Source organism: Brassica rapa, chromosome A08, assembly GCF_000309985.2.
Source record: "Brassica rapa cultivar Chiifu-401-42 chromosome A08, CAAS_Brap_v3.01, whole genome shotgun sequence".
Classification (NCBI taxonomy): domain Eukaryota; kingdom Viridiplantae; phylum Streptophyta; class Magnoliopsida; order Brassicales; family Brassicaceae; genus Brassica; species Brassica rapa.
In genome coordinates this window covers 2,881,562-2,952,535 of record NC_024802.2, presented here as the reverse complement: position 1 = coordinate 2,952,535, position 70,974 = coordinate 2,881,562, and the positions used below count along the sequence as shown (strand labels likewise).

The following is a 70,974-nucleotide window of genomic DNA, read 5'->3' as shown; positions in this document are numbered from 1 at the left end:
TCAGGTAGATGATCCGTTAACATCAGTTCGGAACCTATTTAAGTCGCCATCCCCGAAAAAAGCAAGACTGAACAGAGGATCTTCCAGCTGAGATATTGACGAGTTGTTCCTAAAAAATCATTGAGGCCTCTTTGAAATTTAAAACTTGAAAACTGTATTATTCATATGTTCTGAGTTTTCTGTTGATTTCGTCAAAAAAGTAGTATCTGTTGTTTAACCCATTTGAAATTTCTATAGCTTGAAATCATATACACATGAGTTTGTATTGGAATATTTTCTCAAACTAGACGTTAGAGCTTCAATAACCATAGCAGAAAGTTCAAGCCAGCAAATAGACATAATAACTAAACTTCATCGTGTCACTGTCCTGTTGGTGGTATCAGCTCCTAGCTCAGGTACATAAACACAGATCGGATCGCCTTTCGATATATATAACTAAGAGCATTTTTATATTAATCTCTCAAGTCTCAAATGTTAAATGCTAATATGAAATTTATCAAATAAACCTTCCGTACTCCCCCTTTCTCTTTTAAAATTTTTACTTTTGTGGTAAAAAATTATGATGCAACCAATAAGAAATGTTCCCATCACTCGGGGTTCTCAAAGGTAAGTGAGACACTCCTTGTGACTAGAAACTTTACTAGAAATTTTGATGTATTAGCTAAAAATGCTAGATTAAGAACTCAACAATATGTAATCTCTTGGATGTAATAATAAAAATAGAATGTTGACAAAAAAAGTGATATACTCCTTTCGAATATATTATATGGAAATGACTAAATCCCTTTCTGCTATTGTTTATATATTATATATTTTTATAAATAATATTATGTATTATATTATATTATATATTATCAAGGGTATGGATATTTTGTTTTCCAAAAAGATAACATGTAGTTTCTTTTTTTTTCAACTAGTTTACAGGATATGAAACTCAAGTGTGCGGACTTTTCCAGAATTGTGATGGAAAATGACAAGCACAAAGACATCCCTGAGATACAACCAATTTTTGATTGTGTCATGTCCCACTATTTTATTTCTTTAAAATACTTTATAAGAAAATATATAATACATGAATACTTTATTATATAAAGTAATTATGTAGACTGTCCTCGGATTCATGGCTCAATATTAGCAGCAGATTTGTGGTTTTTAATGTTTTTAGCAAATTCGTTTACAGCTTATCAACATTGGTCCGAAAATAACCGAAATAAATTTTGAAATCGAAATAAATTTTGAAAATAAATTTATTCTATTAGACACACGCTAATGGAGAGCGTGTAACTCATACTATAATTACGCTAAAACGAGAAAACTGCAAGAAGGGCGCGTGAGATTTGTATTTATTATGAGTTGTGTCAAATACATGTGGAAGTCATATGCCTTTGTCAGCTGCTGACGCGGAGTATGTGGACCCTTCATAGTTGCCTTTTTAAGTTTGTAGAGTCTAAAGCTTGACACGTGGGGTTGGGTTCTTAACGCGTTGTCATATTGTACTTCAAATCTTTGCAAGTAGGTTTAACTTTTGACCGTTTGGTATTTGTTAAGAAAATCAGAACTCTGCCTCTGCGTTTCTAAACTTCTAAATTTTTAAACTAGATTTTACTTTATCTTTTATATAAACATATATTTGGTGTAAATAGACAATGTTATATATTTTCTATTAAATATTATTTTGTTTTTCTTATAAGTATAATATAATATTTCATATATTATTTTTTTCAAAAATATGTTGCTATTTATTTTTTATGTCACTATTATATAACATCTTATCATATAATTAATGTATTTTATACGTACCATTATATAAGTACTCATATAATTAATTGTATTTTATACGTACCATCATATGAATAATATATATATTATATTTTTTAAAACTTAATATGAAATATAAAAATCATAATTTATGTTGGTATTCAAAAAAAAAGAAAACAAAAAAAATGTTGGTATTCAAAATTAGACTTTGTATTGTATTTTTCTTATATATATATATATTTTTTTTAAAAAAAAAAAAAAAATTATAATAGTTATTGGAAATTATTTTAGTAAAAGTCATTTTTTGAATATATGCATATTTTTGAATCAATTTTGATATAAATCAATTTTAAATTAATTTTTTGTTTTGAAATATGTACATAAAGTTTAAATTTTTTTTTTATGATTATTTTGAAAACAAATATTTTTAGATAATTAGCTTGGATCATTTTCGTATATTTTAAATCCGACTCATATATATAGTTTCTCATAATATAAAGATTTCCAAATTTTTCTTAATAACATAAGCATGTTACTCTTTTTGTTTAATATACTATTATCTATATTTCTAAACAATAATATAACTTTTTACTGTTATTTATGTTTTTAAAAGTGTTTCTACTTTAATAAGATAAACGTCATTTGTCTATATTGATAAAAAAATGTCATTTGTATACCAAGTCCTTAGCACCACGAACACGTCCAAAAACTCTATGTTAGCAATTAATGTATCGATCTATAGATGATGGTTTCGATAACTAATAACATAAAAACTTGCAATTGTGAAAATAAAAGAATATGAGAAATGTAGTGGTAATTTTTTTTCTACTTACGTGTGAAATGACCGAACATGATTCCTTGACTTTTTTTTTTTTGAAACTTTGATTGATTCCTGTCTTTAAAAGTTAAAACAATATTTGATTGGCAACCAATGAGAGAATCAAGTTATTTCCCGAAATAGTGTAAAACTGCATAGTATTCACTCTATCCTGATAACAAAAACACGGTCCATGATTTCATAAAATGCATAACAAAAACACATTCGACCCACTTTGATTTATTTCCACAAACATAAATTCCAATTTTCAACATTCAAACTATTATTATTATATACATATTGAGACGCTGATGAGAGAGAGAGAGAGAGAGAGAGAGAGGAGAGAAAGTGAGTCACAAGAACTACGACATAAAAACGAACCCAATTCAATTCTCCTTTTATCAGACCAAACACAAGGGGAGAGAGAGAGAATATTAATGGGAGACGTACGGAGGATCGTGGTGGTTGTAGAAGATAAAGAAGCGGCGAGGACGGCGTTGCAATGGGCACTCCATAACCTCTTCCGTCAAGGTGACATCATAGTCCTCCTCCACGTAATCTCTCCTCCGCCGCGCAAGAAGAAATCGACAGCGGCGCGTCTCCTCCGACGCCACGGATACCATCTCGCCCTCTCTTTCCGAGAAATCTGTGACGCTTTCTTCAACGTGAGTGAAATGAAATAAGTCTGATCCTAAACTTTCTCCGTTCTTGATTTTTTTTCGTGATCGTGGTTAACTTCAGACGAATACGGAGATAATAGTGAGAGAAGGCGACGAAGATGGAAGAACCATCGCTGAAGTGGTGAAAGAGCTTGGTGCTTCGATGATTCTCGTTGGTCTCCATCAAAACAGCTTTCTTTACAGGTATTTTTATGATCGATTCTAAAGTTACGGGGTCATAATAACTAAAGATTCTGAATTAGTAATTACTCTATCGATGTGTAGATGGGCAATGAGTGGGATTGATGTAACTAGAAACTTGGGCTGCAAAGTGATGGCTATAAAGCAGCCTTCGTCGGAAGAGTCGCCGCCGGGAAAAGTGAAGGGACGACGCATGACCTCACATACGACGGCGACATCAGATAGTTTAACTAACTTTGACTTTTCCCAAATCGAAATTTCTGGATTACAGTAAGAATTCGTACCCTCCTTGTCTTCAGTTCAATTATTCTTTTTAAATATTGGTTAAGTTTATTTTGGTAAACAATAATAGATATCTCTAATCTTTTTTTTTAAAAATTATTAGAGAATACTGAAGCTGATGATAACATGGCACTTTGTATGTAACAGGGTTCCTGAGATTCGGACACCCAAAGTGCCATACAGATTATGTCCGAGTCCTCGTGCGATACTTTGGAGGACAAGACCACGGAGATCTAAAGCTCGATACGCTGTAGTTTCATAGAATGATTTTATTCCAAACAATAGGAAAGAAACAAACCTCTACCCTCAATTTTTGTGTCAAAGAAACAAACAAATTTTACTCCATACCAAAAAATTATTGTTTTTAACTATGCAGACTCACTGGCTAGATATTTTTCTCCCCAATTAAATCACAATCAAACATTTTTGACAGAATAATAATTGACTAATTATTAAGTAAGTTTCTGACTGAATAAATGACTGATTAGTGATTAGTAAGCTAAAATTTAAACATTTGGTCTACCAATACCAACCAGTCAAGGCTTAAACTGATTGAACATACCCATCTAAATGATCGCTATACCAAAATTTTAATATATGAAGTTAATTTGACAAGAATAATGATAAAAACAAAAAAAAATCACATTAATTGAGAAATAAGAAGATTCTCAAATATTAGTCTGAACTGATAAAAAGAAAATGCAAACAAAAAATTAACACTCAAGATTAGAGGTATTAATAATGTTTATTTATGTTTAAGCAGTGTGTGTTTAAGACTCGCTTTCCTCCCCTTGTATTTGTATCTGTTTGCTATATAGACTTCCAAACAACGTTACCTCTTACAGCAACAAGTCTTCTCTCCTGTATTCACGAACAATCACAGGTATGCTCGTCGGAGGAATCTATATATTTACCAACACAGAAGAAACATATCACAACATGAAACTTGACATGATATAAACTTGGACTACAACAATGTGTGTGAAACGTACCATTCCATAATCCGTTACGATCATTGATATATACTCTGCAGGAGTTGAATCGTACCTGAAATTTAACAAAGAAAGCATAAGAGAGACATTAAGATAAAAGCTTTGTGATGATTTTTCATAGAAAGGCTTTACATCAAATTCAGAAACTGGAGGTTTTTGTTGTTATCCATCGTCTTTGAATGCTTTTTGTTGTTTCTTAAAGGTACATTGGCTATGGCGTCAGGATCCCCTGCGAAAAATTTCCACACAGGCAACACTTTTGTTAGCTAAATCCAAGACAAGAAGAATAAGTGGAAACTTACCAAGTTCGTTAGAGCAGATTGAATCAAGTAGGACTCTTTCATGGAACTTGTAAGCTTCACAACACACAATGACTGGAACACTAAACGCATTTGCAACCATTGCAACACACGCCGTACCAACTTTTGAGTACAGAGTCCCATTTGAGAAGATGGACGAAGCCCCAAGAAAGACACGCGTAACCTCACCCATGATGTAGGATACGGCGTTTATATGAGTGTAGGTACAGTCGAGACCACGGGTCACAAGCCTACGTAGCAGCTTTTGACCTTCGAGGTTAGGTCGTGAGTCCACAATCACTACACGGAACTTTCTTCCAATCTCATGGGCGTATAACAGAATCATCTCAACCACACAAGAGAATCCGTATGTGAGAAGAACCTCTCCGTCTCTGATTTTCGTCACGGCGTATTGTACAATCACCTTGTCTGCAAGAAGGATCTTCTCGTCTATGAACCGGCCAATTTCAGAGCAGAGAGAAGCTTTTGCCTCTGGCTCTGACAGGTCTACAGGTAGTTTTCTGATTTGGTTCTTCAAGAACCTGATTGCGTTTCCCATGCTCATGGAGAGTGGGCGACACTCTATCAAGAATGAAACGTAACCATTTATTTTGGCTGTCAAGTCCATGGTCAGGTCTTTCATAGGTGGTGTGGTGTAATCGTTTATAGCTTCTTGAAATGCATGGAGCATGGCAATACATCGTGCATTGTCCCCAGCTATATCTCCAGCCAAATGTTGCAAACCCACCTAAGATTAGTAAAATAACACAATAATGTCATTGAAGAGAATCATAGTTTCGTTTCAAAAGCTCAACATTAAGATATAAACAAGTAGGCGTTGTACCTTATAGACAGCATGGTGTATGGTATCGAGTGAGAATATATTGGAGCTTAGATTGGGAAGCTGATTGCCGCGCTCGTATTGAGGAAGATGGAGAAACAACTCAACTTTGTTCTTGCTCTCGGTCTGTTCAACCACTGAACGCCTCTTAGCTTTATCGACTCGGCTTTTATCGTCGTACTGCATTTGTGTCTGAGGGACATCCATCCTCCTCTCTTTTTCTACTGACACAGCTCTTTTTTCAGAAACTGAGGATGTGACCTGAGGTGCCTCTTTCTTCGGCTGAGGCTGTTTGGCAGGCTTGCTAGGTTTGGGCCTACTAGATTCACCTGCACGTTTGCTTCCTTCCCCTACAAATTAGTGACAGCAAATCATTAAGATGGTTTTTGATATGAACCTTTTGTTCACTAACGGATGTAGGCTAAGCTTTCCTCTTAATACAACTTAGTAATAACCCTAATGCATAAACTAAAACACCAAAACTCGTTAACGAAAAAACCCTAACCATCATCTTGTATAAGTTTGTCAGTCTACTGAAAACAGACAAAACATATATAGAAGAAACAAGAACCTTTTGCAGCAGCTTTTGCTGCCCGTTGTGCCTCTTGGATCGCACGCCTTTCTGCTTTACTGGTCTTCTCTTTCAGCGATTTTGTTTCCTTTTCCTTCCGAGGTTTTGCGGCCAAAGATTCACCCTCTCCTGCATGATAGTGTCTTTCTGTAAGTAAAGGAATGCAAAACTAGAAGAAAACATATGTGCATGGCAATAAACAGAACAACTCAAACCCATAGCAATTACAGAGAGTTGATTCTCAAGATAAAGCCGCAGCTATCAACTATACTAAAGAGCAATACGCAATTGATTCAATAGACCATTGATTGATCGAGACGTTACATACCAGAAGCTTCGACGTTCTTCTTCCTCCCATCAGAAGTCGACGCGATCGCAACTTTAGCTTCGGATTCCTGAGGAGCTCTGACTCTCAAAGTCATATCAAACCCTCCATTAGGAAAACTCGCCGACAACTTCGCCGAATCGCTCCGCTGAAACCCAAACAGAGACCCCGAATCCTCAGACACCTCTCCGTTACTCGACGGCGGCGACGTCCCAAGCAGCGAATCCACAGGATTATAACTCCCGACGTGGAGAGCCCTGTCATTCGCCAGCTGTCGACGGAACGCGGAAGGTCCGGGGACGGGGACGGGAGCAGCGCGAGAGGCCAAGTTATCGGAATGGTGGCGCGACGGCGGTATCTGGACCGGAGAAATGAATTGACCGGAGGGCGAATCGGAGAGAGGAGACGAGGAGGTTATCGCCTCCGCCGGACCGGATAGGCTTCGATTCGGACGCGGCGTCTCCGGTGAGGGTTCGATTGAGGTGAAGAAACCGACGCGGCGGACTTTAGGGACGGCGAGAGGTCCGCGACGAGGGTCCATGGCTGAGGATTGGAAGAAGAAGAGAATCTAGGGTTTTGTTGGAAGAAGATACGCAAACGCATTTGAGGATGGCTATAAACCTTCGTTTCAAGTTGGGCATTAAATATGTTTTTCTTTGTAACGTGCCAAGAACATAATTTAACCATTATTAAAAATTAAGACTGGCTTAACCGGGTCTCGGATAACGGGATTGCTAGGCACTGACATTTGGGTTGGGTCATATGTAATGTCCAAAATCATTTGAAAATCTGAAATTTTTTTATTAAAAATTAACTAAAACTAGATTTCCTTATATATTTTTACATTTATATATATAGGTATTTGTTTTACATAATTATTATATATTTTTAATGTTACTCACTTATTTAAATGTTTGTATAATTATGCTAAATATAATAATTTTATAGTTTTCATGCTGTAAATTAAAATCATCATATATATATGTTGCTTATTATATATTTGTCTTATTGAATTTGCGTTTGATTACTAAACTAAATTTTTTAATGCATGAAACAACATATATGAAAACAATTTTGTATTTAATTTATTATAATCATGATCCGTAATTCAAATCGCTAGATTTTTTTAGAAATTTTTTAATGTTTATTAATTTTATATAATAAATTATTGTATATTAAAAAGTTTAAGATAAGTTAAATTTTTATACATTTATTATATAGTTTACTAATATTAACCCGTTCTACCAACATATTATATTTTTAGCATAAATATTTTATATTTATGAAAGTAAATTATGTTAACTTATCAATTTAAAATAATTTTATCATATTTTCTTCCATATAACATTTTTATTTTTTAAAATGATAGATATTATTATAAAATTGATAAAATAGAATATAATTTTATTCTCTTAGTAACACTTCATTACTAATTACAAAATTAGTTGAAAATATTTATATTCAATTTATGACAATTAAGATCTTATTATAATCTTTTTCAAGAGATTTGTTAGAATTTTTTTTTTTTTTAAATTAAAAGATATTATGATTAAACTAGTTAAAATATTATGTATATTAGCATTAGTGATATACATTTAATATAAAATTTAAATGATGGTCCAAATAAAAATATCACTCATCAAAACATCATGATTTTTATTTTATTAGAAAACAAATTTGAAAAAATTAAAATTAAAATAAATATTTATTTCTAACAAAATATTTAAAAATTATTAGTAAATGTATTTGTGAAATTAATTAATTTCATTTTATTTAAATTTTCGTTTATAAACCAAAACTATATTCAATTTTAATTTCTATTATATTTTATGATAATTTAAATTAAAACTAACTAATTTTTGAAAATAAATTTAAAAAGATTTTAAGAAGATTTTAAAAAGATTTTGTTAGAACATTTTAAATTTATTCATTTGTATTTCAAATAAAATGATAAAGATATTAAAAGATATAATAATGAACTTATGTAAAATATGATATTTTCTAGGAATGGTCCAAACTAAAAAAAATTACACATGAAAAGAAGTCATGACTTCTGTTTTAATATATAAGATTATTTAAATTATATAAATAACCAAAAGAATAATAAAAAAATAGTCAAACTATATAAAACTATTCAAAATAACCAAAAATCTTCTGACATAATTGCTATCAAAATCTCTAAAATATTTTAAATAAATAGATTTTGGAGTAAAGATGTTTCAACACTACTCTTTTTTATATTTTATAATAGAGTAATAAATGAATTTTTTTTTAATTAATTTATTTTTTTCATTATTTTTTCTTCTAAAATAGAGTACTATTTGAATATAACTCACTTCTATGTTGTTAAAAAACTCAATTCTATTACGTATATCAAATTATTTTTCTTCTAAAATAGAATATTGTTTGAATAGAACTCACTTCTATGTTGTTAAAAAAAACTTAATTCTATTAAAAAATCAAGTAGAATGACATAGATAGTCTTATTTTGCTTTGGTTGTATAATATTTGATATATCTTGTAACGTTCCACGAAAATAAATAACCATAATTAAAACTATGAATGACTAAACCGGGTCTCGGATGAATGACTTGGTCAGATCTCAGAAGTCGTACCCTAACCCAATTCGTCCAGTGACTCCACTGAAATTCGAATACAATGATTCTGACTTGGACGACCCAACCAAAAGTTAAGATTCTAATCCGTTGACCGTAACTTCTTACAAAACTCAGCTTTATGTCCATACATGAATACTTATCCACAATTTTGTGTGATTAAGCTATCTGCTTGTAACTTTTTGCTATTCAGGTTTAGTTTATTCACTTTTTGATTAAGTTATCACGCATCCTAACATATATATATAGCAGTAGAATTGTAGCACTTGCCTGATATAGAGGATAGTGGTGTTTAATTGTATTAGAAAAAACCAGTATACGTGTTCAAAAAAAAAGAAAAAACCAGTACCAATTTGAATTAATGATTGATTTATGATGAAAATGCAGAGTCTATGATGTTCATTTGCTAGGTAATTCGCATGCTGATATTATACTGGATCCTTAACATAAGTTTCAGTGGATGAGGACCAGGATCAGGAAGATACACATAGAGAGGCTTTTAGGTGTGATAAGCATAAGTTCTCTAGGACCAGAGAGAGCATATCCGGGCAACATAAACTTGATTTACATAAACCATAAGATTTTAAAATCTGGACTAACCACATGATATATCTATAAGGAAGATTAAAAGAATACCTCAATTGTTCGTAGCGGTAAAAGACTTTTGAACTGTTTTGATTACTGAAGACAAGTTCTTGATCTTGAGAATTTTTTTTAGGTTTATCTCCCTTTATCTAAGAACTTTTTTATACGTTGATTTTATAATTTTCTGAAGTGTTGTCTTCTGATGGACCATAGATAATTATTTAAATGTTGTTACTTTATCAGCAACTTGAATTACTTTCTCACCAAGTTTTAATTACTTTCCCATCAAGCTTTTCATTATTTATTTAACTTTTCTTTTATGTAACCATCCATCAACACTGAAAAATAAGAATAACAATTTAATAGAAATATTACATTGTAAGACCAAATAATAAAGAACTAGATTTTGATTCGCGATTTGAAAGCGCAAAATTATCTCATTTTAAACATTTTAGTTTATAACATATATTTTTGCATGAAAATAAGTATATGATGTCTTGTGTATTTGTGTAATAGTTGTTTCACATTCTTTTGAGGCAGCAATTGTTTTTATATGTAAAATGATCATTAATAAGATATCCAGTAAGAATAGGGTTGTTTACCGGTAAAACTGAACCAATAAAATCGAACCAAATCAAAATAGAAAAAGTTATTTAGATTTTGTAGTATCAAATATACATAAATTGTGGTATATGGATATAACTTTATATATAAAGCAATCATACCGAATAAACCGATTCATTAAAATATAGTAGTATAGTTATATGTACATTGTATAATATAATTAATAAAAGATAAATATATAAATTATTTCTGGCAACCAAATAAACCAAAAATTGATGGTATATAAACCGAGCCAAACCAAAATAAATATAGTTTAATATGATATCTACTTTTAGTAAACCAAAATACCAAAAAATTAAAAAAATAAGCCGAAACCGAACTGAAATCTAGATTGAAAACCCATAGGTAAAAGTAATACTTGGTTTATTTAGAATGTTAGGACTAAGAAGAAAGCAATGTAATACATTTTCTTATTTAATTCAATTAGAAATTAAAGTTGAAATTAACTTTTTATAGTTTTTAGTTGGAGAAAATATAGGGATTTGAAATTTTCGCTGGTTATCCTTATTTGGGTAACTATATATGTGCATAAGATTCGGTTTTGAGATTGTTTAGGAAGGTAAAATATTCTGTTTTGTTCCATGTATTTAGCTAAATACATGTTTCAGGAATTTTTATTGTTAGGCGTGTGAATTTGAATTTAATGGTAGGGTGTGTTCTGAATTTTTATTGTTCCATGTATTTAGCTATGTATGGCAGCAATGTATTTGGGGTTTGTTTAAAATTGAGACTATTAAAAATCTCGAACCTTCAATGTAAAACATACTAATCAACATGTAAAATAAACAATATAATATATAAATTTATCATCATGTGTGAAAACATATTGATGTAATTTTCTGGCTATATGTTCTATATGCTGAAAGGACCAGACTTTATACATATAAAATGTATAATACATATACGCAACGACTTATTATATGTTTGTAAACTATTAAAGCTCATATAGTTAGTTAGTATAAATCAGACAAATAGTATGGCTTATAGAATATATATATATGTTCTATCATAGTTGGCTAATATAGTAAGTTGGTTAAATAAATTGACATTATAATATTAAAGGTGAAATGATGGTTAATTCTAATTTGTACTTCTATTTTAATAGATTAGATGATTTAATCATTACTAGATTTTGACCCGCTCAACCACGCAGGTGTTTATTTTCATTTTTCTATACTTAATCATATACTTAAATGTTTATATAACTATTTCAAATACAATAATTTTATAATTTACATATTATAATTAATCAATTGTTTAAAACCCAATGTATTTTCACTTCTTATTATATATTTATCTTATTGTATTTGCATTTAGTTATTAAGCAAATTAATATATTCATGAGAAAACATATTTAAAAATTATTTTGTATTTAATTTATGCTAAATTCTGACCCGTGTTTCAAAGTTGTTTTTCGTTTTACTGATATTTTTTATGCTTATGTATTTTAAATAATATATTATTGTATATACAAAAGTCTAAGATATGTTAATTTTTAGACATGTATTATATGGTTTACTAATTTTAAGCTATTCTATCATCATATTATATTTTTAAAATAAATAATTTATATTTATGAAAATAAAATTTATAAATTTATCGATTGAATATACTTTTATCATATTTTTGAAGTATAATAATTGTATTTTAACATGATCATGACTATAAAGTAGATAAAATATGATATAATTTATTTATTTTTCATTTTATAAACGATAACTTAAAATATATTAAATTATTGTTAAAATATTTTTACACAGATTTATTAAAAAAATTAAAATATAATATATAAATATATATTATATTTAAAATGAAAATAGATTATGATTAAAGTAGTTACAAATATTTTATATTATAAGCTTTAAAGAAATGAATGTTAATTTGTATACATGTATTATATAATTTGCTAATGTTAACCCATCTTACCAACATATTAAATTTTATTTTTGAACATAAATATTTTATATTTACGAAAATAAAATATATAAAATTTATAAATTTAATACAATTTTATTATATGTAGCTCAATATAATAATTTTCTTTTAATATGATTGATTATGATTATATAATATATAAAATATTACAGAATTTTTTATTTTTCATTTTATAAAGGATTACTGAATTTATTAATGTATAATAATATTTCAAACTAATTTCGAAATTAGTGAAAATATTTAAATATAATTTCGAAAATGAAGATCTTGTAAAAATCTTTTAAAGCAGATTTGTTAGAATTTTAAAATAAATATATTTATATTTAAAATAAAAAGATATCAAAAGATATTATGATTAAAGTATTTTAAAGATTCTATGTATTATTAGTCTTATTAAAATACATTTAATAAGATTTCTAAGTGATGGTTCAAATTAAAAAAAAAATCACACATGAAAGAAGTCATGACTTCTATTTTAATATATAAGATTATATAATAATATTTACAAGCAACGAATGTGAAGAGAAATATATACTTTGTTTGCTTGGAGAACATTAATTAACATATTCCAGGGACTAGAATTGCATACCAGAGTTTTTAACGCAACTGAAGAGCAAAACATAGTTGATAAAGTGTGTGAACTAAGTAGATACAGCTACATCTTATGGCTAAAGCTTCAATTTGCGAAAAAACTTAGTATTTCCACCTGTGTATCTCTTTGTGTTACAGCGTGCATTTACTGCAAGAGGCAAATGACGTTCAGCTACTCAATTCGGCTGTTGTTTCAATTACTGAAAATCAAGCACTACTTTTGATCTGTTTTCTTCATTAATCAGCTCAAGCAAGTGCGAGAGAGTTATAAGAGATAGATTACATCCTTCCACAAGGCCTGTTAAATAAGAGATTTGACCCATCATACCGGCTCGGATTAGTTCAGCTCGAGGACTTCTGACTAAATGATCGCGCTTGGCTGAAGACTAGTTTACTCGGTGCCATAAACTCAATACACCAGCTCGGCTCGGAAGCCATACTAGTTAGTCCAATTTATCAGCCTGATATACAAAACTCGGCCCATTAGGTCAGGGCGAGTTAAGGCACAAAAGAGAAGGGTTTACCTATATAACAAGGACGACACAAAAGAAAAAGGGGATCGAGACATTGACATACACACTTGATGGGTAGAAATTAGGGTTTTATTAGTTGTATTAGTTGTATTTCTCTCCGTCTGTTTACTCTCTCCGACTTGTAAACCGTTACACTTTCCCAATTTAATAAAACACCTATGAATTAACCCACCATCCAGTTCAGTCTGTCTGTACCGAGTCCCGACCGAACTCTGATTCAACATTTTTGCCGAGTAAAAGTGATGATTAATCATTTGCTCGTTTTATTGGCCCGGGCAAAAATGACAGTAGGATCATTTACTTTGGTAAGCCATTATCCTTAGGCATAATAGCGATTGAGGTTCATGGAGTTCCATGACCTCGGTACGGACTCGCGGTTGATGTTTTGAGTCAGTCAACACTCGGTTTGATAACTTGGGTGATATTGTGGGGATCCTCCCAGTTGGTCCCTCGGACAATCCTGACCAGCAAGACCCCGAGCAAAATGCCTTCCGAGTAATGAGAAGCTCCGACTGTCCTTCTCAGGTGTAACAAAGGCTAAGAAACCAGGTTTGTTATGGCCGAAACCCATGAAAGGGCAGCAGACAATCACTCGGGAGGCCGAGCACTGGCACTAAAATTAAAAAGCCTCAGTCATTACTTGCCAACCATGGTCACTGACTGCGAATCATACGCCCAACTATGCGTCAAGTGTCAGCAGCATGCATCAAGTATACATTGTCCGGCCGATCAACTGCACACAACCACTGTGATTTACCCATTCATGCGCTGGGCAATGGATATAGTCGGTCCTATGCCAAGTTCTCAACAATGATGCTTCCTGCTCGTTATGAACGATTACTTCAAAAAGTGGGTGGAGGCCGAGGAAGTCATCCAAATCAACGATAAAGAAGTATAAGGATTCGCCTGGCAGAACATCATCTATTAGAACAACCTTCCTTACAAGATCGTCACCGATAACGGCTCACATGTCACTTCGAAAAGTTTATGAGGATTCTGCGACAGATGGAAAATCCATCTCAGTACATGGACACCGAGATACCCACATGGCAACGGCCTGGCCGAGGCGACCAACAAAGTAATCATGGATGGCATCAAAAAACAACTCGACCTTAAGAAGAGTTGTTCGGTAGATGAACTGGACAGGGTTCTGTGGACAACCCCAAGAGGCTTGACCATAAATAACCCCCTTCTCCTTGGCCTACAGAGTCAAAGCAATGGCCCCAGCCAAAGTCAACGTGACTCTCCAAGCTAAAATTTCTCGGAACGTCAAGGTCAACAAAGAGATGATGCTAGACTTTCTAGATGAGATCAAGGAACGATGCCACCAAGCCTTATTATAAATTAAGAATTACCAACATCAGATCAAAAGCTATTTTAACAAAAAAACTTCTTAATAAAGTTTGTTGGAAAAATTTGCTAATGAAATCTGACATCTGAAAGATATGCATATAAAAAAATTCAAACAAAAAACTTCAAAAATATATATTTTAACTTAAATAAGAAGAAAACAAGCACGTGAATATATGGTTTTATTGAATTTTAACATTAAAAATAAAAATATACTTTACAGTGTTTGAAACTATACCTTTTACAACTAAAATAATAACAGAACCATGTATAATCATAATGAGTTTGAATATATAGTTGTATTTGGTTTAAAACACACAAACAAACAAAAACAAAAAAAAAATAAAGATTTATGTCATATTTTTTAGAGAGAAATATGAAACCATTAAAAACAAATTTAAGCTAAAATAATAATAAAACAATAAAATAATGTTGAATTTATAAATTTATTTTGATTTAACATACAAAAATAATTGGTGAAAAATGTAATCTTACCAATTTTTCAGTTTCCAGAATTCTAGTGCGTTACATTTTAACAGACTTCTTGAGAAATCTGTTAATGAAATCTTCTAATGAAGTTCAAAGTCGGATATATCATCTTCATACTTGAAAAATCTGCATATCCAAAACGTTTAAAATAGATTCAAAACAGAGAAAAACTTAAAAAAATATAATTTTATGCTTGAATAATAAGAAATCTAACACATTAGTGAAATATATAGTTCTATTCAAATCTAACAAGCAAAACACACAAAAATACATAGATAAACTTATAAATTTTACCTTTTATGAATGGACGATGAAAATCATAGAAGAAAAAATTGTAAAAAAATAAGATAAAATTGTGAGAAAACAGTAGACATAAAGATGAGAAATTGACATGAGGGTTTGTGTCTTTAAGTTCAAAGAGAGTTGAGAGAGATTAGTGAGTTTTACAGAGAAAAACATTACACTTTGGTTGAAACCATTTGAGAGAAAGAAAAAAAAATGTAAATTTTCTATATTTAAAAGACAAAAAATTAGTTAGATTAAAAGATTTGAAGTAGAAGTTTTCTAGTGTACTACAATTTAGCAAACTTCTAAAAAATTCTGTCTACTAATACATTACAGTTAAGAAAAAATTATCAAAATTTCCCAACTCTAAATTTACCATATGTTCAATAAGACTTCTTTAAGTCACGCCACTTCTTAATAGACTTATTCAGAAGTATCCTACTCTTAAACTCGAAAATAATATAGTTTAACTAGATAATAATAAATATTTCATTAAATTTAAAATCAACTTTAAAAGTGTAGTATATACAAAACTGAACATTTATATGTCAGATTTTAATTTCAAAAAAATTATTCAAGATTTAAAAATCTAACCCTAAAGTTATAAACATTACTTGAATATATGTTACCAATCCCTAACCAATAGACAACAATGACTTACAATTTATGCTCACTCAGATGTGGAAAACAACTTTATTTTGCATGATTCCATCAAAATATCTTTTCAAAATTTTATAAATTAATTTTAAAATTAAATACATGAATAGACTTCTCGAATTCAGTGTTTCAAAAATATTTCCTTGAGTTATAATCGTAAAAGTGTTTATAGAATTTGTTTCTTTGGCATAAAACTAGGGGTAATATAGTTTTTACTATTTTTAGATTATTTTCCATCTGATTGAATTTATAAATTTGCATTGAAATTTAAATTTTAGGTTATTTTAAATAATTTGCCTAGTTATATATATATATATATATATATATATATATATGTATATCAATCTATTGAAATAAAACACATTTTGTATTCAGCACCAAAATTCAGATTTATTTTTACCAATTATATTGACCACAAAAGAGAAAGGAGAAGAAAACAAAATTAACCAACAAAACTTTCTATGAGAAATGGCAAACGCATAACAAGCCAGTGAAAAAAACGAGACCGAAACTCCACGTGTTTGCATGCATGGGCCTTTGCATCCGGAACTTGTCTCCATTTGTTTCACCCTTTCCTCTCCCTCTTTCACCACACACACCTCTCTCCTCTCCGATATGGCTGACCGAACAAGCCCTAGCCACATCCAACAAAGACCCTACGGCTCAACCATCGCCCCTCCTCGCGGCAACAACATTAACCATCCAATCGCATCTTTCCTCCGTCAGCTACAATCACAATCTCCTGAGCACTCCCGCCAGCGCTTCGGCCTCCTTGTATTCTTTATCTCCGGTGGAATCCTCCTCTTACTCACCGGAATTACTGTGACAGCTTTCGTCCTTGGATTCATCGCTTTCCTTCCAATCATTATCATCTCAAGCCCTATATGGATCCCTCTCTTCCTCCTCGTTACAGGATTCTTGTCTGTTGCCGGATTCCTATTCAGTACGGCGGTTGTTATGTCGTGGATGTACCGGTATTTTAAAGGCATGCACCCGGTGGGGTCGGAACAAGTGGATTATGCTCGGAGTCGGATCTATGACACGGCGGCTCATGTTAAAGATTATGCTGGTGGGTACTTCCATGGTAAGCTGAAAGATGTAGCACCTGGTGCATGAATAGCTTTACCGGTTACGGTTTGGTTCCATGTAGAAATTAATCTTTTATGTTTTCAGCTATGTTGTTTTTGTTTTGTCTCTCTTTTGGTATGGACATCAATGATGTATAATGAGATCGATATAAACCTCTGAAATGTCTTTGAAATTAACAGTTATGTTGTTGTCAATAGCTTTAGATCGAGCTAACTTACCGCTGACTTGTTCTTATGCTCCATGGACATTTGATCTAGTGACAGATTATACTAAAACTTTTGCAAACATGTCCACTGATGATGATATTGGACTTTTAATTCTAAAATATCTCTAATGTTGTGGAATATTTCAACAACTATAACCGAGTCAAACTGAGCTAGGTCATATGAATCGTACCGAATCAATCGTAAAATGAAAACTAAAACTAAACCGAGTCAATGGTTAATTAAAGTTTTCTCATACCAATTAATGAATTATCCAAATAATGTAGCAGAAGTTAGGATGGATAACACAGAGCTTTTATGCTTTTGTTTAATTTTTGAATGCCCCAAAGGACTATTTGATCCGTCTAGCACTCTCAAGTTCTAACCATAACAAAACCATAACAAGGAAATCAAAAGTTTAAATCTTTTTTTATTAACTCTTATGCAATTTATCTTATTTTGCTTCAAACTAAATTGAATCGATTGGCTATCAAGTATCACCATAGTTCATCAGATAACAGTTGCTACTTTTATACCAAGAGTATTCATGGCACAAGATGGTACGGACTTTGGACACTGAAACTTTCAATGGCCTAACCAAATTTGAAGGTTTTAACAAAAAACTTAGAATAAAAAGGCATCACAAACATATAGTACATAGTTTGGTTGCTGCTTCGGAATCCTTGGTTCCAATCAGGTTTAACGGCGACCCGTCTTAAGAACGGATGGGTAACGGAGTGCGACGTGGAGACCTCGGAGGCGCATCTCTTAACTGCCGTCCGTTACAGTCGTAATAAATAACTCCGGAAAAATCCAACGGCTCACATTTACCGCCCATCAAGATCTCCCTCTGCCAGAGCCCATGCTCTTCCTCCTCCTCCATCGCCCCCGCTCTCTTCTTCTCCGGCTTATATCCTCCGCTGTAACATGTGTTTTTTCGGCCGACCATCGTCATCGCCTTGTGGCTCAAAGTCATAAGAAACTCTTTTGGCCTTGGAGATCTCATCGTATTCCATCTGCCACGGGAAGTTTCGTTGTGGGTTCGCTTCTTCGGCTTTAGCTTCTTGGAGAGGCGGTTGGCGTGTCTTGCGCAGAGAACCATTAGAGAGACTAGGTAGCTCACGCTTAGACGCTTGTGGGAAGTGGAGGAGTTATGTTCCGGCGTAGACCGATCCATCTCTTCGCCGGGAAAGAAGATCAGAAGTAATAACACTTCTACTTTTTGTTTTTGGTTATAACGGGTCAAAAGTCAAGAACTCGATTTAGAGGCGAATAAATCTCTAGTGTCTGAATTGAATGTATAATAAATACAGCGTGTTGATGAGATTAAGAAAAAAGGGTGTTAGGTTACCGGTGGAACCGGTCTTCTTTGCGTTGATTTTGTTTATTGTATTAATTTATTATGTCATATATTGATAATTAGTTTTTTGAACGTTTGAAACAATCGTTTTCACTGAATTATACTATTATGCTCCCTTGAGTATTTGAATGTTCTAAGTATATGAATTAACGATCTTGCATACGTATATTAGAATATCACTGCCTAAAAAATTAAGTCAGGAATAGAGACTTGGTCAACATAGAAATTATGAATGCTTTTCAATTATATTGCAGAAGGAGAGATTAACGGCTGATATGGTAAGTTATCAGCCATTCACTGGACCAATAGCATTTGATATTGGAAACGTGTAAACTGTGTGTCTTAATGAAACAAAAATACGAAATTCTAAGAAGTTTGTGATTTTGAGCCTTTTATTCTTATAGTTTGTTGTTCCTGATTAATATATCTGCATATTTCTATATAACCTATGTTTAGCCAAATTTGTAAAAAAAGTGGTGAATCCATAAATACGTTGTGTTTGTGGTTGTGCAATTTAAACATCTAGTATAACTGTCGTATAAACTACAATTGTTAATATTTGTGTCAGTATGAATTTGGCACATACTGGGCGCCGTTTCGAAGGTGTGTGTAAGAAAAGTCTTTATACTGAGTTTGAAATTAGGCGGATGAAAGAATTTTTTTGATTTATAGTTGAATCCGGTTAAAGGTTGTTTACATACCTTCGAATATATCAGACCAATCGTAATTCACTACAAATGACACATATGCCTATATGGGAGGCATGTGCTAAGATGCATTTGAAGGCGACGACCGTGTCTTAGTTGAGAAGCGATGTGTCTAGGACAGAGGCAAGATATGCCTATGACAGAGGCAATGTGCCTAGAACAAAGGCAAAGTGCCTAAGACGGAGCCACAGAGGCGATGCGCCTAAGACAGAGGTGAATTGCATAGAAAAGAGTAATTATGTTTGGGATCTGTATAGGTGTTTTAAGTAAGGTATCTAGTTGACTCTGAAAGTGAATATTAATCTCATCCCGTCTCAGGAAAGATAGGATGAAGTCGGAGCCTCTTTTTTATAAAGTTTTTTAAAGGGTTTATTTGCCCACTAGCCATATTTCGGTAACAAATTAAGAATATGGCGTTGATTTTGACGTTATTAGATCTCATAGCATTTAGACAATATTTTTCCCGTTTTTTTCTTTTTTTGAACCAGTTGCCAGTAAAATTATTTCTTCCTCCAGTTATCCTAATTTATCTTAGAATGAAACGACGTTGATGATTATTGCGGCAATAGTGGTTATCGCGCCGCTGGCGGTGGTGATGATTACAAATATGGTGGCTACAATAGAAGCATTAAGGATGAAACAGAGCTCGTCAAATCCAAAACAAGCAGTAGTGCTGATTATGTTATGACTGCAATGATTGGAGAAAAAGATAATATTATAGAAGAGAAGAAGATAAAGAGTAAATAGAATAAAACATTCTAAATAGTATAGTTCATATTAATGAAATTATAAATAGTTTAATAATAGTGGAGGTAATGTTTACCAAAACATCTACCCAAATTTTTCAAAAACTAAATCCAAAACACTAATCACTAAATCTTAAAAAGAAATATACACTTTAATCTAAATTTTAAATCTGTACATAGTGCATAATATGAAATATTGTCTAAATAGAATAGTAACAAATGAAATAACATATTATATAGTAACAAATGAAATAGTAATACTAATCACTAAACTTTAAAAGGAAATATAAACCCAAAACACTAATCATTAAACCCCAAAAAGAAATATAAACCTTAACACAAATATCAAATCTGCACATAATACATAATATGAATCATTATCAAAATAGAGTAGTAACAAGCCAAATAGGAAAGAAGGTAATGATTACCCTAAAGTTAACCCAAATCTTCCATAAACTAAATCCAAAACACTAATCACTAAACCCTACAAAAAATAAACCCAAGACCCTAATCACTAAACCCTAAAAAGAAATATAAACCCTACACCAAATATCAAATTTTCGCATGGTATATAATATGAAGCATTATCAAAATAGAATAGTAACAAACGAAATAACATAGTATATATTATTATTAATGTTCAAATTTTGACATATATATATGATTGCAGGGAAAATGATCATCCCAAAGTCAACTCAGATCTTCTATAAACTAAACTCAAAACACAAATCACTAAATCCTAAAAAAAAATATAAACCCTACCCCAAATATCAAAATATAGACGCATTATATAATATGAAACATTATTTAAATAGAATAGTAACAAATAAAATAATATAGTATATATTGTTTAAATAGTATATAGTACAACCTGAAATTTATATGATAAATGATGACGCATCAACCATATCGTGATCTGTAAAATTCAGAAGCTTATATGATTGATGTAGCAGATATTATAGATTTGGAGATGCTTGTGGTGACTATAGAGTTAGTGATGACGGAAGAAAGTGATGGAGATGGAAGAAGAGTGTGGTAGTTGATAATCGAAGAAGAAGAAAAAGAAGAAGTAGTTTCTCTTTCATTAACCGGAATAGTAAGGGTAATATAATATATAATACAAAAATAAAAGAGGTGTTTTTTTTTTTGGTTAGATATTTAATTATGGTTTATTTCGTAGCTATAGAACCTAATTCCCCCTTTTTAAATGGGTAGAGTTTATTGTTTTAAAATATGTCTTCTCAAGAGGTAAAATTATATTCAGTTTAAAACACAATTAACTTGACTATCAGAGCTTTTTACATATGTTTTAGAAACATCAAGACGTAAACAAAAATAATGAGCTTTATTTTGAAATCCCAATTCATTGGACCTTTTAGCCCAGTGTGAATCAACATCCATTTCTACAAACGTAGGTCAACAACAGCCCCAAAACTAGCCGAGGCCCAACCATTTAGTGGCTTGTTGGAGCAAAAAGGAGACTGACCAAAGGTGAAACCCATACATACATACATACGCTTTATCTTCTAGCAAAGAGTGCATGAATGCGGAAACTTGAAGTCATAGGAACCTAATAAAGAAGAGTCAATGAAATCATTTACATTTTTTTTCTCTATGTTTACGTGTGAAAAGTCGTTGGAACGGTTTCAAACCGGATGACATTTTACTACTAATAAATACGCGATTAAATCTAGATACCAAGTAGAACGAGTGTACCCGAATAAAGACAGAACGCTACCAGAGTATGATCTTTCGGTAATTTTACTGAAGGGCTCACTGCTAGAAGGTATGCTGTCTACTTAAGATGAAACATTTTTTATAGCAATTGGTATCATGATGTATAGCGGTTAAGAAAAATTTGAGAGCAAAAGGATTACAAGGGATACAATCTGTGCACGTGGAGCACACAAGGAATCCATAAATCATGTTTTTTTAATGTCAACCAGCGGTTCAGGTTTGGGTACTCTCACGAATCCCATCGAACCCAGACATATTTCTCATGGAACCATTTTTTTCAAACATGGATAATTTATTTTGGAGGGTTTCTCCGGAATTAGAAGATTATCAATTTGCTTGGATTTTATGATATGTATGGAAAGAAAAAAACAACAAAGTTTTTAGCAATTTGGATATTAATCCTAGAGATACTCTCAAACTGGCGGAAACAAATTCGTTACTTTGAGCTAAGTCACAAACTTCACTTATATATGGAATCGATCAAACTCAATTATCGGTAGAAGCACTAATACCGTCTATCCCATGTAGATGGTGTTTTACTAATGGATCATGGAAAAATCAGAAAATCTATTGGAACAAGGGTGGTATAACACACTGGAAGATTTTGATGGTTTAATGGGAGAAATGAATATAAGAGCGAGTCAGTCGCCACTTCGTTCAGAGATTGAGGCCTTCATTGGGTCATTTGGGCATAGGAGTTTATGAGAAATCTAAGACAGTTTTCAGTTATTTTTGTAACGGATTGTTCTTAGTTGGTGAAGATAGTTTCGGAACCACAAGAATGGACAATTTTTGCAAGTTATTTGGAAGACATAAAGATATTGAAGAAAAACTTTAACAGCTTATAGATCATTCGTATACCGCATGCACAAAATTCAAGAGCTTACAGTTTCGCACGCAGAGGAAGAAAACAACCGTCGTTTGTTGTGCGGAGCTATCATTTTGAATTGCAGAGTCTATATGAGTCTGTATGTATATTGATGACAAAAAAATAAAAAGAGAGGCAAAATCCATATCTAACAATTCGTATGATAAAGTAGTTAAAAGACTAGATTCGTATTTATATACACAAAAATCAAGTATTTTTTTAAAGTGTAAAATAAATACAATAAATAGAGAAATATTATGTAAATTTTTTTTTATATTACCATTGGGATCTCAAAAGTTTTTATGCCCGAAGATTATTCCCATGAAATCTTGCATCCAGATACACGTGGACGATTAACTCCATTTAAATGCGGCTAGCTGACCAATGCTATTCGAACGTTTAGACGGAAATTTCAGCGAGAACTCTTTTGCCATTAGAGTAATGCCTTAAGCTATTATTATTTAAAATTAATAAAAATAAATGTAAAATCATATATATATATATATATATATATATAAGAAATATTTGTCGAAAAAATAAGAAAACATTTGTTTGATAAAGTAGCATAATATTTGTTAACATGCAAAAAATATATGCTTAGGAAATATATCTGCAGTAATAAACAAATCATTTACAATAATACTATATGCTGTTTCAAATATCATAGAAATATTTAGATAGCCTATTTTCTTGATATATTAAAAATGAACATACAAAAATAATCAAGAATATTTATATTTAGATGGTCATTAACTAATTGCATACTAATATATAAACCATAATAAAATGACAAGATGGATGTAAAGGTCACTTGGACGGCCATGAATGATTTATAATGACAGAAACGATCTTCAATCTCTTTTTAACAACAAAAAAACGATATTCAACTTTCCATTCGATCGGATTGCGAGAAAAGTTCACAGTATTGATGTAAATACCCTGGACAGGGATCAGATATTCGAGTTTTTGAAGCTATTTGTGATTTGTTTCGTATAACACGAATATCTAATTTTTCGATTTGCTTTACTTCAGAAAAATACGGATATTTGGAAAAACAGATATCCGGAAAATAAATAGATATTTACGGATATTTACGAATACTTACGTATATCTTATATATTTTGATTAATACAAATAATCTTAAAAGTTTGATACAAATTTATTTTGTAAAATATTTTTTTGCATGATATATATGATAAAAATTAAAAGAAGTAGTGAATCTATATAGTTTGTAAATTTTTTGAACTAAGTTAACAATTATAATAACACAAAACTTAAGAAAAAAAATTATAATCGTCATAAATGTGTTCTCTTCCTTTTATGTAATACTTTTATATAAATAATAATGTGAATATAATTTATCAAATCCTATGTTAGAATAATAATTATATAAAACTTTAAATATAATCAAGATATACATGTACTTATATATTGTCGGATCGGATCGGATATCTGCTTTCCAAAATTTTAATATTTGTGATTTGTTTCAATTTTAACAGATATTGGTTTTTAGTATTTGCTTTGCTTCGAAAATTTACGGATATCAAGAATTTTCGGATCGAATCGAAACGAACAACAAATCGAATCAAATTTAACGGATAAAATGTCCATCCCTAGATATAAACATGTTTAATGAGTTGTAACTTGTAATTATATATATATATATATATATATATATATTTATGTCATCAACTTGTAATTATATTGTTGATGTGTTTACACCTTCTGAATTCAGATCCAATTTAATTAGAGAACGAATTTAAATTATTTTCGTCACTAACATCAATTTTACTGTATACTTTTACTTTGTAGTTATTTGGGTCAAGTCGCGTTGATGGGCCTTCCTATAAGTCTAGCCTATAACAAACAACTTGATCTTTGAATACGGCGGTGCCGAGCTGGGTCGGGGCCTAAGGCGTTGACTATTGTCTTTCATTATTCAGAACTCGGTCGCTATCTGTTCGTCATTCATTTGACATTTTGATGTTTTTAATTTTGAATTTGAACAAATAACCATTCAAATCAATATCTATGGATGTTGGTGCGATCGTACCAGCACTAATGTAGCGGATCCCATCAGAACAAGAATAATACTAGGATGTGTGACATCCCGAAAAGTTCTCGTACTAAAAAATTGTTAAACCAAAAACCAAATGAATACCTGAATAATTATATGCTTACAAATATTAATTATATTTAATTTTTATAAACAGAATTATCCGAAAAATAGAATTACCCAAATATGTTTATTCAAAAAATTAAAAATATTCAAATTATCCAATATTTTTATTTAAACAATCTGAACCTCCTAGACATTATTTTTTTTTTTTTTGACGTCGAAAGGCTATTCTATTACTCAAACTTGAGGTGGTCTAGGTAACCAGACCGGAATAGAACAACCAATAAAAAGTAACTCCCTATGGAAAGATCTTGCAGTCTTAGCTAAAAAGTCTGAAATCTGGTTTCGCGTTCGTGGAACATGCATGATGCTGAAGTCCGGGAAGCATATCTGTAACGTCTCTATCCTCTCCAACTCCGTCGCAAAACTTGGCCACGCCTGAGGGTCCTTTATCATTGCAATCAGCTCCTTACAATCCGTTCCAAAGCTCTGACATGTTGAGTGTTGAAGCATATTCTCCATCGCCCATCGCAGTGCTTCTACTTCCGAATGCAAGGCTGATTCGCGCCGAGTGAAGTTCCTTGTTCCCATAAGTTGAATGTTCCCATTACTATCCATCCATACCCATCCGCATCCACTGAATTGAGCAGAAGATGTCCAAGATCCATCTAATAAGCAGATATTACCCAAGCTTATGACTTGGGTTGCCACCGGGTTGTTATCTTGTACCACTGGTTGCACCAGTTCGTTAGCATCAAACCAGGCTTTGCATTCACTTTCTGCATGTCGAACTAGTTCCAAAGGATCTCTGTCTATACCCCTAAAAAGTTTTTCATTCCTAGCCTTCCAAATATACCATATTATCCAGGGATAAGGATCTCTGTCGAGTTCTGGCTCAATAATGCTATTCTTCCTCCAAAACAGAAAGTCCATATTCGTGTAGACACTTGATACGGGAAATATATCTGGGCTTGTCGGAGTGGACGATAATGACCAAACTTGGAGAGCTGGTGGACATTCAAAAATGGCATGAGTTACTGTTTCCTCTAGTTCTCCACATCTCGGACAGTAATTGTCACACCTCATATTACGTCTTGTTAAGTTCCTCGTTACTGCCACATGACCCGTTAACAGTTGCCATATAAGATGACATATCTTCTTCGGTGCCTTTATCTGCCAAGCAAAGGCTTGGAGCTTGGTGATACTTGGCTCTAGAACTTCCTTCTCAGCCGATGGCTTTAGCACATTCTGAGCCAGCCAGTATCCGGATTTAACCGTGTATTGGCCATTCCTCGTGTAGTTCCAGCAAAAAGTATCGCGACGATGAGTTGAGCTTATGGCTAAACTTCTTATGAGAGGTATGTCCTCAGGACTGACATAATTCTCCAATAAGCCAATGTCCCATTCCTTCGATGCCTGATCAATAAGATCACTGACTCTCATATTCGGGTGCATAACTTGTGCTATGGGAATAGCTGGCCTCGCAGGAGTTGTAGGAACCCACGGATCCTCCCACACCTTGACTTCATGTCCTGAATGTATCTTCTGTCTAATCCCCAGTAATAACAATTTCCTTGCGGCAGAAATGCTTGTCCACACATAGGATGGGCTGGTGACAGTGTTTACTCTCAATGGAGAGGACAATCCCTCCTAGACATTATTTGAGAAGTGATTTGGACACATGTCATCACCACATTCATTTTCACTATAAAAAAAATATGGCACTAAGAAAATATGATATGACACTAAAAAATGACATTGTTATAAAAAATAACTAGATATTAACCCGCACATCTGTGCGGATATATTTATATTTTTAAATTAACTTTTAAAATATAAAATATGTTATAAAGAAATATATTTAATATTAATTTTATGTTTATAATTTTTATTTTAAAAACTTTTATTTGTTGAAATTTATTTGATGATATTGTACAAATCATATATTAATGAAGTATTTTTGTTTATTTATTTAAAATACAACATCAATATTAATAGTTTAATTTTAAATATTAGTTTTATATGAATTAATAAAATAAATTATTAGCTTCTTTGTTTAGAAATTTTTATTCTCGAAATGTTTTATGCGAATAAATTAAACTTTTTTAATATTATTTTATTTAATATATTATATTTCAGTTTAATGTTTTTATTTTTACTAAAATATCAAACATAAAATGTTACAAACAATAAAATATTATTTATTTTGTTTTATATAAAAATTTAATTTGATAATTTAAAAAAATTAGGCTATACTATTTAATTTCAAAATTAGTTACTGAAATATATAAAATATGATCTATATTAAATATAATAAATAGTCAAATGATAATTACCTAATGACAATATTTTTATATTTTCTTAGAAATGTTATTGTTTGGATGTATATTTTTTTGATAGGAGAATATTCTATATGAGTAATTTTAGGATGTTTAGTTAAATTTATAATAAATGATCTAACATAGACTTGTGTATGGTAGATTAAAAATAAGACTCTATTTTAATAGAGTAGATGATATGACATCAGATTAATTGTTACATGTACAACTTATTTATAAAGATCTATGTTTTTGGTGGAAATGTTTAAATATGCTAATGACTAATAACTCATATATCATCATTACTGTTTTCCATATATTAAAATATATTAATAATTCATATATCACTATTAAAGTAATATATACATATATACCATAAAAATAAGCTAAATAATATTACAAATATAACTTTTACATCAAGTTATATATCATACTTTTATAAATATATACATATTACCAAAATTAATTGTAAATGAGCATAAAAATACAAAACTAAAGTAACAATAATCAAAATAAGTTTGATAGTTAAATGATTAAAATTTTATTTAAATTTATATGTTCCTCAGGTTAATTAACAAATTGATCCAGTTTAACATATTTTAACAAAAACAAACAAAATCTCAAATTTATTAGAATTTTTAATAAACTAAAATAAAGAATAATTAAATATAATATAATATAATATAATATAATATAATATAATTACTTTTTGTTTAAATAAAATTTAAACTTAAATTTATTAAATAAAATAAAATTTAAATATTTTAAAAAATCAAAAGAAATAGGACTACAAAAAGTGTTTATGAAATTGAAGTAATAAAATTCAATTTTTTTGAAGTAAAACAATATATTTAAAATTATTATTTCTATGCATGTTGTAGGAAAACTCTTAGTTTCCAAGTATTTAAACTGAAAAACCCTAAATTATCCGATATTCTTTATCTATAAATCATTACAAAAAAAACAGAATCAAACCAAAACTGAATTGGACCCCCATTTTTTTTTCTTTTGCAAATTAGTCGGTTCCCAAATTTGCTACTGAACCGAACCAAAAAACAAAATATACTCACTGATACCAAACTAAATTTTTTAAATACTTGAACGATTCCTAAATTTCTGAACAAAAAAATCAAAATACCCGAACCAAAACCGAATGTTGAGGACTAATAATGCAAATAAAACATTCTATTTAAAAAAATTATTTAACTCCAGGGTACATATGTGGTTTATAGGTGGATTAAGATATAAGCACTGTTTTTATATCTGATCCGGATCAGCGATCCAATCCGTAAACCCAATGGCCGTATATATCTGGATTGTCTTATGTTATTTATGTAGCTTTCTATCTATGCCAACTGATATGTTTCCACAAAATTTTAATTTAATGAAAATCTATTAACTAAAATTTTATAGAACCCAAAAACACGCCATTAACCCGTGACCCAACACCGGTGACCCAACATAAACCCAAAAAATATTGTAATATATTTTAAAATTTGATTAAACTTTTCATATACTTTATAATAGTACATACAAGATACAACTGAATAAGCTATTTTATTTTTCATATAAAATAAATACATTGTATTTATGTTATGCATTTTAGTTTATAGGTCTTGTAATGATCAACACTATTACTATTTTAGTGTAGATAATTTATTTATTTTGTTTAGAAACATACAATGGGTTTAGACTTATTGATAAAATTAAATTTATGATTATAGGAATGAGCTTTTTAATGGGTTTATATACGCAATGAATAAATGGTATGTATAGTTTTAAGCTCAAAACTTAGAAAACAAAATTTCCATTAATAAAAGTTATTTTTTTGTGTAAACTTTTCATTATTTTGAGAAAATTAATATTTTTATTAAAGAGAAAAAAAAACATACATATATTCAAACTATACGTGAAAATAATAAGATTCAAATAAGTATATGAAACCTGACATAGGGCATAGGTATATGATTTAGGATTATGATTTGTATTGAGAATATACTTAATATTGGAAGAACATATATTGAGTGTTCCTAAGAAGATTCAAGAAAATATATAAATCATACCACTTAATACGTACCAACAGTATTATGTCCGCCAAGTACCCTTCACGAGCGAGATGTGTCCCAACATGGGTTAAGTCTTCAGAAAGTTTAAGGATCCTTGCCTTAGAGAAATGGACGAGAGAGAAGTCCATCATGGGACCGAACACGGAGGCAAGGTCGTTGGTACCATCTTCGGATGTGTGGTACAGACCAAACAGGCCAAAAGTAAGAAACTGCGGTCGTCTTCAGATTCTTCACGTTCCAAGTTGATTATGGCTTAACCATCAGTCTTAGATTGGCGAGTTGGATGGGAAAGGACGCCGGTGGGTTGGTCAGTTCCATCGTTAGGACATGGTTCTGGTCTGAGCTCCAATTCGGACCTACATGGATTGATGCGGTACACGGCACGACCAGTATGATCGGTACGGTTGGACGGGCGAACTTCGGTTGAACTGTTCTGAACGGCCTTATCTCCATTCTGGTCTGGTTCCATCTACTGAGAAGCATCAGACCCACAAGCACAAGGCTGAGAAATTTGTAGATCGTAGGTATGAGCAAATCTACAACGACATGGTTTCTCGGATTGAAGAGCGCCAAACACAGCTGATCCAGTAGTCCCCTGATGGAATATCTGTCAAATTATCCACACATGAAGTGGATAAGATTTATGAGGAGGTACAATTTTTTTTTATTATTATTCATTTATTATAACATTTTATCACTAACTAACATTAATTTTTTTTTTAAAGGTCGTCCCTAAGAAAAAAGGACGTACGTTGGGGATTGGTTCCGTTAACGATGTCGCTTCGTCTTATGGTCAAAGATGGGATGATGAGACTGCTCAGCTGCATTCTGAGTTGAACGCAACGCGTTTGCGTTCTGATTTGGACATCACGCAAGCTCAGTTGGGTTCACTCGAGAGTTTTCTGGACGTTTTAGCGGCTGGAAATCTGCAATTGGAGAGCATATTGCAGCAGACACGGGAACAATTTAGCATTCCACAGCCACGCCACACTCCGGAGGATGAGGAAGATCTAGAGAGAAGGAGTCAAGACTTCTTCCAGGAGGTCCAGAACAACCCCTAGCTACCTTTTTTAATCTTTTTAATGTATTATAAATTTGAAACTTAAATATTTATAAAATATTTTCATACTATTCTATTATTTAAATTTTTAATATTTTTTTAACAATATTTATTTATTTTATTATAAATTTTAATGTAGAGAAAACAAGAATCAAAGTAAATTTGTAGCTAATTTACGTCGATTTTAACAAGGAAAGACTCGTTACATAGATGTAAATTTACAGTCTTTTCCGAGGGAATCATCGTAAATTCCTCGTTAAATTTTACTTGGAATTTACAACGAAAGACACACAGATTCGTCGTAAACTATACGTGTCTTTTACAACGAAAAGTAGCATGAACTTTACGAGAAATGTTGTACGTATCTTTTACGTCGAAATATAGTGTGTACTTACGAGGAAAGCCTTACGTGTCTTTTACGACGAAATATTAAACTCTTCCTCACGACAAAAGTTTTCCTCTTAACCTTATGACAAATTAGAGAGGACATGTGTGTTACAACGGACGTCTGACGACGAATTGACTGTCGTGGTTATTTCGTCGTAATGGATAAGTTACTACGAAATGACCACGAAATAGGTCCTCGTTACGTTCATGTTTTCTTGTAGTGTGCATTAGAAGACTTCCCAATAAGTCTTCTGAGAGTCTTCCAAGAGTTTCACAAGAGTCTTCTGATAAGTCTTCCAAAGTCCGACTCAGATCTGAAAATTTTGCATATTCAGAAGCATTTAAATGGCCTCAAAACAGAGAAAACTTCAAAAACAAAAATTTTTGCTTAATAAAAAACAAAACTGTCATATTAGGTTGAATCTATAACTTTTTAAAATCTAATATATGAAACACACAAAATACATATCCACATATTTGTACCACTTTGTGCAGAAGACTTTGGAAGACTTCCTAAAGACTTTGGAAGACTTCCTAAAGACTTTGTGGGAAGTTTTCTAGCATAAAGTGCATTAGAAGACTTGACTAGAAGTCTTCGAGAAGTCTTTCAAAGTCTGTCTCAGATTTGAAAAATATTCAAATGGTTTCAAAACTGAGAAAAATTTCAAAAATATAATTTTATGCTTAAAGAATAAACAAAACAGTCACATTAGGTAGAATCTATAGCTTTTTAGAATACAATATATAAAACACACAATAATACCTATCCAAATTTATAGATCTATCTTTGAAGGAGTAAAAAATGAGAACCATGTAATAAAAAACCTACAAAAAGAAGATAAATTAGTGCGAAGACATAAGAAAAAAATGAGAAATGTATTTAAAGTTTGGTGTTTTGATGTTCAAAAAGATTAGAAAGAGGTTGGAGAGTTTTAGAGTGAGAAACATTACATTTTTGCTGCAGCCATTTGAGAGGAATAAAGAAAATGTGTAAATTTTCTTTATATATTGAGACAAAAATATAATTTGGTTAAATATTTTCGATACAAAAAACTTCTTGGGAAGTTTTCTAAGACTTGGCTCTAAATTCAAATACATAGGAAGAATTCTGAAAGACTTTTAGAAGACTTCGCTTTAGGCGAAAAACTTAAATTCTACTAAAATATAGATGTGGAAGTCTTTTTGAAAGCCTTCTAGGGACGTCTTCTATAAGTCTTCCAAACCATAACCTAATCAAATAACTAACTAAATAGCGAATAACAATTCATTAAAATTAAAATCAATTTATAAAGTGTTTAATATAACAAAACTAAACACATTTAGGTCAAAAATGTTTTTTAAGTTAAGATTCCAAAATCTAACCCTAAATACAAATAATACTATAACATATGTTACCAAACCGTAAACAAAAGTCTTCTCACACTCTTCCGGATCCTATAATCAAATAACTAAGCAAAAAAAAAACACTTCATTAAACTAAAAAAAAAACTTGAAAAGTGTTTAAATCAAGTTATTAGATAGTCACTAAACACATATAGGTCAAATTAAAAAAATTTAAAAAGATAATATTTCAAAATATAAACTTAGAAATACCAACAATACTATAACATATGTCACCAAACTCTAAATCAAAGGCTATCATGACTCAATCCACATTCACTCATCTATGTTAAAAAAAATTCAATTTTAGTAAAACTAAATATCCATCATATAGAAATATTTATTAATACATGATTTCAATTTTTTTCTCTTTCAAAATATTTTTTTATAAAATTTATTAATTACTTTTAAGATCTATTAATACATGAGAAGACTTCTCATAGAAGACTTCTGGAAGACTTCGATTTAGGTGGAAAACTTAATTTTTTCTACAATTTAGGCGGAAACCTTAAATTCTACTAAAATTTAAGCGGGATATGTGAGAAGACTAAAGTCTTGTGTGAGTCTTCCAGAACTTATAATCATATAACTAAGCAACAAATACTTCCTTAAACTTTTAAGACACTTGGAAAGTGTTTAAATCAAGTCATTAGATAGTCACTAAACACATATGGGTCAATTTCATAAAATAATAATAATAAGATTTCAAAATCTAACCCTAAAAACACCAACAATATAACATATATTGTCAAACCCTAAAGAAAGGACTATCATGAGTTAATCTACATTCACTCATCTATGTTGAAAATAATTTAATTTTAGTAAAACTAGATTTACATCATTTAGAAATGCTTATTATTACATGATTTTCAATTTTTCTCATCAAAATATTTTTTATAAATTTTTTAATTTTTTTAAAGATCTAGTGAACGGGAAGACTTACTAAAAAGTCTTCTCAGAAAAAGATTTTTTAGTAAGTCTTCTCACACGGAGGGTTATAATGGTAAAACTCAATACAAATTTTTTGTTTGGTCATAAGAAGATTGTTGTAATTTCAATAGCATTTTTGGTTAATTTTGCATTTGACTGAATTTGGAATACATTTTTTTTATTCAAAATCAAGTTTTGAATCATTTCGACAATTTTCCCTATTTTACATATTTAATATATTCACAACTAAAAGAACATAAACTTTCACTATTTTATTATTTTCTTACTATTCTATATTTTATATTATTTAATTTACAAATTATATATTTATATTACTATTAAAATTATAAAACACCAAATTAAAAAGAAAAACTAGAGCACAACACATAATATAAACCTACAATCTCCTCAAATCGTATCGAGTCACTACATTTGGATGCTCTTCTTGTTTTGTTCAACTCATTGCACGCTCAAAATTGTATTTTATTTGTTTTCTTATTATCCCTCAGTAACCTTATTCGATCCCCAAAAGCTCTCCCAACGTATTCTCCCACCTCAAATATTGGTAAACTGTCAATCTGTCATGCTTCTAAATTTGAAGCAAATAAGAGAAGAGAATACATCCTTAGATTAGTTGTGCTCAGGTACCTGTTGCTACAAAGTATCTTCAAACAAAATAGAATGCCAACTTTTGATTTTTGGTAAATGAAAAAAAAAAATTAGGAACGATGAATTGATGTAGTAGTTAAAACTTAATAATTTTAGAGGTTTTTTTCAAAAAAAAGAAGAATTTTAGATGTCACAAGTTAAGTTTTATTTCGAGGAGTATATTTTCAAAAAGAAAAGAGTTTAGTTACATCATCTAATCATCGTTCTAGAAAAATATACCCATAAATATAAAATCTCCTAAACTTTTTTTTTTTTGGGAACACCTCCTAAACGTTTTAATAACTATTTTCATTGTTATCTTACTATGTGTTTTCTTGTACCATGTGCAGTAATAACTTTCTTAAAATTTAAATTACATTTTAAAATAAAATTTTGTTAATATTGTAGATTTTATTATTTTTTTACAATTTTTAATATAAATTTGATTTAACTAAATATAAATTAAGATCAAATAATTATGTTTATTTAAAGTATATTTAACAATATATATGTATATATTTAAAATTATAATCTTAGATAGATTTGTCATCTGTTTCTTTTGTTTAAATATATTAAATCAACTTGAATAAAATTAATAAAACATTTTGAGATAAAAGTTGTATAATTATCAAAAATTAAAACTAAAAATTATTTCTAATATTTTTAAATATATAAAAGAAAATAATTATTTTACGATTAAAATTGCAGAAATTTTGAAACATTTTAATAATAAAAATTGTATAATTATAAAATTAAAATTAAATAATATTTCAAAATTTGTAATATCATATTTGAATATATTTATTTCAATGATGAGGTATGAGTTATTAATATATTCTAAAAAGTTTATATTATATAAATCACATTAAATTTAAAGTGAATTATTATCATATTTTAAAAAGTTTACCAAAAATATATATCAACGTTAAATATAATTGTTTATATCATATTTAGTTATAAACCATGTTATCAATTTAGTAGCCATGGCACATTTACTTTAGCGAAAGTGATTGCAAAGAAAAAATGTCGCAAATCAATTTTTAAACAATGTGTAGGGGATTTGAAAAACAACATAGAGGTTATTCCGTTGTTCACCTTTTTCTAATAATAAATTTTAACGCTTGTATCTCATCAACTCAGAAACAGTTCAATAGTATTAGCTAGATTACAAAACTCGGTAAAATTAAATATCTTTTTCTATTCTAAAATTGATTATTTAGATAACGATTCATAAGACTAGTCATGTTTGGTCTATCGTTGTTCACATGGACATATCAGGTGACACGGCGGAATTGAAAATGCGCTAAACACTAGAGGGTTCTAAGGTGATGATTGTAACAAAAACCATTTTTCTTCCAATCAAATTTTAGCTTTTAGTTTTTATTTTTGTAAAAATCATTTGATTTGCCAATCAAAATTTTAAGCAAATAGATTTCCTAAAATTAAAAAAATTAGCTTTTCAAAGTTTTAACCAATTTACGAAGAAAAATCAAAACCAATTTGTGTGGGGTTTTAATAGAAAAACTAATTTGTCTCTTTTTGTAGAAAGTGCTACATTTTAATTAATTAATAATTAAATAAATAATATTTTCATAAAGATAAAATTGCGTTACAAGTTTTTGTACATAAAATATCATTTAAATAATAATGTAAAATAATTATTTACATTTCATATCTGTAAAATAATTTAGATATTTATATATATTATAATTACTTGTAAATAATTCGTTATTTATTTCTATAAATAAAATTATTAAATAATTATAACAATTATTAGCACATTAAAAATAACTAAAATATAAAAATTAAAAAGTTTTATTAATAAAAAAATATTATAATAATTTTAAAAAATAGTAATTCTAGATTAAAAAATAAAAATAATTTATATAATAAATTTTACAAATAGTTTCAAAAAATTTATATTTTTAATTTTGCATAATTTATAGATATTTTTATTTTTATTCTAATATAATACTAAGGTAAAATAATTTTAAAATATGTTAATGTATTTTTATTTTTAATTAACAATCACTATATTTGATATATTTTATTTGTAACTTCTATATATGTTATTGCTATTATTTTTTTTAAATGTAATAGTAACCTTTTAAAAAACTAAAAATACTGCAAAACTACAAACCAAAACTTAAATCTATAACCAAAACCAAAAGTAAAAAACCAAAACAAAAACTTAAAAGTCAAAAACCAAAATCTAAAAACTAAAACCAAAATCTAAAAAATCAAAAACTAAAACTAAAGAAATTTTATAAGTCGGGTTTTCTGGTCCGGTTATCCAAAAAATGTTTGACCCATATCTACATTGAATTTTGTAGTAATAGTATTGATTAACGTTAATGGATACAAGGATCCAATCGAAACCCATTGCACGCACTCGACTTTATTCGTGGTGCTATACTTTTAACAAACTGGCTAGTGAACAAACACCATCTTTTTGTTGACATTTAGGAAACGATTAGGTATATCTTTTACAAATGTGGCATGGGTTTTCGATGCAGATGAAATGTCAATACCAACTGTATACGTCATTTTATTGAACGTTTTTAAATATCTTTAAAACATACTAAACACACAATAACTTATACTGAACTAAAAAAACAACTTGTACTGAACTATATTACAGACAATATATGATTACTTGAAGCACATTGAATTTGGCATGAACAAATATACAAGTTTTCCTTTTGCAAAAAAAAAAAAAAATATACAAGTTTTTTTTTTCTTTTTTGGGTGTAAATGTTTAGAATATACAAGTTTTTGTTTGAGATAGATCAATATAAAAACTTTTTGGACACCCTACATATATATTCAGACGTACTTTACAAGATAACACTAATAACATATTGTCAGTTTTATATGTATTATAGATATTTTCTTGCATAATATCAAAGAACTTTACAATCAGAACAAAACAAATGGGACATTCTTCAATATAACAATAAAACAAATCAATATTAGTAATGTAGTGGAGAAATAAATAATTTATTTATTGTTTGATAAATTTAACATTTTAGTAAAAGGAAAATATATTCAAACAAACAAATTGTCGTGATGTTTTTAAAAAATTAACGCAATCTACATTATATCAATCAATATATTCATTTTTAGGGATAAAATCAATATATTCATATAAATTAGTTACTTATGTTCAACGAATATTATATATATATATATATATATATATATCTAGTATAGGACAGATAGAACCTACACTACATATATAGAAACTGAAGCTATTGATATATACTAACGAACCACATTTCTCAGACCAAGAAACCTTAAGCAAATATAATGGTTAATGCACTTCCACAGTATATAAAATAACATATGTATTGATTCAAAAGCAAAGCATCAAAATCTACAGAATCGAAGAAATTTTAGCTAGTGATGCAAAGGGTTTGGACCGCTAGGTACTAGCCGTTCCTCATCGTTATACCAAGAACCGGTTTCTTCTCCGGCCAGGCTTTGACTTCGACGTCGACGTTGACGTTGAGTTCGATCTTTGATCTTGATAAACGGTGTAAAGTCAAAATTACTTGCTAGAATTCTCTTATGACTGAGACCAATGCCTGATTTACGCGTGTACGAGGTTGTAAATGCAAAAGAAACAAGAAGAAAGACGGACAGCACAGAGAGTAGAGAGATGTGGAAGAGGAAACTACACGGCTTAGGGTGTTTCTTCATAGCCTTGTAGAGGAACTTGTGATGAAGAAGGATGAGAAGCAAGAGCGCTCATGGAGAAAGAGAGAGAAAGAGAGGTAGATAAGATAAATGGTTAGAGAAAAAGGATATGAGATTTATGGATTTTAAAAAGTGTTTAGTTTTGTTACTCTCCAAGAAATTACAGCTTGAATCGAGTTTTAAATAAGTTAGGAGAATAAAGTACATGATAACTTAATTAATTTTTAAAGTTATGATATTGAGTAATAGTTGGCATAAACGTGTGGGATTTGTGTATGTGATTTGTGAAAAAGTTGTATGAAAATGAGTGAAATAAAAGAGTAAAAAGGTTACTTTACGTTCAAGGAAGAATGGGAGGCGGAGTGGTGCCATTAAAAACGCCAAATTGTCAAAGTTTTGAATTTATTACATTGTACTTTGGTATGGTATGACCTAGTTTTTTGTTGGCGGGCACGTTTTTTAACTTTACATCTTTAATTCATAACATATTCGTTACAATTTCGGTATACGGTTCGAATTAAGCCAAAAAGTAGTTTATAGTGAGATTTGAATTAATTGAGAATTGAGCTGTATAAATAAGATTTGAATATTGCACTGCACATCCGTCCATTATGCACGGTGGTAGTTGACTTGGTGATCATTTTTGTGATAAAAACTCGTTTTTATCAACTATATATAGCTTAATGCTTTAACAAAAATAAACTATATATAGCGTAATAGAATATTTCACGTTTGCTTATATATAATAGCTAGCATTATTTATTATATGGTAATTAGATATTTATTATGTATAGTTGAAACTTCGAATACGTGAGTTCTATAGGAGAAGACAACAATAAGAACTATATTTGGTTTTGATTGAAACTACAAAATTTCTCTCTCACTTGAAATCCTTTCAATTTCTCTCTCATCGTATTTATCTTTATGAAGTCACTTGCCATCATCCTTGGATGAACTACCAATGCAATAGGATGGACTCAGCGGCGGAGGGAGAGCATGAAGAAGGGGGGGGGAGCTGCCCCCTATGAAATATTGAAATTTTATGAATTTCCATTGATTATTTAAAATTTCTAGGTTTAGGTGATCAAATTTCTTCTAATGCCTCCTATAGATTTAGGTCAAATCTTGTATTGCCCCTGGTTAAACCATTGTCTGGCTCCCTCACTGGATGGACTCAGAGCCGTGACTACCATGTTGCAAAAAAGGCTTTCGCCCCAGGCCCCACTAATATATTGACAATTTGGGGCTCCCATTTTTGCAGAAGTTTGGTTTAGTATAATGGTTTTAATAGCAGTTTTTAGTGTTTGTCTCAAATTTGATTATTTTTTGCTTAATTGTTTTTTCTTTTATGAATTAAGCATTTCTAAAAATAAAACTAAGTTACAATCTATGGGGTCATATATACATCTGGTTCGATATATACATCTGGTTTGAGTTAGATTTACTAACAAAATGTATAACAGTTTATATTAATAAATTTTAATTTTTAAATTTTGCCTTGAGCCCCTAATAACCTTCGCACGACACTGGATGGACTGGTCTTGCTGGTATCACAGAAAACTCGCCATAGTCTCATATCCATAATATACTTTCTGCCTAATTTCCAAAGAAAGTAATGGCATCTTTCCATGAATTCAATTATGTTTGGTTCCTTCTTATAGTCCATGTAGTAACCTTTTCTAGATATTTGATTCTTTTCAATGTTTACATAATATGCACTCAACATTGTAAGTAAGATTTGGTGGCATAAATGTAGTACACATGCATGAGTATGAAAATACGCAAATGTTGCATTGAAACGGACATTTTCTTAGAATTTACTCTAATATATCTCATATTCCCAATCTTTAGGCCTCTTTTCATATTAAATTACGTATTTGTTTACTTAATTATTTTCATATTGACATTTATTGAAATTTGAAACCTACAAGAAACAAAGCGCCTACAGTTCTTATGCCGTACATTACGTTAAACGTGATTCATTCCCCAGCTGTAAACCAATTATACATTCAGCTATATAATTTATCTTCGGTACAATATTGATTAGAGGTGGATTACATATGGGGCCTATAGAAGGCATCAACTTAGAAACTCAATTAGCGTGTCGTGTCCAGTAAAGGCCCAAAACATTTATTCTATAATGAAAATAAAGCTAAAATTTACATATATTTTTGGTAACAATGTTAAGATATACTAAATTTTGACCCGCGCTTCGAAAGCGCGGGTTTTTGAGATTATATTATAATATAAAGTCATATTATATTGAAGAAGATAATTTTTGAAAATTATATATTCTATGAGTAGTTTAATTAAGATTTTATATGTACATTTTATATAACTTTCTCTTAGACCAGGATATTTAATATGGACCAAAGAAAAAACCGAAACCGACTAAAAACATAGGTTTGATTTGGGTCTAGGTTCAGAGAAAATTACCTAATATGTATTTTTTTGGACCCGCGGGTCTTTGTTTGAGTTTGGATCCTACCCGAGACCTAGTCGGAAATATTTTGTGTATATTCAGTATATTAGGGTATTTTGAAATATGTTTCTGGTATTACATATATCTTTTAAGTTTTGAGTTTGGATTTACAATAGTTTTGGGTTTCAGGTAAAATTTGATTTTTTTTTAAAAAAATTGGGTAGTTAGATAAAATTTTGGGTAATTTTTGGTTTATCGGGTCAGATTTCGAATAAATTTTAAATTTTTAGGTATTTAAATATTTTGAATTTTTTGGAGTTTAAATATTTTTCATGTTTTGGGTATTTTCATATTTTTAGATAATGAGAATCGTTTTGAATCCTAAGTACCTGAAATGATATGTCTAGATATGATATACTTACCATTGAGTCTGTGGAAATATTTGAAATATATACTGCAAATTTTTATTTATTTTTATAGGTTATAACCCGTTCTATGACGTGATATTTTTAAAATTATAACCAAAGAAAAAAAAAAGATTTCAGCATCCTGGTTAGACATGGAACTATAAACCTAGAACCAACAATGAATCAAAACCGAAGCAAAAAACCTCAAAACTAAATTGATATTCACAAATAACTAAGTGGTTCTTATATATTTAAAACCAAAAAATCAAAATCGAACCTTTAGAAAATATATTATTTTATATAGATTTCAAATATGGTGGTTCCTGTGATTGAAGAGATACAATTTTTAAAAATGTGATTTTTTTTCAAAATATAGTGGTTTCTACATCTCTGTTTAAAAATTTAATATTAATTTAATTGCGTAAAGTATTCAAAATTTAATAACAATGTAATTTTAGATAGTAATTTTTCGATCATAAAGATATTAACAAAACTGTGAAATTGTTTTCAGAACTCATTTCTGAAACACCTAAAGAAAGAAACCATAGTACTTTTCTATTCAAAGATACACTTAATCATATATAACATGAATATGTTTGAATATCACGTAATTGCAATAGGAGGTGGACCTGAGATGTTATAATATTTCATGTCTAACTATTACATAATTAAGAATTCTATAATATTTTATAGCTTTCATGTGAATATTAAATATTTTAGATGTCTCGCCACTTTGTAGTGCAATTGTATTGCAATTATATAATATTCTTAATTGCGGTATTAATTTGTTTGTTTTATAAATTTATATTTGTTTTCCGTTTTAAGTGTTCAATATTTTTTTTAATTAATTTACATTGCAGATGTATCATATATTTGTCAAAATCTATTTATTAGTTATTCTTGTCTTGTTTCCATATTTAAAAGTATGATTTATTACGTGTATTTGAGTTATGGTAACTGAATATATTTGATGAAATATCGATTACACATCAATTTTTTTTTATATTTCTAACAGACCATAATTTTTTTTAAATGCTATCTATGTTTCCAAACAAATCTCAAATGTACTTCAGTTTTAATAATATAGATTACCAACATTTATTCTATAATGAAAATAAAGCTAAAATTTACATATATTTTTGGTAACAATGTTAAGATATATTACCGAGTGTTTGAGTTTGTTACAGAAAATACATAAATAACATGAAGTAAAGAGACATAAAATAAACTAACACATATTCAATTTAACTAAGTAAAAATTGACTCAAGTTATGAAACTACAAGCTAAGCATACAACCAAAATAGAACACCACTTGCCACAAAATCAAGATCTGCAGTGATTACGAGAGATGAACCCGGTAGATTAGCGGCGTACCCGGTGATCATACTCTTAAGGATCAGACTATCAAGAACAACTTGTGGAGACATCTTAAATTGCAGCTTTCGCAGATAAAACTTCACCTGAGATGGAGAACACCCACAAAGGCAATGACGAGCTTGATTTGGAGAAGGAGAAACTAGTACCCGCCACAAGCCATCGAACATGCACCAAAATGACAGAGAAACAAGCACCACCTTAAGCCAAGGCAGACATGAAGCAGCCCTAGATCAACACCCTGAAACCTGCACATCCCGCATGCGCCGCCACCAAGGAGTGTAGCCGTGGTTGACAAGTCCGACGACTTGACCCCTTGCACACGTCCCCGCTTCGGACCCAAAGCAGACCAATCCTGAGAGAAAACAATTGCAAGTCTTGAGAAGCTCCTGCGAGAACATCTGACGGCCTAACAAGCTCGCCGATGAAGACCACCGAGAAAGCAGGAGAAACACCGCGAACCCGCCATACTAGGGAAAATGACGACGCCTTCAACCAACCGAGATGACTCACCCACACAGAGAAGGACAGACAAAGGAGGCAAAGGAACGAGAAAATCCCTAACCCAAATCCAGATCTTATGCCAGATCCAGACCACCGCCACCACGAATGACCAGAGAGACTCCTCATCCATTCATCTGCCTTGTTTCTCCGGATATCAAAACCCCATAGCGCCAGATCTAGCACCGCGGTGACGTCAAAGATTCAGAGACCGGGAAAGGAAACGAAGGAAGAGAAGGGAGAGGAAATGTGAAGAGGAAAAAAAACAAGGAATAGGGGGGGGGGGCGTTAGAGAAAGGAGACGAGAAGGTCACCGGCCACCCAAACGGCAGAGAAAAAAAAAGTAGGTTTTGTAGAGAGGATTTTAGAGGGAGAAATTCACGAGAGAGGTTTTTTATCCGCTGTTTTTCTATTAAAATTTACATATATCATAAAACACATGTTGAAAAATATAAACATGAATGACAAACGCGAACAAAACAAAAACTATACAAATAATTACATCTAATAACAAAATTTGTATTTGATCGTGTAAAACAACCTTGAAGTAGAAGATAGTTGTATTTCAAACAATTTGGGACGTTAATTCTGTTCAATCAAGATTCATGAGAAGTTCAAGCCGGTTTAAGGTGGCTTCGGTTCAAGACGGTTGGAGATTGAGATGATCAGTTTAGTAACTCGAGGGAGACGTGATCGTGATCTAAACAGTTTTGGAAAAGAAGGAGAAATATATGGAAAGAAGATTTGGGAGAATCTTCATATTTCCAAGAATATAAGGAGAGTGTGAACCGGAGAAAAGGTATGCTTTCGAAGATATATCAAGGCATTAGGGTTTTGAGAAAAAGTGAGTGAACTAGAGAACTGTAAGGGTAGAGATCGGGATATAGTTCTTGAGTTCCTTGGGTAGTTAAGGATTGGTCAGTCGTGATACACGAGTGTGTGTAGTCATAGAAACCTGATTAAACAGAGATGTTAAGTTTGTTTAAACGATTCTTAATAAGAGTATTTTTTAGGAATCTCGTGTGTTCACAAGTATTTTTGTTTGGTCCAAGTTCAAGTTTCTACATTTGGTATCAGAGCGGTCAACCTCTTCGATGTCTACATTGTCTACATGTTGAGATCTTGGGAAGAACATGGATCATATGATGGAGCTAATCGCAGTACATAAGCCAATCATGTTGGATGGATCAAATTTCGGACACTGGAAGGTTAAAATAAGGTATATCATTTGTGGTATCGATGAGGAGGCTGGGCTTCTATTTTTAATGGCTGGACTGAACGTACAATTATGAATGAGAAGAGAAAGCAAGTGTCCAAGCCGTTGGAGCAATGGACGACTGAAGAAAAGAATGCGTCAAAATGAAATTCAAAGGCAATTTCCACCATCTTCTCTACCGTTTATATTGATCAATTCAAGATCATACAATATTGTGAATCGGCCAAAGATGCATGGAACACACGAGTGAACTACTTTGAAGGAGATTCTAGTGTTAAGAGGACTCGCCTTGACCATCTTGAGACCAAGTGGGAGAATCTAAGAATGGAGGAAGACGAACCCCTTGGAAGCTTCACAAACAAACTGAACATGATTGCAAATGAGGCAGCCGTGCTGGGAGAAAAGTACAAAAAAAAGAAGCTTGTTAAAAAATTTATCAGATGTCTTCCCAAGCGGTTTGAAGCTTACAAATCTGTCAAGTCTGATGGCAAAGAGCGTTAATAACATGATGAGACGGCTTGACAAAGGAGTGTCAAGGAGTTTCAGATGTCCGCAATTAATAGAGTGAGTTCTCCATCAAAGATCTATGTCCTGTGTATCATCAAGTGTACTACGTCTGTAGTACTAACTGGATTCCATGGGAGGAGTCAGAGGATAGGGTACGACAGCGTCTTTGATTGCTCGGTTCTTTGGTTATGAGGAAGCACGTAAACTTTGGTGAACTGCTACTGTCTCAGATCCACAATGGTGTTGTAAACCCATTGGATAACTCTGATATCTGTCTTCCGAACCTCATTCATCGGATTCTGGCGCATCAGAAAGAGGCTGGTCACATGCTTGGTGATGATAAGCTGATGGGGGAGCCAAAGTGTCTCAGTGAATGTGTTTTTATCTGACGAGTCACACATTCTGGGGGAGAAGTGTATGTCATGCATGGTGCTTAGCTGCATCCATGCTCAGTTGTGTTTGGATTTGTTTCTGATTTAGTATAAGACTGTTCTAAGTCATATGACTCTTGAAGTATTATGATGCATTGTGTTAACTGAAAGGGTGATGAGCATTCGAGCTTATTTGAGAGTGACTAATAAGTTTAACTCGGTGTTTTGAGTCTCTGTGTGACATGTTTTGCAGGTTCAGGAATGAGTGACTCACACAAATAAAAAAGGGGAGATTGTTGAATCAAGATTCATGAGAAGTTGAAGCCGATTTAAGGTGGCTTCGGTTCAAGACGATTGGAAATTGAGATGATCGTTTTAGTAACTTGAGGGAGACGTGATCGTAATATAAACAGTTTTGGAAAGGAAGAAGAAAGATATTGAAATAATATATGGGAGAATCTTCATATTGCCAAAAATATAAAGAGAGTGTGAACCGGAGAAAGGGTGTGCTTTTGAAGATATATCAAGGCATTAAGGTTTGGAGAAAAATGAGCGAACTAGAGAAATGTAAGGGTAGAGACCAGGACATAGTTCTTGAGTTCCTTGAGTAGTTAGGGATTGATCAGTTGTGATACACGAGTGTGTGTACTCATAGAAACCTGATTAAACAGAGCTGTTAAGTCAGTTTAAACGATTTTTAATAAGAGTATTTTTGAGGAATCTCGTGTGTTCACAAGTATTTTCATATTGTCCAAGTTCTAGTTTCTACAAATTCAAGCCTTGAACCTTTTCTTATGCCGAGACTCCGTTATAGCGATATTATGGAAGGAGGAAGATTTTGAAGCTTAGACTCAAGTTTTATAAAGGGTGTGCTGAGGCAAGCTAAATAAAACTTACATATTATTTTTATTTAGTGCTATTGTGGATTGTTCATTGTCGCATCATTCAGTTCTTGGTTAGTATGTACTTAATATTAAATATGTTGTCAAGTCAATTAATTAAATGAAATACATTTAAATGAAAACCCTGATCAAATCTAACTCTCTAGTTTGTTGAAACCTAAAAGCTCTCTACACAGACTCAAGCTCCGCATCCCTCATTGCATCTAGATTTGAGGCCTTCTCCGGCCGGCGCTCCTCGCCGTGCTGTGAGAGTACCTCCTCGAATTCTCCTTTCAATTATTAGTGCTTTTGTAGTCTTTTGAGCTGACTGTAGATCTGAGGGCTTTTGAATCTGGTTTGATGGGACCGCCTTGCCGTTTGTTGGTTAATCTTCGTCTTTGACTCCTCTCTGGTGTGGCTTAGTATTTAATGGTTTAGTTATGTGTAGTTAAGATGAGTGTGTTTGTGGCTGGCTTGTTTTGTGCTGGTGCTTTAGCTCTTCTGGTGGTCTTATGCTTGGTCTGGAGTGTCGATACTAAACCCTATCTGTTTTCTGGTACGCGGTGGTTGTTTTAGCCGGTTCTGATGTGGGATCTTAATTGCTTGGGTTTGGTCTGTCAGTCCTTCAAGTGAGGCATCAGAGGTTGCCGGAGTCTTCTCTACAGGCCGTAGCATCTCATCCTCGATTTTTATAGGAATTTAAAGAGTTCTTGTAAAGCTGTTAATGTCTTTTGAAGGACAAGTTGATTTATTTAGTGTCTTGGAGTTGGTTTGGTCGTGCGACATTGTGTAAAGGAGCATGTTTCTTGGCTTCAGGTTGGGTCCTTTGCCTGTGGGTTCCGTCTTTCCTCTCCTTTTGAGGCGTCCGGTTTTTCCCTAGTGTTGTCTCTGGTCTGTCCTCGTTGCTCTTCCTTTGTGGTTAAGTTCAAATTTCAGTGGTGTAGCAGCGAACTCAAGAAGTTGTGCGGTCCTTTGGTTTGGAACCGACATGTTTTTCCAGATTACTTGGTAAGGGACCGAGGAGCCTTTGCTCAATCGCAATGGGTCTTTGAGCAGTTAATTTCCAAACGTCCCCCTTCTTTGGCTGCTCGGGTTGTAGATGTGTTCCTTTTTTGGCTTTTTTTTGACGAAGCAGTGGCAAGTTTTGTTTGTATTTGGTGGTTCCATGGTGGAATTGTGTTATAAGATTGGCTCTCAACCCTAATAATTTAGGTTGCATCGCTTTCTCAATTATTATGGCTTCTGGTTTTGCTGATCTTCACCAAGCTTGAAGTTTATTGTTGTGCTCCATCTCGCTTTCTTTATCTTATTTCTTCTTTGTTCTTTGTAAGTTTTTGGAATTTGTGTTATCTCCAAACATTGTCTTTGGATGGTTTTTTACCACGCTGGCTATTGGCTCCGTAATCCTTGCGGTTTTGTGTAAATTGACGTTTAAAATTAATATTAATCCAACAGATGACAAAAAAAAACCCTGATCATAAAATACATTAAAATACATAAGCAAACACCATTCTTTGTTTAGCGTTAGAAGCATCAACCGGTCTGAACCAAAAAGAGAAGCATCAACCGAAATGACCAAATCTCTACAGAGTGAGGATCATTTCAAAAGAGAGAATGAGAGTAGTCGTCAACTACAAGAATCTTATCATGTGCATACTCTTTACTTATGAGTGACTGTGTGACACAATAGAAAACGAACCCAACTGATTGATGCTTGTGAATAAGTTAAAGTCCCCATCAACCCTCTTATCCTTTTGCACCAAATTCAGTCAAAAAAAAAAAGAAAAGAAAAAACTCTCTTATCCTGCGCATATGCCCACTTTTATCCTGCGCATATACACACTCTCCACTACTATCGTGCACTTCTACAAAATTTAAACACAAAAGAATTTCGCAAAACTCCAAAAAGCAAAGAATCTGACCCATTCACATACGTTTCACAAACACTATCATGCCCACCACACGATTAACCCAAAGAAGAGAGAAAAAAGAAACAGAGAGAGTGAGAGAGTAAAGAGATTGAAGCTGAATCTAATGGAGAGTGTGGCAGTGACATGGAGCAGAGGAGAAGAGAAATCATTCGAGAACGCAATTGCTATGCATTGCGTAGAAGAGGAGATAACAGAGGATCAATGGATGAAAATGGTGTCAATGGTTCCTACCAAATCATTACAAGAAGTCAAGAATCATTACCAAATGCTGTTAGAAGATGTCAAGGCAATCGAGAGTGGACAAGTCCCATTGCCTCGCTATCAAAGAACAGGCGAGGAAGCTGCAGCAACTTCTCCGGCGAACAGAGACTGTCATTCCTCCGGCGGAGGCGGATCAACGGAGAAGAAACCAAACCATGGAGTCTCCGGGATAAGTAGCTCCAATGGCGGCGGAAGAAGTAGTTCCAAACTTGAACAAGAGAGGAAGAAAGGGATCCCATGGACACAAGAAGAGCATCGGTTTCTTCTTCTTCTTCCTCAACTCTTTTATAAAAGTGAAATAACGATGTTGCCTTTATCAAATGCTCTGTTTTTGTTTTTGTTTTTGTTGTTGAAGGTTGTTTCTTTTGGGTTTGGAAAAATTTGGGAAAGGAGATTGGAGAAGCATCTCAAGGAACTATGTGATAACAAGAACACCAACTCAAGTAGCAAGTCATGCTCAAAAATACTTCATCCGGCTTAATTCAATGAACCGAGATCGAAGAAGGTCTAGCATTCACGACATCACTTCTGTGAACAATCAAGCTCCCGCGGTTACAGGACAACAACAACAACAACAACAACAAGTGATCAAGCATAGACCAGCTCAGCCTCAGCCTCAGCCTCAGCCACAACATCACACAATGGCTGGATTAGGGATGTATGGTGGTGCACCCGTGGGACAACCCATCATCGCACCGCCTGATCATATGGGTTCAGCTGTGGGAACACCTGTGATGCTTCCACCTCCAATGGGAACTCATCATCATATTGGAGTTGCTCCTTATGCTGTACCTTCTTATCCGGTTCCATCATTACCACAGCAACATCCAGCTCCATCTACTATGCATTGACAACAACAAGTGGTGAAAACTGACACCACATTGTACTGAATACTTGTGTACATTTTCTCAAATCGAACAGTGAGAGAAGGAACAATAACGGAGACTGAGATGAGCAATAATAATGTACAGCAGAGGAATCTGTTTCTTTCCATTTCAAAAATCATTGTTTTGGGTATATTTCTGTCTGTAGAGAGAAAGATATATAGAGATCTTTCTTTCTTTCCTCTTGACCTTAAAGAGTTATTGTGAAAATGACATGCTAAAGAGCAGTAATGTAGAAAGATGTGAAAATAGAAGAAAACATACTAAGAAGTATCTAATGACTAGAAAATTTCACCAGGCATAGGAAGATCAAATGATAGTGTCACTGTCAGTAAAGTTTTATACCACATCAATCAGTATGATGAGCAGAGAATATATCAGATATCTTATATATTAAAAGAGAAGTCACAACTTTGATTCATGTGTGATTTTTTTTAAAATGGACTTAATGGACCTATTACTAGAAAGTTATGTTACATTTAATTTCTAATATTATCATTATTATAGATCTAAATAACTCACTTTCTAGATTATAGGAACTAAATAATATGTATACTACATTATAGGAACTAAATAATTATCAATCTTTTTTCTAACAAAAAAAACGTGATCTTGAAACAACCAATTAAATAAAAAAATATACGATAAAATTATTATATTTTAAAAATATACGATAAAATTATATTAATATGTACCAATGTAAAATTGAAAACAAAATATTTATATAAAAATAAATGAAAATAAACATCCGCGCGGTTGCGCGGGTCGAGATCTAGTATATCTTAAAAGAGAATAAATTTTACAGCTGCCAGTTTGGTGGTTTTATGAGAATCTAAATATCAATTAACCCAGATTTAACTATAACATTATTACATTACTTATGCAAAGAATATACTATAAAGTAGGGGTGGGCATATCGGTTTAGTTTCGGATTCGGTTTGGGTTCGGTTCGGTTTGGGTAATTTGGGTTTTGTAAAACATCTGTGGATTCCATAGATGTTTTTCTAGGTAATACTAGATCGCGTCATTACCTTTGCGGTTAATCTCTTTAGAGGTCAAATTTTTTGTAGATTAATGGAAAATATGATGTTGAGAAAAAAACAGACAAGTTAAGTTAACTACCTCCATAAAACACAATAAGTTTCCAAAAATGTTTCTGAAGTCAATAGCTTTTGATTGATTGAAGTTTACTTTAGTTTTGTGGTACAAATATATGAAGTTGGATACTCAATTTATTGTTGCGGCTATATATAATTCGCTTGAGTCTTTTTCATGTTATTTATATATATCTGTATGAGGAGTCAATGAAGCTTATCCAGGTAAGGCTTTGATGCAGAAATACCTAATTTGTGCCATAAAACATTTTTCAACTGTCCATTACCTTTTCATTCTTTTTTGCAATTTTTTCATTAAACAGATATTTATCCCATCAAAATTTAAGCGAAAAATCTATTCTCAAATATAATGGTGCAATGTTCACCCCCTTCACCCATTTAAAATATTTATCTAAGTATAAATACTATTTTGATTAAAATATTAGGGATGTTTACTAAAATGATACAAATTAATTGTGTTATTACTAGAATGACTCATATTTTTCAAAAATTATATATTAGAATATTTTCTGGTCGAAATTGCCAGTATCTATAGTTATAACAAAAAAAAACATTACCAAAGAAAAATATATTATAAAAAAATCTGATGTTAAACAATTATCTATCGACTAATAAGTCTGTTTATAAACAATTATTAAAAAAATCTATCGACTAATAAATCTGTTTATAAACAATTATCTGATGTTACTTTTATTTTTTCTAAAATTTTAAATAAAATATAATTGTAAGAGATCATGTAATAGTAATTTTTCTTTATTAAAACCCAAAAACCATAAAAGAATATCTTTGTAATAATAATTTTCCTTTTAAAAATCTATTTTAAATCCTAAACATAAATGGTATCATATTTTTTTGGCATGTCATAATCTTAAAAATTTTATTGACACATGTCACGATCAAGTTAATCAGCAATTTTGTAGAAACGAGCTTTATATAATAAGATATAAACTTTTGACGTCATTATAAAATAACTCTTGTTATTGTGATATTATGAATTGTTATTTGTTTATAAATCAAAATATTTACTTGATTCTATTATTCATTAACACTTTGTTTGGAGGTAATTATAAATAAATAAAATTTATGAAGTGTTTGAATATAGGAGTCATTCAAATTGAAGACTATCTTTTAGTTCTAATACTTTTTTTTTAATCATAGTTATAGATTGCTCTAAAAACACTGAAACCGGTATATATCAATCATAGTAGCCGAACAAGATTGATCATTATGCAGTTCTGGTTTATTTTGGGTTGTTAATGTAAGAAAGTATCTGAGTATGATATGGAGTTATACAAAAGTGCATTATATACACGGCAATACGGCATTGTAGTAGGGTTTATTGACGAGAGTATATGGTTTCCTTAAACATAGAAGATCCTAAATCAATCATCAATACGATTAATAATAGGTACCATATAGTTCAAACTTTAACTGTGTACAAACATTCAATTCAGCTTACTGCGATTTGTCAAACCAATCTGAGACGTTAGCCCCTTAAATCGCAGTAAGCTGAATTGAATGTTTGTACACAGTTAAAGTTTGAACTATATGGTACCTATTATTAAGGATCAATCATATTGATGATTGATTTACTCTACACATAAAAGACGTGTCCAATGTTTAAAAGGGACTCACGAGGAACATTGAAGATAACGCTGTTCCCTCTACAAATCTTTTTAAGAAACGCATAAACATAATTTATGGCAATCTTCTTAGGAAGCGATGAAATTTCTTCTTGCTTTCACGACAGTGTTTCCTTGAATATGAACAACCCCTGAGTCTCTACCACTCTTTAGAAACTCCAGCTCGTTTGTCTCCTCCTCACCCACCGCTCTGTCCGGGCAGTACCTAGCTGCATTGCTCGGTATATCAAGGGATATGATTGTGTCCAGTGTTGATACCGTGTAGTCCACCATCGAAGAGAACATGTCCATGTCGTTATTGTTGATCAATACTTCTCTGGACTGATGCCGCTGGCTGCAGATAGAAGCACTGCTGATGTTGCTTGAGTTCTAAACAAAACAACATTAGGTCATACAAAGGTTTTTGAAATGAATAAATTTAAAATTCTTAAATTTTTTTTTTTCAAAAATAACAGTTTTTAAAAAAATTATTTTAAAATACAACAACATATTCATGAAAAACTCTAAAAGAATACTCAACTATCCACAAAAATATTTGTTTTCCTAATTTCTAAATCACAAACTCAAATCTATATTTCCAAAAATAGCAATTTTAAAGAAAATTATTTAAAAATACAACATATTCATCAAAAACTTTGAAAAATACTCATCTATCCACAAATATTCTTGTTATCATAATTTCTAAATCACAAAACCCAAATCTACAATATTTCTCTAATAAATGAAATTTTTTCAAAAATAGCATATTTTAAGAAAAATATTTAAAATACAACCTAAATCATAAACCCAAATCTACAATATTTCTCAAAAAATGAAACAAACTTTCCAAAAATAGCAGTTTTTAAAAAAATTATTTAAAAATTCAACCTATTCATGACAAATTCGTAAAGAATACTCAACTATCCACAAATATTCTTGTTATCCTAATTTCTAAATCACAAACTCAAATCTATTATATTACTTCAAAAAATGAAAACTTTCCAAAAACATCAGTTTTTAAGAAAATTATTAAAAATACAACCTATTCACGAAAAACTCTGAAAGAATACTCATCTAGATTTCCACCCGCACAACCGTGCGGGTATATATTTTCACATTTATATATATAGATATTTGTTTTACATAATTATTATATATTTTTAATGTTACTCACATATTTAAATGTTTGTATAATTATGCCAAATATAATAATTTTATAGTTTACATGCTGTAAATTAAAATCATCACATATATATGTTGCTTATTATATATTTGTCTTATTGAATTTACGTTTGATTACTAAACTAAATTTTTTAATGCATGAAATAAAATATATGAAAACAATTTTGTTTTTAATTTATTTATAATCATGATCCGTAATTCAAATCGCTAGATTTTTTTAGTAATTTTTTAATGTTTATCAACTTTATATAATAAATTACTGTATATTAAAAAGTTTAAGATAAGTTAAATTTTTATACATGTATTATAGAGTTTACTAATATTAACCCGTTCTACCAACATATTATGTTTTTCGCATAAATATTTTATATTTATGAAAATAAAATATGTTAACTTATCAATTTAAAATAATTTTATCATATTTTGTTCAATATAACATTTTTATTTTAAAATGATAGATATTATTATAAAATTGATAAAATAGGATATAATCCAAATCTACAATATTTCTCACAAAAATGAAAAACTTTCCAAAAATAGCAGTTTTTAAGAAAATTATTTTAAAATACAACATATTTGATGAAAAATTCTTAAAAGATACTCATCTATCCACAAATATTCTTGTTATCCTAATATCTAAATCGCAAACCTAAATCTACAATATTTCTCAATAAAATGAAAACTTTTCAAAAATACCAATTTTTAAGAAAATTATTTAAAAATACAATCTATAGATGAAAAATTGTAAAAGAATACTCAACTATCCACAAATATTCTTGTTATCCTAATATCTAAATCGCTAACGAAAATTTAAAATATTTTTCAAAAAAATGAAAAACTTTTTAAAATACAGTTTTTAAGAAAATTATGTAAAAATACAACATATTGATGAAAAATTCTTAAAGGATACTCATCTATCCACTAATATTGTTTTTATCCTAATATCTAAATCGCAAATCCAAATTTAAAATATTTCTCAAAAAATGAAAAACTTTTAAAAAATAGAAGTTTTTTAAGAAAATTATTTTAAAATACAACATATTGATGAAAAATTCTTAAAAGATACTCATCTATCCACAAATATTCTTGTTATCCTTATTTCTAAATCACAAACCCAAATCTACAAATTTCTCAAAAATGTAAACTTTCCAAAAATAGCAGTTTGTAAGAAAATTATTTAAAAATACAACATATTGATGAAAAGTTCTTAAAGAATACTCATCTATCCAAAAATATTCTTGTTATCCTAAATTATAAATCACAAACTCAAATCTACAATATTTCTCAAAAAAATAAAAAACTTTCCAAAAATAGCAGTTTTTAAAAAAATTATTTAAAAATACAATATGTTGATAAAAAATACTTAAAGAATACTCATCTATCCACATATATTGTTGTTATCCTAATTTCTAAATTACAGACCGATGTCTACAATATTTCTCAATAAAATGAAAACTTTTCAAAAATACCAAATTTTAAGAAAATTATTTAAAAATTCAACCTATTGATGAAAAACTGTGAAAAAAATACTCAACTAGGCACAAAATTTTTTGTTATCCTAATTTCTAAATTATAAACTCCAATCTGCAGTATTTCTCTAATAAATTAAAACATTTCCAAACTCTCGAAGAGTAGGAGATGCTCCTCAATCCCCTGCTCAGCGTCTCAACAATCTCGATAGGTTGGTTCGAAACAGAATATTCTCCTTGAGAAAGAAAGTTGGAAGTAAATATGAGAAGACCATGGAGATATGGTTTGGGAGTAGATAATGCTTTCTTTTTCTTCTCAAAGTTATATTTAGGCTCATAGCTTTCTAAACAAAATAGCACTAGCTTATACAAAGGTTTTTGAAGTGAATAAATTTAAAATTTTTAAAAAACATTTTTACAAAAATAGCAGTTTTTTAAAAAAAATATTTACAAATACAACGTATTCATGAAAAACTCTAAAAAAGTACTCAACTATCCACAAAAATTCTTGTTATCCAAATTTCTAAATAAAAAAACTCAAATCTATAAAATTTCTCTAAAGATTGAAAACTATCCAAAAATAGCAGTTTTAAATAAAATTATTTAAAAATACAACTTATTCATGAAAAACTCTAAAAAATACTTATCTATCCACAAATATTCTGTTTATCATAATTTCTAAATCACAAAACGCAAATCTACAGTATTTCTCAAAAAATGAAACTTTCCAAAAATAGCTTTTTAAGAAAATTATTCAAAAATACAACCTATTGATGAAAAAATCTGAAAGAATATTCATCTATCCATAAATTCTTGTTATCCTAATTTCTAAATCACAAAGCCAAATATACAATATTTCTCAGAAAATAAAAACTTTCAAATAATAGCAGTTTTTAAGAAAATTATTTTAAAATACAACATATTGATGAAAATTATGAAAGAATACTCATCTATCCATAAAATTCTTGTTATCCTAATTTCTAAATGATAAACTCAAATCTACAATATTTCTCAAAAAAAATGAAAACTTTCCAAAAATAGCTGGTTTTAAGAAAATTATTTAAAAATTCAACCTATTCATGAAAAATTCATAAAGAATACTCAGCTATCCACAAAAATTTTTGTTATCCTAAACTCAAATATATTATATTTCTTAAAAAAATGAAAACTTTCCAAAAATAACAGGTTTTAAGAAAATTATTAAAAAATACAAACTATTCATGAAAAACTCTAAAAGAATACTCATCTGTCAACAAATATTCTTGTTATCCTATTGATGAAAATCACAAACCCAAACCTACACTATTTCTCAAAAAATTGAAAAACTTTACAATAATAGAAGTTTTTAAGAAAATTATTTAAAAATACAACATATTGATGAAAAATTCTTAAAGAATACTCATCTATCCAAAAATATTCTTGTTATCATAATTTCTAAATCACAAACCCAATTCTACAATATTTCTCAAAAAATGTAAAACTTTAAAAATAAATAGCAGTTTTTAAGAAAATTATTTAAAAATACAACATATTGATGAAAAATTCTTAAATGATACTCATCTATCCACAAATATTCTTTTATCCTAATATCTAAATCGCAAACCCAAATTTAAAATATTTCTCAAAAAAATGAAAATTTTTTAAAAAATAGCAGTTTTAAAGAAAATTATTTAAAAATACAACATATTGATGAAAAATTCTGAAAGGATACTCATCTATCCACGAATATTCTTTTTATCCTAATTTCTAAATTACAAACCCAAATCTACAAATTTCTCATAAAATGTAAACTTTCCAAAAATAGCATTTTTTAAGAAAGCTACTTAAAAATACAACATATTGATGAAAAGTTCTTAGACTCATCTATCCAAAAATATTCTTGTTATCCTAATTTCTAAATCACAAACCCAAATCTACAATATTTCTCAAAAAAATGAAAAACTTTTCAAAAATAGCAGTTTTTAAAAAAATTATTTAAAAATATAACATATTGATGAAAATACTTAAAAAAAAATACTCATCTATCCACAAATATTCTTGTTATCCTAATTTTTAAATCACAAACTCAAATCTACAATATTTCTCAATAAAATGAAAATTTTTCAAAAATACCAATTTTTAAAATACAACATATTGATGAAAATTTCTTAAAGAATACTCATCTACCCAATAAAATATTCTTGTTATCCTAATTTCTAAATCACAAACTCAAATCTACAATATTTCTCAAAAATGAAAAACTTTCCAAAAATAATTGCGTTTAAGAAAATTATTTAAAAATACAGCATGACACCAACCTCTTGATCATAGTACAACATGACACCAGCCTCTTTCTTGGGACCTGGTCTTCACAAAATCAATATTACAGAAAGATTCCACATTTGTTCAAACTGAGAATCTTAGATTTAAATCAGATATGAAGTGAATCAATTACGTTAACATTGCATTCGTCAAAAGTCTAAGAACAAATTGAGGTGGTTTGCACTAAAAACAAAAAAAAACAAATTGAGTTGAAAGTGAGATCGAATCACCAGGAGATTACTCGATTTGAGAGAGAATCAAAACGTTTTCAATGACATTCATCTAGTTGTAGTTCACAAAAGAAAACAGCGGTTGCAATTACAGTGGTAAAAAAGTTCAAAGGACTTCACCCTTTGTTATTTGCAACGAGCAAAGTTTGCTCGGTTGTTGACTTCTGGTCAACCTTGTCAAAAGTCAGCTATGCAGATAAAAGTTCAAATAAGCGCGAAACAGCAGAGTCGTTGGGTCTCGCGGGAAAATCCCATGTACTTTAGCAGGCACACGCCTTAACCAGCGACTTCTTTCCAAGCTTTTCTTTGTTTATACTTGTCTACAAATAACAAAATAAATCAGCTAGATTTTTTGAACTAAATCCGTTAATAACTTTTAAAACTCTAAACTTAACACATTCAAACTTATCATTAGTTTTGGTAAATTTGTTAACGAGAACACAATGAAGCAAATACAGTTACGGATCAACAAAGACATAGATAGCTCATCATGAAACCAAACGTCCAAGAGTAATCACAACTTGGTTATAACTTATAACAAACAATAGTGTAGTGATCTCTCTATTACAAGTACCTTGAGTGAAGATCAACCACTAAGCTTCTGGTGCTTCATAAAGTTACAGGCTTTGGGAATCTTTAGGTATGTTCCCATGCTTTATCGTGAGTTATGTCCTCAACAATCACAACTTTAACTCGAGACTAGATCCTGAACCCAGCGATACTTGTCTTCATTTCAGCCCCAATACCCGTTTCATATAACATCAAATAGTGACGATGTGTTTGAGAATGATTCACCTCTTAAACTCTCAAAAGCACAAGTCATGACTAATGGCTCAATGAGAAGGTGAGATATAAATTGCTCATATCATCAAAGAAGTCTTAATTTTTACTCATTCCGGAGATATTTACCACAAGGGTAAAACTTAATCATTTCATTAAGCATTACATCATCAAACTATATGAGAGCCAAAAACCAAGAAAAGTCACAAATTCTAAACAAGGATTCTAGAAAACTTGACACTCTTTACAAAAGACTTCATCTTCTTTTTACCTCATGTACATCATCAGATACTTAAGAACTTGTGTTTGTAGAATTCATCAAACGAGAGCCGCGTAACTGCAGAACAATACGGTAAACAAAGAACTGAATATAGGGATGGCAATTGGGACCTTAGCCCGCGGGCTAAGCCCGTAAAGTCCCACTGCGGGGCGGGTTTGGGCTTAGATATCTTAGGCCCGAGATATTGCGGGTCTTGCGGGTTGGTCAATTTCGGGTATGGGCCAATGCGGGGCGGGTCGACGCGGGTTTGCGGGGCATTCGAGACCCGCGTGTCTTCTTCACCAGAGACGTTTGGTGTTCTGCTAACCGACGAAAAAGGTGAGAAATGGCGACTGTGGAGGCAATTCTGAACCTTCTCTTCCACTCGTCGACTAAAGTCACCACTGAGCCTTATCTTCATCACCTCTTCCTCGATCTACCACCATCTACCATCTATACAGGTATATGATTTCTTCCTCTCAGTAGACACGAGTTAAAGTTAAATCTTTGCATGTTATTTATATCACTCGCCATTCTATACTGTAATTAGATTACAAATTTACAATCTGCTACTAAGTTACAGTATTGAGTTCAAGAGTTCGTTTGCTTTGTTTGACTTGACTACTTGACTTGAAACATGATGGTTGTAGACTTTAGTGATAAGAAGTTATCAGTTTTAAAGTTTTACGGTTAATTGTTTTAAAGTTTTACTGTTAATTGTCATTTGTCTTATAAGTTGCTTGATGATGATGGTTATAAAAAACTCGTAACTTGTGAGAGGTATGCACCCATTGTATACCACTTGTTTGGTCTCATTAAAAAGCTTGACAACCAACCTTCTTATCTTTTTTTTTTAATGTCACTAGATGTGCTGAGAAGCTTTACTACAAAATTAGACACACATGAACCACCACCACACGAGTCAAGCAACAACAAAGAAATGAGGACAGCATTTTCACTACCCGCGGGCCGGACCGCAAAGTCCTATATAGCAAGCGGGGCGGGTTTGGGTAGAGGTTTGGGAACCGCGGGTTACGGCGGGCTGACCCGCAAAGATCCGCCAGAGATAGAGACCGCAGCGGGGCGGGCCACGGCGGGGCGGGTTGTCCCAATTGCCATTCCTAACTGAATATGCAGCGATATATAAACCAAAAAATGGGCGATTTTTTTTTATGTACCTGGGTTAGTAGAAAGCAGCCTTGAACATACGTCGATGCAATCTGGATGCAACTGCTGAACAATGGACCGAGAGAAAGGACAAGATAAACTAGATTTGATGTTCCTTAAAACCTATGGTCAATGGTAAAAAAAAAGGTTTCAAGCTTTTGGATCAAAAGAATCCTAAACCAAATCAAGATCTCACCTGAACATTGTTCCTACCACTGAAAGGTGGATAGCCATGAAGAAGCTCGAAAAGAATTGCTCCTACGCTCCACATGTCAGCCTACAATGTTTCCCATGAGCCTCCATTGCTTGCCATCTTGAACACCAAGAGATTCAATAGGAGCATAATCTCACCTTTTCATTGTATCTCTGAAACTGAAGAACTTCAGGAGCCATGTAAAACGGAGAACCACACACTGTCTCTAGATACTTTCCCGGAAGCAGCTTTCTGCTTTCAACATGAACATAAAAAAAAGGATCTTTATCACAATAACAACACCTCAAATGCTATAACATTAGCATTGTTCTCTAAAATTACCTTGATAGACTAAAATCAGCTATCTTCAACACCGATTCATCACCTGATCCAGCTAGTAAAATGTTCTGTTCCAATCAAAACATTATAGTCATGTTCGTTTGGTTGCCGCAGTTTTCGGCGTCGGCGTCAGTGTCGGCATCAATGAAAATAGTTGTTGTTAGTTTCGTAGACACCGACGCCGATGCAGTTTTAATCGCAGACGCAGAATTTTTCGGCGATCGACGCGAGGACGCAGCGTTTAGACGCAGACGCAGTACCGGCGTCAATGAAACGAACAGATTTTTATTAAAAAAATTGACGCCGATGCAACCAAACGAACAACACTTATGTCACAAATCATATACTCTGCTTAGCCTAATGAAACATTCGCCTCGGCCCCCAAACTTTTAATGGTTAATATATGTAGAGTTCATTTTTCTCCAACTGATTAAGAAAATCTTTGTATTAATCTGTAATCTCCAATTGATACCAATGTAACAGTACCTCTGGTTTAAGATCCCTATGGATGATGTGATTATCATGAATGATTTCTAAACCAGCTCCTGCATCCAAGATTCAAACTCCATAAGAATCAAATATCATCACCGTGAATTTTATAAAGCAATAGATACCAATTTGCTTCATGAATCTTCTGGCGATATGTTCTTGAACTCTCCCGTGACGCTTGATGTACGAAGATAGAGTTCCACCGTCGCAATACTCGAGAATCATGATGAGTAAGTCCTTCTCCTGGAGAACTCGGAGGAGGCGGATGATGTTGGGGTGATCGACGGAAGATAGAAAATCGAGCTCGTTTTCCAAACAGATTCTGAGATTGTGATTGAGCTTCGAGAGATCGAAACACTTCATCACCGCTTCTTCTCCGGTTAACATGTGCTTCGCTAGCCAGACGGTGGAGGTTGAGCTCTCGCTCAGCTTCGATTTCGCTTTGTATTCATCCATCGTTACCATAGATCATCACTATCTCCTTCCGGCAAAGATTCCATCGCTTCTTCTAACAAAAAGAGACACAAAAAAACGTTGTTACGACGTCGTTTCAAGTATGCGATTATGAGAAGAAGATTAAAAGGAATCGAACCGAAAGCGGTTCAGAAAACAGAACCGAACCTAAACCGGAAAGTTGATTTGGTTAGGAAAGTTCGGATACAATTATCAGGCTTTATATCAACCCACAAAGTGATATATGTAGGTTAAAGAGGGTCAAGTATCATTTATCTTCGTGTTTCAACTTTTTAATGTGGTAGTTATTGTTAGAGAGAAAACCAAGCATTCAAAATTTTTGGCGAGAAAGGACGTGGTTACCAAACTTTTAACTATTGATTAGAGATGGCAAAATCTCGTCGAAGTTTTCTCTCTAAGTCCTTTGTTGTGGAGTAGTAACTCGCCTAAGATCCGTTGCTGGTCGAGCCATAAGCATTCAATCGAGCCACCACTTCAAATTAGTAGTATAATCTGTCAAATTTCCAAGATATCAAACAACGTCTTATTGGAAGTTTAGACCAGTAGTATCTAATAATAATAAGACGTTCGGCTCTGATAACTACGACGCCTGTTGAAAAAAAATTCAAAAGTAAATTCATGCGGGTAGTTTTTTAGGTTCAAAGTGGACAATATCATACTCATCGGATAATAGAGAGTTAGACATGGGCTCAAAAAGTTCCAACATTCCTTGTGTGTGTTTTAGTGCCAGAAGTAGAGATGAAAAAAAAAGAATCCAAAAATTAAAACACCCTCGAAAAAATGACTATTATATATTTACCTTATAATAAAATTTCATTTGGTCATTTTTTTGTAGGTTATTTTAGTGAAAAGAAACTAAAAATGACTATTATATGAAATTTCTCTTTTTTTTTTAATATACATATATATATCTTTGGTATTAGTGTTAGAAATAAAATTATCCATGAATAATACCACTAGTTAACAGCGGGACACTTGCTTCTTGCCTCTGCCTTCCGGGTTCCAGGTCAAGCGATTCCTCTTACATAAGGATAAAATGAAAATCTTTCTTAAACTAAGAGAAAAGCAAATATATATTATCTAAGTAATGAATTTTTCCCAAGGATTTCCACTCTGGTTTTGGTTGGATCTACTCGGTGACATATTGAAAGAGAGATTTTTTTATGGATATTGGTTTGATGGTCGAATTAGGGTTTATGGATGGTTGGGTTGAAGAGATTTGATAGATTGAAACACTGAGGGTTGCGGAAAAAACCTCAGATTTCTCACTCTCTCACTCTGGTTTTGAGACACCAGTCAGATTGAGAGCTTGTTGATTGTTTTAGGTTCACACACTTCACAATCAAGTTGTTGAGAAAACAAATGAATCACCAAAGAAGAAAAGAGTTTTTGATAAAAAAAATGATGATTAAGTTCAGATCTGAAAAAAAAAATTAAAGGAAAGACAAGTCAAATTTGTGCATGAACACCTAGGGAACATAAAAAGTCGTGCATGAATACCGAGGAAAAAAAGAGTGGTTTAGGTGGTGGGTTTCCAAAATGCCCACTTTGAAGCTGTCGAAATCCCTATAGCTCTGAAGTGTTTAAGGAGGCTTTCTAAAGTTCCCACTTTGAAACCGTAGGTAGAAAAGTAGAGAATTGATTTGATACTTCTAAGAGACCGAAAAGTGATTGTAGGCGGTTGAGCTAGTGTTTGCTCGGCCCAGTAGCTGATCCTCCATATCTATGTTCTGAATAATGCACGCCATCTCCTGAATAAGCTTCTTGGACTTGGATCTTCTAATAGGTCCAACCGAGATTGCAAATGGATCCTTCTTCTGGTTATCTTCACTTTGAGGCGAGAGAAACACATCTTTTGTTTGGTTCTGGTCAATATCATCTTCTTCATAATCACTTGACAGTTGCATCCATTCAGGCTCATCAGGTTCCTCTAGGGTTGGTTCATCCTGGATTGCATCATCCTCTCCTCCTTTGAAAGGATTTGTCCTCAAATCCAAGTGATCGACATGAAAAAGAGCCAAGTCAGATACATTGAAAGATGAACTCACAGTATACTTACCTTGAAGATCAATCTTGTAGGAATTGGTGTTGATTCTTTCAATTACTTTGAATGGACCATCTCTTCTTTTCATCAGTTTGGATTTTCTTTCATTTGGAAATCTATCTTTCCTGAGGTGTATCCAGACCAAATCTCTCCAGGGTTAAAGATCAGCTCACGCCTCCCTTTGTTGGCTTACTTCTCATACTACTTTGTTGTTGCTTCAATGTATTTCTTGACATGTTTATGCAAAGACACAACAAATTCGGCATTCTGCTTACCATCAAGGTTAGTTTGTTCTTTCAAGGGTAGAGACAACATATCCAAAGAAGTCAATGGACTAAATCCATAAACAATCTGGAATGAAGAAAACTTAGTAGCCCTATGAACTGAATTGTTGTATGCAAATTGAAAATGAGGCAAACAATATTCCCAAGTTTTAAGATTCTTTTTAATGATTGCACGCAAGAGAGTAGACAGAGATTTGTTAACTACTGTCCATCAGTCTGAGGATGACAAGTAGTAGAAAACAACAATTTGGTTCCAAGTTTAGCTCACAATGTTTTCTAGAAATGACTCAAGAACTTAGTATCTCTATCAGTCACAATGTACCTAGGAATTCCATGCAATCTAACCACATCTCTAAAAAACAAATCAGCAATCAAAGAAGCGTCATCAGTTTTGTGACATGGAATGAAATGAGCCATCTTAGAAAATCTATCAGCCACAACAAAGATGGAATCTCTTCCCTTCCTAGTTCTAGGCAATCGAAGAAAAAATACATTGAGATATCTACCCATGGTTCAGACGGAATAGGCAGAGGCATATACATACCTTTGGTTTGGTTTGTTGCTTTGGCTTGTTGCTTTGGCTTGTTTGCAAGTAACACACTGATTACAAAGCTTCTCCACATCTTTTCTCATTCTCGGCCAGTAGAAGTGATGCTGCAAACTCTTCAAAGTTTTGTCAATGCCGAAGTGACCCATCAATGCTCCTACATGTGCTTCTCTGACAAAGAGATCTCTCAAAGAACAGTTAGGAACACACAGTTTTGATTCATAAAACAGAAAGCCATCATTTTTGAAATGTTTTTCTACAGCAACCTCATCACACTTAACATAAACTTCATTGAAATCATTATCAGTTGCATAGTAGGACTTAATATGTTCAAAACCGAGGAGTTGAGTTTCCAAAGTAGAGAGAAGAGTGTACCTCTGAGAAAGGGCATCAGCAACCACGTTCTCCTTACCTTGTTTGTACTGAATGACATAAGAAAATGTTTCCAGAAACTCCACCCATTTGGCATGTCTTTTGTTAAGCTTTTGTTGACCCTTCAAATGTTTCAAGGACTCATGATCAGTGTGAATGACAAACTCCTTTGGCCAGAGATAGTGTTGCAAAGTCTGGAGTGCTCGGATCAAGACATAGAGTTTTTTGTCATAGGTTGGATAGTTCAGAGTTGCACCTCCAAGTTTTTCACTGAAATAAGCAATGGGTTTCTTCTCTTGCACCATAACTGCTTGAATACCTACACCAGAAGCATCACACTCTATTTCAAAAGTTTTTACAAAATCAGGAAGCATAAGTAGTGGTGCATTAGTCAACTTCCCTTTCAGCAGATTGAAAGTCTCTTCTTGGCTGGACCCCAAGTGAATCCCACAGTTTTTTTTATCACTTCAGTGAGAGGTGCATCAGTGGTTCTAAAGGCCTTCACAAACCTCCTATAGAATCCAGCTAAACCATGAAAGCTTCTTACTTCTCCCACGGTTTTAGGAGTTAGCCAATCCCTTATGGCTTTCACATTCTCTTCATCCACCTGTATACCCTGAGAAGTCACAAAAAAAACCTAAAAAGACAAGGTTATTTGTTCCAAAAGAGCACTTTTTAAAGTTAGCAAACAATACTTCTTTCTCAGGACATCTAAAACCTTTCCCAGGGATTTCCACTCTGATTTTGGTTGGATCTACTCGGTGACAGATTGAAAGATGGGGTTTTCGATGGATACTGGTTTGATGGTCGAATTAGGGTTTATGGATGGTTGGGTTGAAGGAATTTGATAGATTGAAACACTTAGTGTTGCGGAAAAGACATCAGATTCTTCACTCTTTCACTCTGGATTTGACACACCAGTCAGATTGAGAGCTTGTTGATTTTTTTGGGTTCAAACACCTCACAATCAAGTTGTTGAGAGGACAAATGAATCACCAAAAGAGAAAAGATTTTTTGATAAAAATGATGATTAAGTTCCGATCTGAAACAAAACAAAGTTTAAAAGGAAAGACAAGTCAACTTCGTGCATGAGCACCTAGGGAACATAAAAAGTCGTGCATGAGTACTGAGGGAAAAGAAAAGAGTGGTTTAGGTGGTGGGTTTCCAAAGTGCCCACTTTGACGCTGCCAAAATCCCTATAGCTCCGAATTGCTCAAGGCATCTTTCTAAAGTGCCCACTTTAAAACCGTAGGTAGAAAAGTAGTGAATTGATTTGATACTTCTAAGAGACCGAAAAGTGATTGTAGGCGGTTGAGCTAGTCTTTCCTCGGTCCAGTAGCTGATCCTCAATATCTATGTTCTGAATAATGCACACCATCTTCTGAATACGTTTCTTGGACTTGGATCTTGTAATAGGTCCAACATAGATTGCAAATGGATCCTTCTTCTGGTTATCTTCAGTTTGAGCCGAGAGAGACACATCTTTGGTTTGGTTCTGGTCTATATCATCTTCTTCATAATCACTTGACAGTTGCATCCATTCAGGCTCATCATCAGGTTCATCTAGGGTTGGTTCATCCTGGATTGCATCAAGGTTATATGAATATTTCACAATCCTAAGAGAAAGACCACTTATACTATAAATATGAGGTTTGTAATAGTAAAGAAAATTGGCCAATTCGTCCAACTTAAAAGTTCATCGATTCGACAACTACCAAGGCAACAAGATATACCCAAAAGATCATCTTCAGCGACATGGTCATAATAGGCTGATCTTCATAATTACTATAAACCACAAAAAGGTATCTACTCTTTATAGCACGCCCACAAGTCTACTTATTGGCTCAGGCCATGACCTCCTTCACACATGCAGGAAGACTCCATGTTCATGAAACATACTAGTCTATCAGCTCCAAGTCGGTTCATGTCTAAATTGTTAGAACCGTAAGCTATTCCATTTTTTTGATATAGTTTGGTTTGGGTATATTTAGTACCCACCCAAAATGTAACAAAACTCCATACTACAAAAAAGTCTACATTGATAGCATATTGTTATAACACATTTTACTGAACTGCTATCGTAGATGATTTAGAAAATTTTAAACTATATCTAAACTCCAAACCCTATTCTCCAAACCCCAAATATACTTCAAACCATATGTATTGTACCATAAATTATAAAGCTACGCAGTAAAACTAATATTTTCCAACTTAAACACCAAATCTTAACACATAAGTTACAAATCCAATTTTTCAAATTTTATTCTCAATTTTCACTCTAAATCCCAAACCCCATAATCCAAACCTTATATTATAACACTAAATTTAATTAATTATAAACTCCAAAACATAAATTTTATATTCGAAAAACTAATCCCTAACACTATATTTTAAAGTTTTATATGTTTTTAATCTGATTTATTTTGTCTTGGTAAAGGAGGTGGTCATGAGCAAGAGGCGGTGGTCGTGAGCAGAGCTGGTGATCGTGAGCAGAGGAGACATCTCCTCCCATCGTCAAAGGTCTCGAACTTGCCCCTGTCATCACCGGTCTCGAACTTGTCCCGGTCGTCCATCGATGGTGCCGGAAATAGAGACAGAATAGAGGAAGACATTGAGAAGAAAGCGGCAAAGGAGGAGGGAGGCGGCAGCAGAGATATTAGGTTTAGAGTTAATTAGGGTTTGGTTAATGAGGTTTAGATTTTGGTTAATTAGTTATTGATTTAATGTTCTGGTTTACTTAGTTTTTTTTAATTCTGGTTTAATTTTAATTGTAAATTTAGGTTTATTCAATTTACAAAAAATTGATTTCAATTAATAAATTTAATTCAATTTTAATTTTAAATTTGGAGTAATTTTAATTTTAAATTTGGAGTAATTTAACTTATATTTTAATTCAATTGTATGTTACATATACATTAATATATGATTTCTATTGTAGAAAGACCTATCATAGCATGGAATATGAATCGTAATTAAGCTAATAACATCATCCAAGTATTGCTATCGTATCAGTACATATAGTAGGGTCCAAAAAACTGTTATCGTATATGGGGTACCTAAGATGGCATATACTCGGGTAAGACCTAGATTCGAACCGAGATCGCATATACAATACAGACCCGAACCCAAAGCAAACCTTTATTTTCATCGATTTTGGTTTGGATTTCCAGGTTCGGGTAAAAATGTCGGTATAATTAGAAGTCCAGTTTGGAATGAAACTCTGTTACGGTAATAAAAAATTCCTTACTAAAAATTCATATAAAACACCCCCTTGGATTTGTGGTCATATTGAAACAGTCATATTCATACATATCTATAGTATATATTTTTAGAAAGAAAAAACATAGTCAGAAAGTCAAATGTGCAAAGAGAGGAAAGTCAAATAGTACATGTTTCATTTTGGGATCTTTTTCATAAAATTCAATAAAAATGGAAAAGTTTGCTTGACAGCTTGTACTATTTCTTTGTAGTTACTCAATTTTCTTTCATTGTAATCTACCATAAATCTCACATTCCATTTTTATTACATAATACTATGTACATCAATTAACAACCAATTTTAATAGATTTCTTTTTGACACATGTCAAAATTTCATGATGACAAAATCCAATTTTTGTAATATAAAAAGCTTCATTCTTCCTTGTAATAAGACACATCTTCTAGCTAGCATACATACATCCCTGGCTTTCATCCAAACGTCTACAAAAGTAAATTTTCTAATGTCTATAGCCCATATAACCGAGGATGGAGATAAAGCTCTCTTTCTGCAGCAAGAAACTTCTGAAATCAACTCTCCTCTTAATGAATTTCCGCCGAGTACTAATGTTCTTGTTGTCGACGCCAATCTCAGCACTTTACTTGATATGAAAGAAATCATGGAACGCTGCGCCTATCATGGTAACTCTCTTCTTACATATGTATGTATAAATTTAGCGATTTAATAAAGAGTTGTTAAAGTTAGGGTTTAGGGTTTATACTTATGTGTTTTGTCGTTATCCAGTGACGGCTTATGCGGACGCGGAAGAAGCTATTGCGTTTCTGACAAAGTGTAAACATGAGATTAATATTGTGATTTGGGATTATCATATGCCTGGAATTAATGGACTCCAAGCTCTCGCAATCATTGGTTCAAAGATGGATCTTCCTGTAGTAAGTATGTATATCGCACATTAGAGTTTTATTTTCCGAACTATTATAAACAAAATTCTCTTAATTCGATAGAAATATAATAATTTATTTAATCTTTGTGTAGTTATGTCTGGTGACGATCAAACAGAATCGGTGATGAACGCAATGGTACATGGTGCATGTCACTGTGTTATGAAACCCGTTAGAAAAGAGATCATAGCCACCATATGGCAACACATTGTACGCAAGAGGATGATGTCTAAACCCGGTTTAGTTCCACCTGTTGTGGTTCATGGTGACTATTCCAAGCAAGAGAAAGATGATTCCGTGACCGTAGACCAAGATGATAGTGAGGAGAGCATCGATAAGATAGAAGAGAAAGCAACACAGAAACAGACAATGATATGTATAGAAGAAACTCAACCAATGCAATCACATTTGGTTAAGAGTAACGGTTCAGACCAAGACGACGACGATTCCAGGAGCGTAAGAAATTACAACTATGAACAAAGCATCGACAAGAAAAAAGAGAGAGATTTGAAGAGACCGCGGATTTCGTGGACTGGAGATCTTCAACAGAAATTTCTCGAAGCCATCGATATAGTTGGTGGGCCTAAAAGTAATCTAACTATTCTAAAATCTCTAGTCATTCAATTTCTTTATTATTTCTCTTCTATTTACTAATCTTTTTTTTTTAATGCAAAAGCAGAAGCTAGTCCAAAGGTACTTCTCAAATGCTTGCATGACATGAATATCGAAGGACTCACTAGAAACAATGTGTCCAGTCATCTTCAGGTTCAAAGAAAAACTATTATATATTGTGACAATTAAACTAGGATTCTGCATATATGAATAACGCAAGTTCTACATCAATTGTGTTCTCGTGCAGAAATATCGTCTTAGTCTTGAGGAGACCAAAATTCCTCAACAGTTTCCAGAGACTGGTTGGTCTAGTTTGAGTAGACCTTCACCTTTCTTAGGTATGAACAATGGTTTCATAGCACCAACGTCCCTTAGGAATGGTCCAGCTGTTTACCCGGTCCAGGACAATCAATATCAAAATGGTTACTTGGCAATAAACAACAACCAGTTCGTGACCAATAATATGCATGGTTTTCCCTACTCGGAAAATGATCACCATCTCCAGCAGCAGCATCAACAACGACAATATCAGCTTTCTAATCAGATGATGAATTACATGATGAGAAATGAACCTCAACAAGCTTATAATAGCATTGGTTTAACGGATCTCGAACCAAATATTTATCCAAGTCTGCCGTACTATCCAAACGAGTTTCTATTCGATGGCTACAATTTCAGTAACTGATATGAGCTTCTCTTTAAGACGGTCTTTGTAGGAGATTATTTGGTTTCTAGAAAAATTCAAGATTGTGAGGGAATAATCAAGTGACATAAGGGAAAACTAGCATGTCTTGTGCGTTGCAAGAAGTTTAGCTATTATTATATGAGACTAATTACAAAGTATCTGTTACTGGTAATATGTATATCAGTAAATCAGGGTATCATATGTATGAAATGCTTTTTTTTTAATAAACTTTTGATTTATGAATATTTTTTCTTTTAATAGATTTTATTATATAGTTTATAAATTGAGATGCCTGCAAGTTCTTTTAATTCATAAACCAGAGCACATTATCAAATGTATAATTACTCTGGCTAATTTAAATGTCAATGGCTCTGCATAGGTAGGCGTTCGGGTATCTATTCGGATTCGGTTCGAATCAATTCGGGTTTCGGATTTTCGGAGTCAAACAATTCGGCCCCATTCAGGTATTTTTAAATTTCGATTCGGGTTCGGTTCGGATCTTTTCGGGTTCGGTTCGGATCTTTTCGGGCTCGGTTCGGGTTTAGATAATCTATTTAAATTATATTTAAAATTTTAAAATTCAATATACACTTTAAATTTCTCAAAATCTATAAACAAAATAATATATTACATATAAATTTGGAGAACATATATAAAAATACCTAACTTAACTTATAAATTGGTTTGGTTTGAATTTTTTGATAGATAATCAATAGATATTTCAAGTATTTTTGGTGTTTTAAGTATATTTTAGCTATTTTTAACATTTATTTTTGACTATTTGTATATATTTTCAAGTATTTTGGACAATTTAAAACTATCTTATATATTTTGGATGTTCTTAATATACATTTTCTAAAAATAATTAATATATTTAGATATATAATTCTGTTTCGGATATATTCGGGTATCCAAAATACTTCGGTTCGGATCGGGGTTTGGTTTCGGTTCTCTAGATACCAAAATTTTGAACCGTTTGGATATTTAATCAATTTCGGTTCGGGTTCTATACTACTTTTTTGGATCGGATTCGGATCGATTTTTCAGATTTGGGTATTTTGCCAGTCCTAGCTTTGCATTAGCATATATGCTTCTTATTATCCAATCAACATTTATAATAGTATTTAGAAGATGCAAATGCTCTCCAAAGGCTTTTTTGCCCAATGTTTTCATATAAAAATTTTGATAAAGCATTTGCAGTTTGAATGTATAAAATTTTAAAAATAAGTTAACAAAATTAGTTTCTTTTATTTAATAATATCACAAGACTATATTTATATAAAAATAAACTTTGTATTTTTAAAATAAAAATAATTTTTAAAAAGAAAAGAAGAATATTTCACATTAAAAATATAACAAAATTTGATTTACTATTAATAATAAATATAAAACTATCTACAAATATATATTATATATATATAATATTTAGAAATAAATAATTTATAATCATATACTAATTTTATATATTGGAGATTTGCCGAAAAATCCTTTATATTCATTTTAAACATAAAGGTGTATCACATGCAAAAGCAATCTAAAGAGATGGTAAAATTAATAATTAACCCTTACGACCAAACAAAAAACCATAAATGTATTTTATAATTCTGTCATTCGTAAGTATACACGTAATTGAAATATACCTATATGTAGACCTTTTAAAAAGTCTACAATGTAGACTTATTCTCTAGTCTACATCGTAATTTTATCTAATAATTTAATTTTTAAAATGCATAAAAATAATTTTGTGAAATTTTTAATAAATCATCAATGTAAGAATTCATATGAAATATATATATATTAAGATTTTATACAATTGAAAAATTTACAAGAATATATATTGATTTGGTAACCATGTGATGAAAATATATATAAGTCTACCAAAACGGAAACATACAAAAATCAAAAATAATTTTTATTAATTTTAGTTTTCATATGAATAAACTAAAATTATAAACTTCAAACTAATATTCGAAAATTGTAAGATCATATATTAAATTATTAAAATAGTAAAGAATGAACAACAATAATGAAACTATCATGGTAGACTTCCAAAAAAAATCTACTAGACTTACAATAAAGTTTAATCCACAATTTTAATTTTAGTAGACTTTAAAAAAGTCTACAATGTCATAAATTTCAACCTAGTTACAATTTATGTCTACCTATATA

At 31.7% G+C, this 70,974-nt stretch overlaps 10 protein-coding genes and 2 long non-coding RNA genes across 20 annotated transcripts in view; 6 read left to right on the top strand and 6 right to left on the bottom strand.

The window, feature by feature from the left end:
- The window catches only part of LOC103832970, a 3,246-nt gene extending 2,944 nt beyond the window's left edge, over positions 1-302 (top strand). For both annotated transcript variants that reach the window (XM_009109080.3, XM_009109079.3), the window contains exon 7: positions 5-302. In XM_009109080.3, coding sequence (XP_009107328.1) covers positions 5-91 — 87 coding nt within the window. In that variant the 3' untranslated portion in view covers positions 92-302. The remainder of the gene's footprint in view (positions 1-4) is intronic.
- Positions 303-2,643: 2,341 nt separating this feature from the next.
- LOC103832969 lies at positions 2,644-4,107 on the top strand. Its single transcript, XM_009109078.3, has 4 exons — positions 2,644-3,240; positions 3,317-3,438; positions 3,520-3,705; positions 3,865-4,107. The coding sequence occupies exons 1-4, from the start codon at positions 2,887-2,889 to the stop codon at positions 3,977-3,979; spliced, it is 777 nt and encodes a 258-aa protein (XP_009107326.2). The 5' UTR covers positions 2,644-2,886; the 3' UTR covers positions 3,980-4,107.
- A 231-nt stretch (positions 4,108-4,338) lies between these two features.
- LOC103832968 (translation initiation factor eIF-2B subunit delta) lies at positions 4,339-7,453 on the bottom strand. The gene is made up of 7 exons (XM_009109077.3): positions 6,749-7,453; positions 6,421-6,549; positions 5,853-6,199; positions 5,012-5,756; positions 4,842-4,938; positions 4,710-4,764; positions 4,339-4,619 (listed from the first exon to the last, which is right to left on the bottom strand). Exons 1-7 carry the CDS (start codon positions 7,284-7,286, stop codon positions 4,557-4,559), a joined length of 1,974 nt encoding a protein of 657 aa, XP_009107325.1. The 5' UTR covers positions 7,287-7,453; the 3' UTR covers positions 4,339-4,556.
- Positions 7,454-9,047: 1,594 nt separating this feature from the next.
- Positions 9,048-11,827, bottom strand: LOC117127481. The gene is made up of 2 exons (XR_004450541.1): positions 10,409-11,827; positions 9,048-10,344 (listed from the first exon to the last, which is right to left on the bottom strand). It is a non-coding gene; the product is annotated as an uncharacterized LOC117127481 (long non-coding RNA).
- Positions 11,828-14,340: 2,513 nt separating this feature from the next.
- Positions 14,341-17,700, top strand: LOC103832967 (oleosin 18.5 kDa). Its single transcript, XM_033277617.1, has one exon. It carries the CDS (start codon positions 16,935-16,937, stop codon positions 17,523-17,525), a length of 591 nt encoding a protein of 196 aa, XP_033133508.1. The 5' UTR covers positions 14,341-16,934; the 3' UTR covers positions 17,526-17,700.
- A 449-nt stretch (positions 17,701-18,149) lies between these two features.
- Positions 18,150-21,713, bottom strand: LOC103832966. Its single transcript, XM_033277618.1, has one exon. It carries the CDS (start codon positions 18,876-18,878, stop codon positions 18,417-18,419), a length of 462 nt encoding a protein of 153 aa, XP_033133509.1. The 5' UTR covers positions 18,879-21,713; the 3' UTR covers positions 18,150-18,416.
- Positions 21,714-36,751: 15,038 nt separating this feature from the next.
- LOC103832965 (CLAVATA3/ESR (CLE)-related protein 11) lies at positions 36,752-45,318 on the bottom strand. The gene has a single exon (XM_033277403.1). It carries the CDS (start codon positions 37,727-37,729, stop codon positions 37,427-37,429), a length of 303 nt encoding a protein of 100 aa, XP_033133294.1. The 5' UTR covers positions 37,730-45,318; the 3' UTR covers positions 36,752-37,426.
- A 1,868-nt stretch (positions 45,319-47,186) lies between these two features.
- Positions 47,187-48,665, top strand: LOC103832964 (transcription factor MYBS1). The gene is made up of 2 exons (XM_009109072.3): positions 47,187-47,856; positions 47,954-48,665. Exons 1-2 carry the CDS (start codon positions 47,441-47,443, stop codon positions 48,447-48,449), a joined length of 912 nt encoding a protein of 303 aa, XP_009107320.1. The 5' UTR covers positions 47,187-47,440; the 3' UTR covers positions 48,450-48,665.
- Positions 48,666-54,733: 6,068 nt separating this feature from the next.
- LOC117127325 lies at positions 54,734-55,835 on the bottom strand. Its single transcript, XR_004450258.1, has 3 exons — positions 55,778-55,835; positions 55,242-55,323; positions 54,734-54,943 (listed from the first exon to the last, which is right to left on the bottom strand). It is a non-coding gene; the product is annotated as an uncharacterized LOC117127325 (long non-coding RNA).
- A 581-nt stretch (positions 55,836-56,416) lies between these two features.
- On the bottom strand, positions 56,417-60,320 carry LOC103832962 (serine/threonine-protein kinase ATG1t). Of its 8 annotated transcripts, none has more exons than XR_004450319.1 (7): positions 59,754-60,320; positions 59,626-59,684; positions 59,143-59,207; positions 58,959-59,052; positions 58,821-58,884; positions 58,619-58,730; positions 56,417-56,721 (listed from the first exon to the last, which is right to left on the bottom strand). XR_004450319.1 is itself a non-coding variant. In XM_033277481.1 (7 exons), exons 1-7 carry the CDS (start codon positions 60,091-60,093, stop codon positions 56,678-56,680), a joined length of 795 nt encoding a protein of 264 aa, XP_033133372.1. In that variant the 5' UTR covers positions 60,094-60,320; the 3' UTR covers positions 56,417-56,677. The 8 variants fall into 8 exon arrangements, 5 of the variants coding, with proteins under 5 accessions (XP_033133372.1, XP_009107318.1, XP_033133374.1 ...); XM_033277481.1 differs by having other exon boundaries at positions 58,804-58,884; XR_004450318.1 differs by lacking the exon at positions 56,417-56,721 and adding an exon at positions 57,245-57,518.
- On the top strand, positions 57,714-58,604 carry LOC103832961. Its single transcript, XM_009109069.3, has 2 exons — positions 57,714-57,901; positions 58,307-58,604. The coding sequence occupies exons 1-2, from the start codon at positions 57,787-57,789 to the stop codon at positions 58,567-58,569; spliced, it is 378 nt and encodes a 125-aa protein (XP_009107317.1). The 5' UTR covers positions 57,714-57,786; the 3' UTR covers positions 58,570-58,604.
- A 290-nt stretch (positions 60,321-60,610) lies between the features above and the next one.
- LOC103832960 (putative two-component response regulator ARR19) lies at positions 60,611-69,048 on the top strand. The gene is made up of 5 exons (XM_009109068.3): positions 60,611-67,247; positions 67,351-67,503; positions 67,603-68,097; positions 68,188-68,273; positions 68,368-69,048. The coding sequence occupies exons 1-5, from the start codon at positions 66,944-66,946 to the stop codon at positions 68,803-68,805; spliced, it is 1,476 nt and encodes a 491-aa protein (XP_009107316.2). The 5' UTR covers positions 60,611-66,943; the 3' UTR covers positions 68,806-69,048.
- The last annotated feature ends 1,926 nt before the right edge of the window (positions 69,049-70,974 follow it).

Bases quoted from the DNA above. Each gene is read 5' to 3' on its own strand.
- LOC103832969 (XM_009109078.3), top strand. From the start codon at position 2,887: ATGAGAGAGAGAGAGAGAGAGAGAGAGAGGAGAGAAAGTGAGTCACAA. The intron at 3,439-3,519 runs GTATTTTTATGA...ATCGATGTGTAG, and splicing joins CAAAACAGCTTTCTTTACAG to ATGGGCAATGAGTGGGATTG. The intron at 3,706-3,864 runs GTAAGAATTCGT...TGTATGTAACAG, and splicing joins ATCGAAATTTCTGGATTACA to GGTTCCTGAGATTCGGACAC.
- LOC103832968 (XM_009109077.3), bottom strand. From the start codon at position 7,286: ATGGACCCTCGTCGCGGACCTCTCGCCGTCCCTAAAGTCCGCCGCGTC. The intron at 6,200-6,420 runs GTTCTTGTTTCT...ACTAATTTGTAG, and splicing joins AGCAAAAGCTGCTGCAAAAG to GGGAAGGAAGCAAACGTGCA. The intron at 5,757-5,852 runs GTACAACGCCTA...TACTAATCTTAG, and splicing joins TACACCATGCTGTCTATAAG to GTGGGTTTGCAACATTTGGC.
- LOC103832967 (XM_033277617.1), top strand. From the start codon at position 16,935: ATGCATGGGCCTTTGCATCCGGAACTTGTCTCCATTTGTTTCACCCTT.
- LOC103832966 (XM_033277618.1), bottom strand. From the start codon at position 18,878: ATGGATCGGTCTACGCCGGAACATAACTCCTCCACTTCCCACAAGCGT.
- LOC103832965 (XM_033277403.1), bottom strand. From the start codon at position 37,729: ATGAAGAAACACCCTAAGCCGTGTAGTTTCCTCTTCCACATCTCTCTA.
- LOC103832964 (XM_009109072.3), top strand. From the start codon at position 47,441: ATGGAGAGTGTGGCAGTGACATGGAGCAGAGGAGAAGAGAAATCATTC. The intron at 47,857-47,953 runs GTTTCTTCTTCT...TTGTTGTTGAAG, and splicing joins TGGACACAAGAAGAGCATCG to GTTGTTTCTTTTGGGTTTGG.
- LOC103832961 (XM_009109069.3), top strand. From the start codon at position 57,787: ATGGCGACTGTGGAGGCAATTCTGAACCTTCTCTTCCACTCGTCGACT. The intron at 57,902-58,306 runs GTATATGATTTC...TAATGTCACTAG, and splicing joins ACCATCTACCATCTATACAG to ATGTGCTGAGAAGCTTTACT.
- LOC103832962 (XM_009109070.3), bottom strand. From the start codon at position 60,093: ATGGTAACGATGGATGAATACAAAGCGAAATCGAAGCTGAGCGAGAGC. The intron at 59,053-59,142 runs GTAATTTTAGAG...TGTTGAAAGCAG, and splicing joins GCTGATTTTAGTCTATCAAG to AAAGCTGCTTCCGGGAAAGT. The intron at 57,519-58,618 runs GTACATAAAAAA...ATTGTTCTGCAG, and splicing joins GCTGCTTTCTACTAACCCAG to TTACGCGGCTCTCGTTTGAT.
- LOC103832960 (XM_009109068.3), top strand. From the start codon at position 66,944: ATGATGACAAAATCCAATTTTTGTAATATAAAAAGCTTCATTCTTCCT. The intron at 67,248-67,350 runs GTAACTCTCTTC...GTCGTTATCCAG, and splicing joins GGAACGCTGCGCCTATCATG to TGACGGCTTATGCGGACGCG. The intron at 68,098-68,187 runs GTAATCTAACTA...ATGCAAAAGCAG, and splicing joins TATAGTTGGTGGGCCTAAAA to AAGCTAGTCCAAAGGTACTT.